The sequence below is a fragment of the Spermophilus citellus genome (genome assembly GCF_964194105.1).
Source record: "Spermophilus citellus genome assembly, chromosome: 15".
NCBI lineage: Eukaryota > Metazoa > Chordata > Mammalia > Rodentia > Sciuridae > Spermophilus > Spermophilus citellus.
In genome coordinates, this window is record NC_138195.1 from 3,904,406 (window position 1) to 3,971,209 (window position 66,804).

The window sequence follows — 66,804 nt, forward strand, 5'->3', positions numbered from 1 at the left end:
TTTTATTTGACATTCATCCATCTCACAGAAATCTATGACTAGAAATATAAAAGTAGGGCAAATGGGTAGCAAAAAAAATATTAACTAGGAACTCTTTGATTTTAAGCAGTCCATGTATGAGTGTGCATGTGCACATGTGTATGTTTAATTAGCACTTTGACAGGCCATGTTGAGGTTGAAGTGTGTTTGCCCCACATTCTCTCCTCATGCCCAGCTGGCTGCTGGGTCAATAACTTCCCTACTCTTTCTTTGAACACAGAAGTGCTCACCAGGTAAACTCATCTGCCTGCCTAGTTACTACCTGTGATTGCCCATAGTGAACAGGCCAGAGAAGGCTTATGGTGGGATAGAAATATCTACTTCACAAATTCAGTCATCCTTGAAGGACTCTGGAATAAGGAACCCATAATAATGAGAAATAGACCTTTTAACTGGCAGAAAAACTTAGGGAGATCTTTTAGGTGAGTGACCTTGTACAAGTTTGTGCATAACTCAGTTTTTGTTTTTTTCACTTTTGGAACTGGGTATTTAACCCAGGGGCACTTATCCAATGAGTTTTATCCCTAGCTGTTTTTCTTGCTTATTTGTTTGATTTTGAGACAGGGTCTTGCTTAATTGTTTAGGGCAGAAGTTGCTGAAGCTAGCCTTGACCTTGAAAACCTCCTATCTCAGCCTTGCAAGTTGCTGGGATGACTAAATCCACCATACCCAGCATAACTTGGTTTCTTAAAATGTGGATAAACAAAGTAGCAATCACATAGTACAAGGAAATTATAATAATTATAATAGCAGAAGCTAACACTAGAATGCTTACTATGGGTCATGAACAATCAGATGAAATAAATCCCAGCAAAATCAAAATATTTTTTTATCTCAGTGGCTTAATATAGAATAGCATTTCAATATAATTTCCTTTCAAACAAAATATCAAAACATAATCCTTATTTTGTAGAATTTGACAAAGATTAAAATAGTTAGAAACAATTTAACATAAATAGTTCTACTGCCATCAACAGTGATGTCCAAAAGATCCCTCTCTAGGCCTAGAATGACTCATAGTCTACCAGCTAGATCTGTTCCATGTATGAGTCCTCAACATACATGAAAAAGAACATAAAGATGTGGAAATGTTATGCTGCCTTTTCTTTTTTTTTCTTTTTAAATAGTGTCTGACATTTATTGAAAGTAAGGAAAAGAAACTTTTGTACAGGTAGTGTAGAAGAGCTGGAAAGACGGGTTACTGTGTTTAACAAAAGGCACACACATCAGAGAGACAGTTGCACATTCAGAAGAAAACTGGATTCTGGGGAAAACTAAGTGGTCCACAGGAGAAAATGAGAGACTCCATTTGGCTGCCAGGAACACAAGAGGTCTCTGGGAGGAGGGAGGGAATGGGATGTGCTGAAGATGAAAGGCTGGCTGGCCCCTTCTGGGGAGGGGGCGGTGGCAGCCAGCTGTGTGAATCAATGTCCACGGGCTGTGGCCAGCTCAGGTACCTCCAAGGAGAGTCCTGATCACTAGGAGCGGCAGTCTGTCGGTGGGTGTGGTGGAAGACGATGGCAGCGCAGCGCAGCACAGGCGTGTGGGCAGAGCGCGATGCGGTCCGGTGGTCTGGCAGGGGTGGTGGGCAGCGGCCGGCTGTGGGTGGTGCGTCCAGTGTGTAACGGGGCCCAGCCTGCGTGCCGCTGGAGCACAGGACAGCATCCGAATGGGCATGGGAGGGGCTGGGCTGGCAGCACAGGGCGGGGGGCCCGCTCCAGAGCGAGGCCCTGTGGCGGCAGCTGCGGGAGCCTGGAGCGCTATTCCTGGAACAAAGGCAAGCACTACGCGGGAGGGGACAGCAGCGCAGGGAGACCGCGGTGACGCGAGCGAGCTAGCTAGCGAGTGGGGAGGGAGGCGCGGCGGGAGGGCGCCTGGCTCAGCTGACCCTCCCCAGAGCACCGGCCATAGGCCCGAGGGTCTGCAGGCCTAGAAGTCCTCGTCCTCCTCCCATCCAAAGACCCGCTTCATCTCGGCCAGGAAGCCCCGGTAATCATTGAGCAGGGGGCTGTCCTTCTTGATGTAGGGGATCACCCACTCCAGGGCCGGGCCGTGAGGCGGGTGATGAGGAACGTCACCTTCAGGGCGTCGCTGGAGAAGGTCTTGTCGTCCACGAACATGTAGGAGCCGGTCTGCACTATGAACTCGGGGAGCCGGTCGGTATCGCCGTCAAACGTCTCGGAAAGGGAATCGGGTTCCTCCACCGACGCGCCGCGGGCCGGATGGACCAGGCCAGTAAGGCCTTCATCAGCTGCACCCGACCGTCCATCGCGCCACTGTCAGTCGGCTGGGCTCCACTGCATCTCCAGGGCTGCGGGGCTGTCAGCGCCCAGGCGTCGCCGGAAGTGTATGTTTCTGCCTTTTCTTTATCTCATACAAAATGTATACACATCTGTGTGGCTTAATCAGCCTTTGTTCATTGCCCTAAATTCATAGACAAGTTCAAATAATTAAGTGACAATCTACATCATTGTTTATCAAGTCTTTATGGTTTATAGCCAAAGAATAAAAACAGTTTTTTTTTTAATAATAGAAATATAAAAGCCTTTTAATTCCTAACTGGAATAAAAACAGTTTTTAACAACAGAATTTAAAAGATAGGGTAAAGTCAACCAGATACACTAAATACCATAAAAGATTTAGGAGGATTGCAAGATTGAGTCCAGCCTGGGCAATTTAGTGAGACCTGGTATGAAAATAAAATTTAAAAAGGACTGAAAATGATGCAAAATTGTGAAAATGCACCATGATCCACCTTTAGTTCAGCTGCTGGTACAGTCCTTTTATACATATTGGATCCTCAGCCCAAGTCAGGGCTGTCTCTCTCTCTCTCTCTCTCTCTCTTACATTTTCCTTGAATGTGTATCTACCTTCTTAAATAAGCCTTGGACAATGTCTGTTTAAAAGGAAAAGAAAAGAACTGGGGGTATAGTCCTGAGTTCAATCCCCACCAACCCACCCCCAAAAGGCAAACCAAGTTCTGAGGTTGTGTGTGTAGAATGAAAGAGAAAAGACTCATAATTGTGTATAAGAATGGCCTCAGAATTTCTTGCAAGATTTAGCCCCTACCAATAATAAGTACCATCTTTAAGTGTCAAGCTGTCCATCACCTTAATACATTGTATTAAAGAAATGTCCAACCCTATTAAAGGATTTTAGTTTCCATTATCAGCTTCATTGTGAAAATCTCCGAGAATAGACACGGCCAAATTCTAATCTATTTTAGCCTTCACACCCCTTTGAATTCACATATCACTCACCATCCCTCACACAGCTGTCCCAAAAGACTCAAACAGCTTGGAAGTCACATCCTCACTGAAGTGTTTCTTGGATTCTCCTAAAAGAGGTACTACATTGCCATCACTTTATTTGGATAGATTTGTTACCTGTTATGGAGTTCTTTTTCTCAAGCCTATAAGCTTCTAAAAGACAGTAACTGTATCCCATTCATCTTTATCATCTCAATAAATAGTTCCTGAAGGAATGATGAGTTTATAGTTTACTACATGGGAAATCCTTTTATAATAACTATTTTGAAACTATTTTAGTAATATAGTATACATTGTTGGCATAATTCCAGATGATGAAAGCAAGTCAATATCTTTTACCTGAGGAATCACAAGGAAATAATGGTCCAGAATTTATTGCCTACAAAATTTCCTTACAATGACTGCTGAATTTCATCAGTAAGAAATATATATTATTTGTTTGCTTGAATACTTTACTTGTTTGCTGCTTCCTGAGAGCATACTTTTTCAAATGCTTTATTGATTACCTAAGAACAATTAATGAAAGGGCTCTGGAAAAAAATTGAGAGCCAACATGTAGAAAGTAAATAGAGCCCATGAAAGAGTATTATTAATTTGTAAGTAAATCAGTATGGTAATCTCTATGTCAATGTGAGAAATTTGGAATATATTTTTCAAATATCTATAGAGTTCTAGCTTGGAGATTTTTAAATTGATGTTTATGAAATATTACTTCTGAAAAATCAAAAATATTTTGCAAATTATTGGACAGAGTTTATGTCAGAGTTATGTTTTATGTACTAATATCAGTAGAAAATTCTCACTTTTTAATATCCTGATTTTTTTTCTGCTTTACAGCACATTGCATGAGAGCCCTTCTTTGCAGTTTTCCTTCCTGAATATTTGTTGTGATCTTTTGACCCTGAACCCTTTGAGCACCTGCTTGAATTTTACTTCATCAGCCCATTAAATTTTGCTGATAACTGATGTTCTTTGCCTCTCAGGATCTTAATCAACTCAACATCATTTATCTTCATCTCCTTTCTCTTTCTCATAACACAGTCTGTTTCTCAAAGCATGGCCCTTGGAACAGTAGCATAACCAACCTGGAATTGTGTTAGAAAGACAAATTCTCAAGGTCTACCCTATTCAGGTTAAATATCAGACCTAACAGAGAGTGAAGCACCAGTCTGCTTAACCAGGCTCTGCAGGTCATTCAGACACACTGAACTTTTAGATCTACCAAGACTAAGTATGGCGACACCATGGATCATGTACATCATCATCAGTTGGAAACGTTATACTCCAAAATATCTCTTCTTCATTTTCTTGCCATCACTTATTTCCAGGCCCTTAAATTTGCTAAACTAATATTTGCCATGATCTAGAGGTTAGATTATCTACTGGCCTTGCCCTTACGCACTCTAGATCGCTTCCATGATGCCTATTAGCTGGCAAATGTCACTTAATTGGTTTTCTCCAACATAGACTTTTGGCAAAAATCTATGAGATTGAGAAATCCAAGCTATATTCTTTCTCTAGGCACTTGTTGCTTGTTTGTACATGAACTTTCTTTTAAAATTCCTAATATTTCTAACATCCACTCCCTTTTTTCAAGATTGACATTTCTATTTAATCTTCCACACTGTGGGCTGATGGACTTGTCTCTGGAAAAAGAACAAATTTACACAAACAAGTTCCCTCAATTTCCAACTGCTGGTCTTCAAACCACCTCTACAGAGATTTTGTCTAACACTAAAGTAAAGGTGAGCCTCATTCTGAAGGTGCTGATACCCTCCTTGTGACTACATTAACCTTCCTCCTCAGGAATAGCAGGGGAATGAAGGGTCTCTAGGAGGAGAAGTCCAAGGCCACATATTGAAAGAGAGAGTAACAAGATGAGTGATGGCAATGTCATAGGTGAGAAATAGATCCATGGTGAGCCTGATGAGAAGCTGTTTTGTGGTGGCTGTTTGTAGATAACTGGATTTGGAAGAGAGGTGAGAAGGGAAAAATAAAAGTAGGGCATTAAGAAAATAGTAATAGGGATGCAAGAGTGTGCCTGCTCCACAATTAAAAGAAATGTTTCTGTGCAGCAGAGGATGAGAGTGGCAGACCACTGGTTCTTCAATGCCACCCTCTGTATATGGCTGATTTTCTCTTCTGTAAAGCCAAGCATAAAATGGATCCACTCCACAAGCTGCTCCTGGCACACATTTTCCAACATTTCCATCAGAACCAAAAGGATTTCTTCCCAGATACAGCTCAATGCCATCAGGATTCTGATTGGTCCTGTTTTGTGTCCAGACCTAAGGCTACAGAAAGAGGGAGAAGACGGTCTTAAGATTGACAGTCCACAGGAAAAACACAGGGTGGTTGGAGAAGCTCTTCTCAACTCTCCCACAAAAGGTATGTACATTGAACTCTCTGGTTAGGAAGAACTCATATATAGGGACACAGAAACAGTATCACCTAAATGTAGTTAGTCTTGGATGGAAACCAAGGCATCTCTCTAACACTGTATATGTGAGTGTTTTATATATTTGTATATACGCTATGTATTCTATATGTATGTGGATGTATACATCTATCAATGCATGATGAGTGTGTATGCACATGTGTGGGTTTATATAGACATACAAGTGTGCTTACCTAGGTATGGATAAATAGTTGTTGAAGTGTGTCATAGACCACATACTCTGGAAACAGAGGCTGAGATTGTCTGTGTACAACATGCTTATTGGTGATCTGCACTCATGAAAGGAAGAGAAAAGATGTTGTGTTTGGCAATAGAAGAAGTGAAATTTCAATGTAGCTTGACAGTGCCTGTATAAGACAGTAGAGAGTTCTGAAACAAGTGTCACTACTAAGTGTTATCTTACTCAGATGGAAATGTCTACACCAAAGTGGCTAGGCCTTGATCTTCCTACTTCACTCACCACTGGATGTGGCCTGCCCAGAAAGGCATGATGCTGGGGGAAAGGCTCTCTGCAACTGAGGTAGAGACTGATGGTAAAGGCTGCCATTTACACTCCTTTGTATTAGGCAGCAAACCTCCTTGAAAGAGAAATCCAGAAGCTGCCTCTGCATGGCTACAATACCTAAGTAGAGGAAGCATTTCTGTCGAATGCCTTCTCAGGCCACACTACCACGTGTCTGTGCCAGTCTGGAAGCAATAAACCTAAGCGGAGGATATCTGGGCTCAGATTAGTCTCAAGTGACTCCAGGAAAAGTAAATTCCTAGTTATAGCATGAGTAGGTATAATAAATTCAAAATGACTACATTTAAAAAAATATATCTATCATCAAGAACTGCAGTATGTATTGCCTTTCCCCGAATGCATTGGCCTTTGAGTGATTTGGTGTCTGGGTTATATCAGAAGTACTGTGCTAACTCTAGGTATGACTTCAAAAGTAATTACTCTCTAGAAGCATTGTGCTACTGACTACTTCCAACTGCACTGATGGAGAGATCACACAGAGGAACTCCAAGAGTATGGGGAGATGGAGAAGGACCCATGTGAGCCCAATGGCCAGCCATCCTCACCAAGCTACCAGGCATGTGAGTGATACCTACACACCAGCTAAGTACCACCAGGTAAACCAGCTGATTCCCGTTAGCCAAACCCTGCTGAACACTGACAAAATGGGGTGACATGATAAAATTCAGTTGTTTAATGTCCCTACATTTTCAGGTCACTACAGATATGCAGGAACAGATGACTATAAATGTGGGCAGAAATAGAGCCAAAAACAGGCATACGAAGTTCTGGATCAGTAAAGATGTAAGGGTCTCAGTGCAAGGACATCCCAGTGAGGGTCAAGATGGGTATAAATTAATAAACAAGAAGTTGGTGGGTAGATTAGAGGACACACACATATGGCACTTACCTGACTTCTGATGAGAAGGACACCACTGGCTTCCAGACTCTTAGAGATGTAATGAATGAGATTAACAGCTGGCATTAGTACTGAGAGAAAATAAAACTGGCTTGGCAATGGAAATTTTTGGGAAAACTAGAGCAATAATCCCAAGACAAGTGAGAAACATGAATAACAGGGTCACCAAAATGAGCCCCTGAAAGTCAGATGGACAGGATTATGATAGTCACATCACCAGCAATTAAAGAGCCTCTGAAATGATTCTGTGACACTGGGCAGCAGATCTGGGATTTACTCAGTTACAGTAGGCACATCAGTCCAAAGAAAATTAACAAGAGATGTGCTACTACAAAAGACAGTGTGTAAAACCCACCAGGGCCCTGGGTGCAGCAAAACTGGTATATGAGAATGTGGAGATCAGGGAGATCTTGGCAAAAGATGAAACCAGCCTCCTACTCATTCATTCCTTCATTCAGCAAATACTTATTGGGCATCTAGTATGTGACAAGAACAATTCAAAGTTACTGAGTTTCTGAGAGTGAACGAGAATGGGAAGAGAAAATCAAATAAACTACGTCCACTTGAGAAAAGTTGGAACCAATGGACAACCAACTATTCATTGTTTGTGGAGAACAGATTTGTTTCCATTTCCATTAAGACTAAAGGGTTTGCCATTTTCTAATTATATAAACATATTGTAAAAGGAGTGCTTGTAAAAACCCTGTCTGGTTCCAAGCTTAGATTGCAATCTAAAATATATCAGAAAAATTTAACATATTTTTGTAAATATTCTGGACTTCATATGGGCCATACAGTATAGGAAATAAGTCCTCTATCTACTACTATAATGTAGGGTAAGTAACATAACCTTTCTGTGCTCCTATATCATTATCTCTGGCAAATAATTATGCTCACCATCCTGTTGTGAGTGCTTTCTGGCTTCATTCATTTGATAAATGCTCATTGAATACTCTAGTGTGTGAAAGATATTGGGCTTAGTCTCACAGAAACAGTGTCATTAAAAGATCTTGCTCACATCTGAGAAAATTTTGGTACATATGAGAGATAGGCATATAATCAGTTAACTATAATACATGTGCCATAATTCTGAATATGTACAGTTTATGGTGTATTTGTGCGCTCGCTCGCTCTCTCTCTCTCTCTCTCTCTCTCTCTCTCTCTCTCTCTCCCTTCATCAGGGTTTCCTCCTCTTCTGCTAAACATACATTAGATAGTAAAAAATATGCAAGTTATAACAAAAATTAAGTACACATTTAACAAAACTGTGTTGTTCTCTAGAAGTATGTAAGAAAGTGGCAAGCATTTTAATCAAATCTCAAACTTTATAACTCACCAGAGGATTCATACTGGAGAAAAACCAAACAAATATAAATATTGTGGCAAAATTTTTGACTCAGACACAATACTTTTCTCAACTCGGAGAATTCAAACTGAAGAGATGTGATACAAATGTAAAGAATGTGGCAAATCTTTTAATCAAATTTTATTGGTAAACATGAGAGAATTCATACTATAGAGAAACCATACAAATGTAAAGAATGTAGCAAATGTTTTAATCAAAGATCACATTTTATTCAACACCAGAGAATTCATACTGGAGAGAATCCTTACAAATATAAAGAATGTGACAAATATTTTAATGTTAGGCACACTTATTGTGCACCAGAGAATTCACACTGGAGAGCAACCATAGAAATGTAAGGAATGTGGCAAATAATTTACTGTTCAGAACAGCTTTGATGTGCGCCAAGGAAATCACACTAGAGAAAACAGATACAAATGTAAACAATGTGGCAAAAGTTTAGTGTTAGGCAAAGCCTATTGTTCACAATAGAATTCATAATAGAGAGACACCATATAAATGTAAAGAATGTGAGAAAGCTTTTAATGAAACATCATACCTTAATAAAATCAGAGAATTCATACTGGAGAAAATGCATAAAAATGTAAAGAATGTGTCAAGGCTTTTATTTGAAGAGTAGGCCTTACTCAACACAGGGGAAATCACACTGGAAAGGTAAAGAATGTGGGGAAAATTCTATGTACAATTCAAGTATTATCAAGCATGAGAGTATTCATACTTGAGCAAATCTTTACAAATCTAAAGAATGTAAAAAATCATTTATTGTGATATCATGACTTATTAATTAGTAGAAAATTCATAATGGGAAAATAATTCAAATTGCCAAAAAATGTGGCAAAGTTTTCATCAAAGCCAAACACTTTTAAAATGTCAAGAATATTACAGCAGTCATTAAGCCCTACAAATGTAAAGAATATGACAAAGTTTTTAATGAAAGATTATACCTTACAAATCTCTATGGATTTAGAATTCAAGAGAAGTTTTGTACTTGCCAAGAATATGTCAGAACTTTCTTCAATTTTTTTTAAATCATAATCTATCCAAACCTGATACTTATACTATCTGTAGTGAGAACACTGTAACATGCATAACTTACATGTTAGCAAAATGTTTAGTACTGAGAAAAATGATCACATATGTGAAATACAGCAACATCATTATAGTCCATATATTTCTCAATATGAGAAATATCAGAGAGAATTTCTGTATTTATAGGGTCTGTGGCCTTCTTTTGAATAGTTGCTTAAAATTTAATAAGGAGTCTTAATTAATGTGACAGAAATTTTTAAAAAAGTACTCAAATATCAGCATAGTGCAGATAGCTCAGCCCTGAGAAGATACTTGTGTGTGACAAATCTCAAGTTAAAGAACAAATTTAAAAAAAAATAGACTCAAGTCTTGAAAATTAGATAAAATATTTTTTTTTCTCTAGGTAATGTTATCAATGTTATAGGAGTCACTAATGAGAATTTTCAATCTCTATTTTTAGATTGACGTGGTGGAGGAGATTGAACCCAGGGATATTCCATGCTAGGCAAATTCTCTGCCACTGTGTCATATCTTCAGCCATTTTTCCTATACTGCATGTGTTTTGATCCTATGCAACAGTGAATATTTCTCAATGTGTTTAACACAACCATGTATTCAATTTGATTTTGCTGAATTTTGTAGGTAATAAATAAAAAAAGGATACTGTTTTGTTAATAGTTGGAGATTGCTCTTAATTCTTTAAGGCAGTATGACTAAACTTCCAATTTCAGTTTAATTATTTATCTTTTTGTATCTACTAGGAAATGAAGACTGGGATAGAGAATATATATATTATGCCCAGATTTCTAAATTTTTAATTACTATTTCAAAATTTTATTCTGTAATTTGTGGCTGTTTTGTTGACACCCCTTCATGTAGGATACATTGCTTTTGTTTAAAATTGATTTGAATATGCACATTTTCCAATCAATGGTCCACTTTAGAACTAAGTATCATTGGAGCTTTAATTATGCATGCATATGTGTGTTTATGTGTGAAAATGGATATGTTTGATTATGCCTCTCTTTAGAAGAAAGGAATTCACATAACTAAAAGAGAATTTTAAGATTTCTTAATGAATTACCATATTCAATTAACATTGAATAGTATTAGCATAATTGCAGCCATCTTTCTTTTACCCATCCCTAATTCATAAATACTGTCTTTATTCCCAAGAAATAGAATGTAGCCTGAGATAAAACCTACCAGCCTGAAAATGTGCTGGTCTCTCCCTGTTCTTTCAGTGAGAGATTAGAGACAACTTGCCAACCCCTGATATGGAGACATACTACTTTCCCTGTTCTCTTCTTGAGAAGATAAAACAGACATACCAGTTTCCCTATTCTTTTTCCATGAAACAGAAAAATTGCCAGCCTTGCTTGTTTCCTAAGAAATAAACTTGCCTTCCATAAGATCAAGAGATGCTAACTATATCAGTAAAGATTAAAACCACCCCTAGTGTGTGGTCATGTTTCTATCCTATAAAAGGTAACATGCAAGGGGGAGTTGGGTCTGATTTTCATCCTTGCTGGTACTGTTCCTCTATTTTTGCAGAGCAGCCTTGTCAGCTCCTGATAATAAACCTGCTTTTTATCCCAAGTGTGTGTGATTATACCTGCACAACTTTTCTTTCCCAAAATGTCCCCTTGAGGTACACTGAAAAATTTCTCTAAAACACATGCTTTCTGATTTAAAATCATGTTATTCTAATTGTTTAGTCTCTACTTTCTTGGTACTCATGGAACATATGAATTCCTCACTCATGGTTTATAACACATTGCTTTAATTAACTGTTCAGGGAATTTAAGAATAATTTTAATGAAAGAAACAGGTATTCAGAAATTAGTTTGATTTCACAGGAAAATAAATTCAATGGATCAACAAACTTATGAAGAAAGGTTCAATATCTTTAGCAATTAGAGTAATGCCAATCAAAACTACCCAAAAATTTTATCCCACTCCATTCAGAATAGCAATCATCAAGAATATAGGCAACAATAAATGTGCCAAGTATGTGGGGGATAGGTACACTCATGCATTGGTGTGGGACTTCAAATTGTTAGAACAACTGTGGATAGCAGTATGCAGCTTCTGCAGAATACATGGAATAAAATCACCTTTAAACCAAGCCATTTATTCCTTGATTTAAAGGAAAGGACTAAAATCAGCATGCTACAGTGATGAAGTTACGTCAATGTTTATAGCAGCTCAATTCCCTGTAGCTAAACTATGGAACCAAACTAGGTGTCCTTCAATAGATGAATGAATAAAGAAAATGTGGAATATATATTCAATGGAGTATTACTAGCTTAAAAAAAGAATGAAGTCATAATATTTGCTGATATATGGGTGGACATGGAGAATATTACCTTCAGTGAAACAAGCTAATCCCATGAAATCAAAAGACAAATGTTTTCTCTAATATATGAATGCTAATTTTCAATAAGGTTGGGAGGCACTACAGAAGAATGTTGTTACTTCAGATGATGTAGAGTAGAGTGGGGTAAGGTGAGAGGATATGGAGTAAGGAAGATTAGTATTATGTACCTGTATTATTATATGTATATAATATATAATACCATATATATGATTATATATATATATATATATATATATATATATATATATATATATATATAATGTCATATATATATGAGATAATACAACATGTATAATAAGAAAAATAAGAAAATATAACCCATGTATGTATGATATTTCAATCTTCATAAAGACATTCCACTGTCATTTAGAGAAAACAGAAAAGGGGGCTTGCTTTGGCATATTCTTGCCAAGCACCAATCCTGTAGGAAACAGAGTTTAAGATTCCTAATTTCTGGGGCAGGGACAGGTCTTCTCCAATGGGTTAAAATATAGCAGTGGGAGGTGGAAGAACCCACTTGGGAACCAGAAAACATGACTTTCAACGTTATCCACTCAATTGAGGGGAAACATTCAGCAAGGTGTTCAGGAATGACTCCAGAAAAGCCAGCTTTTATCTGCTTTGCATATTGGAGTCATGAGACAGATTTCATTTGTAACAAGATTTGATACATTTAAGGTTTAATAATTGCTAAAGTATAATCTAGAACAGATTGTCCCTTGGCTTGAGCCACGCCTGCCTAGTCAAAAACAAGGAGTCCCTCTACAAAACCAGATACTAGCATAACCACTTACTGGGTGGCTGATACATAAGAGAAGGAATATTTATAAAGCCCCAAGGTGCCCACACTTTGTTGGGTATTTTGACAAAAATTAGTTACCTCAGTTTCCAGTGGCTTGTTAGGTGAATGGTGCACTTCCCATTTTGACCAACAAGGAAAATCTCTGAGGGTTAGATAATCAGAGTGTCAAGGACAGCACTCAAAGCAGGGCTATATGCCTCCAGAGTCTCTGCCTTTCTACATGTCACCTCAGAGGAAAACCCAGACAGAGGACAGAGGCAGCAGCCAGCAGCTTCTCTGATCCACCCCACCTTGTCCCCAAAGCCGGGGTCACACAAAGGAGGCCCAGGCCAGGCAGTGCCCACAGCGCACATTCAGACAGCCTGCCTTCCTCCCCTCTTCCTCCTGGGCCTGGTGGGAACATTAGGTTACTCAGCCCCCAATAGGGGACAATGACTACACTGTAGGGAGTCACAAATCCACCACAGCAGAGGGACAGAATAATCCACTAGGGAATCACCTCCACCCACTCTGGAACAGCCCCTTCCTCCCTATGTCGAGCTCACTTTTATGTCCTGCCCACCCCTCCCTGTGACTCAGGGCAAGAAGTCAGCTTCCCAGGGTTAACATGTGTCCCTCATCACCAACACACATAAAGGAGCAGCTCATCACACCTGCAGTTCATCACACCTTCATAGCTACCCTCACTTCCTCCTTCCCCAGGGAGGAGAGCCAAACTCCACCCAGCTAGATTCCCAGCCCTGCAGTCAGGGAGAAAGAGTGGGTGGGCTCTGGAGTTGAAATGAAATCTAGGCTGTTGGGAAGAGGGAGGGAGCTAGCGCTTGGGCTGGGAGAAGCCCCAAAAGAAATGACAAATGAGGACCAAGTCCCTCCACCAACTAGGCAGGGAGCACAGGGTATGGTAGGTAACCTGATCTCTGCCTCAAACCTAGTTTTTCCTCAGTCCCACATCCTGTCATGCTGGGCTGAGCTCTTCTAGTCCCTGCATTCCACCACCTCACATTATATAGCCTGGGTCTGCTTTTTAGGAAGCAGAATACTCCAGCCCCAGGCTGTTTCTCTTCAACAGTGGGATGCTAGGCAGCCCCTCCCTCTCCTCCACTTACACCTTCAGAAAACTGGGATGTGGGGGAAGAGGACGTGAGTCACTGAGAATTTATCGGAACCACTCTCCGGATCACAGAGGGGCTCTTGCTGATACCCCAAATGACAGGGAAGATGTGCCCTGCCAGTACATCCCTTTCCAAACAGGGGTTCATTGAAGTCTACCCAGGTGACTGACACTAGGATTTCTTCCAACTCCCCCACCTACTCCCATTAGTTCAACTTATGCAGCTGTGTAAACACGGGCTGGGGTAACTCCAACCCAGGGTAACTCCAACCCAGGCAGTACGGATAGAGAACAATCACTACTGATCTACCAGTCACTTAGGCAAGAGTGCGCCACTGCCATCCCCCAGCAAGGCAACTGGCACCAGATGGTGGGAGGCAGAGGCCAGAACTTCAGAACAAGGACATGAATTAAGTGACCTGGAACCCCCAGCTCAGAAGACTTTCCCTCCAGGCTCTGGTTGGGCCAGAAGAGCAAGCAGCCCAGGCCAAGCCAGGACACAAGGCCACAAGGGGCAACCAAACCCCACGCAGAGACTGAAGTGGAGCTGGAACGGAGCCTAGAACCTCTGGCGCCTCCCCTGAGACAAGATATGTGGGACACCTAGCTCATTCTCTTGATTTTCCCGAAGATCCAGTGGGCCTCCTACCTGGCTCACTTCCCTTGAAGTTTGGGAAAGACTCACTCTTCAATTGACACCTCTTCCTCAACTTTAAAGCCAGAACTGAGAGAACTCTGTGCCCTGAGCTCCCCAGCCGACACCCCTAAAATAAATCTTTAGCCCTAGCTGGGGAGTGTGGAGGGTGGATTCCTTCACACACTCGCATGAACGAACACACGAACACACACGGGCTGGATCCTTCCCGGTCTCCCCTACCCCATGCCCCAAGCAGTTTCCAAGGACTGTGGAGGGCAGTGTTCAACCTCCACCGAACAGTGGCAGCCCCCAAGGGTCACACCGCGCCCTTATTCCCGCCATTCCACCGTCCGGGCCTGGAAGAACTCCCAGCCCATCCCCAGCACCCCAGGCCAGGTCCGCGCTGGGCCGTCTAGCCTGGGGCTAGCCAGGGCGTCTGGGCTGGGTTCCCTCGCCTAGGAGGCCGCTCCCTTGTTCCCTGGGGGGGGGGGCGGGGGGGGCTAGGGGAAACCGGGAGGGAAGGGAAAGGGCTCGGATCAGGGCCTCAGCAGGAGAGAGACGCTGCCAGGCCGCTCCTGGGGCCCCTGGCTGCAGTCCGGGGAGGAGCCAAGCAGGCCGGACCCCAGCGCAGCCCGGACGCCTCGTCTAAGGGGAGGGAACGGGCCCAAACCCCTCGCCAGACCCGCCTGAGCTCCCAGCGAGTGGAGAGGAGGAAAGTGTTCTCCTGGGAACTGGGACGCCCTTCTCCCCCTGCCTGGACCCCTGTACCTTCCGCTCCGTTGCCTCGAGTTGCGTGGCCATTGCAGTAGGCTGAGACCGACCCTAGGAGCCGGGCCCCGCCCCCGCCCTCCTTCAGTCCTTGGCTCGGCTGGCCTCTGGCCAAGCCCCAGGCGGCCAAGGGTCGCCTCAGCTGCGGCGCGAGGATTGGGGGCGCCTGCCCTGGGCTGGGTGTGAGGCTGGAAGGAGAGTCGCTGCGAGCTGCCAGGACTGCAGAGGAGTGGGCGATGACCAGAGCGGGTGGGACCCCGGAGGACTAGGCCTCTGCCCCGCCTTCCAGCCCCTAGGGGCAGATGGGCCTAGAGAAAGTTGAGAGGCGCTCAGGGTGGCGTCAGGAAGGGCCGCTGCTGCCCTCCCGCGGCCAAACAGCACCCGCTCCTGCCCCACCTGGGCGCTCGCGGGAGGCAGGACTGGGAAACCCGGGTGCCAGCGCGGGCGATGGAGTGGGATGTGGTGTGTGCAGAAGACCACTCTCTGCCACTAGAATCCTTGCGGGCCTTCTGGGACCTGCAGACCCGGAGCACCATTCTGCCTCATATTCCCTTCCTTCCACTTCCTGGAATTTCCGAGTCAAATTCCTACCTACTTCTCCAAGGGTACTCTTGAAAGTGCTTCTGGATCCCCAACCAGGAATATAGTTCCCACTCCTATTGTATTATTGTGCCTTTAGTGACGCTTAGCCCCGTCTGATGTGTTACATACCGTATTTACCTACATGTAGATCTTTCTTGTAAAATGACTGAGGAGGTGGACAAAAAAGGAGGAAATCTATCAACATTTTATTGACTTGTATATTCTAGGAACTACATAACTCAACCTTTTAAATACTTGTCACAATTCTTTCGGGGGAAGTATACCCATCTCCTTTTGCCTGTAAGGAAACTGAGATTTGAAGACGCAGCTTAGCAAATGTTTGAGATTTCTGATAGCAAGAATTCATACAGTCAGTCCTGTGTGACTACAATGCTGGTGCTGTCTTCTGATGACTACCGTGCTCCTCCAGTCTTCCCTCCCCCTCGTCTAGCACAGTGTGTGTCCCATGATTGATTTTTAAGAAATATTTGCCAAATGGATGCATGTTAGAAGTATTACAGACTTTAAAGATCTGAAGTACAGCCAACGCATTTGGTAAATGAGCAAACTGAGTTCAAGAGCAGTTTGGTCCCCAGGCCTCTTAATCCACTCAATAGTTCACTCAGTATGAAGTGAGAGCTATGTGCTGAAGATTGATTTATGCCTTCAAATAATTTATAGTTTAAATGAGGAATACAGACAATCTCAAGATATCTAACGCTTAGGGAACCTGACTCTATATACATTAACTATTTCAGTCCTCACAATAACCTGATGGCCTAGTAGTGTTATCTCCATTTTACTGAGAAAACAAATGGGGGCTCAGAGAGATTACAGAGGTGATGTTGGGTCTGGTCCTAGAATTCAAACCAATGGACTCTAGAGACCTTGCTCTTAATTGCCATTCCCTATGGACAACTCTTGCAGGCGGCCATACAGGAGGCATTTGCTGTTGGGGGGTGGAGAGAATGCATTAGCTGTGGGATGCCCAGCCCTGAAGAACAAATGAACTATTCAAATTAGGTTGATGTCTATATGTTAAATAACAAATTGAAGCTACTGCAGGCCTACAGAAGACAGTGATGGTGATGGAAGAAGAGGCTGGAGAAGGAAACAGAGACAGACCATGAAGGTCCTTATATGCCATGTCCAGGAGTTGACTGTGAATTTTGCTCAGGTACAGCAAGGAGCTGCTAGAGTTAGGAAACTAATATAATGAAAAAATAAGGAGGTGACAGTGGGAGTGAAGATATGTGGGAAAAGGTACACACACGGATGCATAAATGTATATATTCAACAATACAGTCATGCATCATTTAATGATGGGGATATAAGAAATGCATCATTAGGCAATTTTATTGTTGTGTAAACATCATAGAGTGTACTTACACAAACTGAGAAGGCATAGCCTACCACACACCAAGGCTATATGGTGTATACCATCATAAATGCAGCTCATTGTCATCATATAGCACATGATGGTACTTAGTGACGATTAGCATGATGAAGAGGAAATTAAAGGGTTACCAACTCCAAGATTTCTAATTTGAGCAGCCAAGCTGATGCCCTTTGAGAAGACGAAGTAGGAGAAGTGACATGCTGTGGGGAAAATAGTGGATTGAGGTGTGTTGAGGTGAAGTGTCAGTGGGCTTTCACGGAAATGTTTGGAAGATGATTGGTATGTATGAAACTAAAGCTCAGGAAAGATTTGGGAAGAGAGCCCAATTTGGAAGAAACATCAGCAGATGGATGAAGATACAGAAGTGTCTGAGAACACTTAGGGCAAGTGAGTGGATTGAGGAGAGGAGAGGGCAGAAAGAAGAACCTGGAAAAAATTCATTTTGGGGGGGGGGGGCTGTCCTGATGTCCTTTCCATCACAGCACAGAACTTTTCCTTAACTTTTAGTTTCTAATCAAAGCAAATAAAGACACACACCTTTATTCATCGGGTTTATTTGCCAAAAGCGCTAATTCTGGATCTAGTGGATATCCCTTTTTGGGTTAAACTGCCACTAAAGGGAGACAACTGCAGAATTTGGGCTGAGAGAGGGGTAAGCATGGAGAGGCTGGGTGGTGGTGGGAGGGATGGGCTGATCCCCTCAGAAGTAACTGCCCGGCCCTCCTAGGGGGATGACAAAGACCGAGATGTCATCCCCGGAACCCAGCTTGTTGGTAGGGAGATGCTAGCCATGGTCCTGGGGGGTGCCCCGTGCCCCCAGGACCAGAGCATGGGCCAGAGCTGTATACCTGCCAGGAGCACATGTGCAGATTCATGTATAAGGGAAGATAGACACAGAGGCCCACATGGGGTCCCCAAGCATTGCTTCCCTTTGCCCTTTCCTTTGCCAGTGCCATCCCCTTACCATCATGTCATGCAACCCCTACCTGCTGGGGTCATTGGGTTCTTAGGCCGACAGCACCCTGTCCACACTGGCAGCTACCTCACAATCATTGGTGATATCCCATCGGCCATCTGTTCCCAGGACTAGCACATCGTCTGGGAAGTGCTCATACTGTGTCAGGTCATATACTTGAACCTGGTGGGGAAAGAGTATAGGGAGGATTGAGGTGTGGGGTTTGCTGGACAGGAAGCTTGGGGATAAAAGGACCCTGGATGAAAGCCAGCTTGAGACCCACAGAGGAGGGAAGGTATAGTTAAGGAGGCCCCCATACATCTCATCTCAGGTAAGCAGGAGAGGAAAGGCTTGATGGGCAGAGTGGCTCTGCAGATATTAAGGTTGTGGTCTCCCAATCCCTGGGTTACCCCAATAGTGGCCATCACTTGGGCCTGAGGGAAACATGGAGGGGGACAGCTATTTAGTCCTCTGCCAAGCTCTCTGAAACCACACAGCCCTCCCACACCTACCCTCAGGTAGAACCTCCACCTCTCTAGACAAATTGTGGTGGGTCCTCCTGCCCTCTCCCACCTCTACCATGGATTTTACCTTTTTGCCCTCTCTACAGACCAGAGGAAACCTGAAGTCCTCCAACTGGATCTTTCTGTAGGCTCTGGGGAGGGGGGTAGTAGAGGCATCACCTAGGCATCAAAGCCTCCTCTCTTCTAGGAGCTTGACACCCACACACAAACCCCTTAGAAGGGCCCCATCCCCCAACTCCCAGCCTGGCCCAGCCTTCAGCTTCCACCTTGCTACTGGTGAGGGACTGGTTGGGTTGCCATGGGAATGACCCAGCTCTGAGGGAAGTGTTACCAGCCAGTCATGTTCTGGTCCCCGTAGAGCATCCTCTGCCCCAGCTCCTTGGGCTGAGCTCTGCAGGAGAACTCAAGGTGGGTGAATTCACCACCCAGCAGCTCTAGTTTCAGGAAGCCCTGGGGTTGAGAATGGCCAGACAGAGCAAAGGGCCAGGGGGTGTTACACTCACAACATACCCTAGTACAATATATAGATAATGTTAATTTTTTTCTTCTTTTGCAGTAATGGGGATTAAACTGAGGGGTGCTTTACCACTGAGCTACATCCCCAGCCCTTTTTAATTTTTATTCTGAGACAGGGTCTTGCTAATTTTTTGAGGCTGTCATTGAACTTATGCTCTTCCTGCCTCGGGCTCCTGAGTTGCAGGAATCACACGTGTGCCACACTGTATCTGGCTAGATGATATTTATTATAGCAGGCCTTTAAGTAAAGATCCACATGCTACACACTATTCTGATACACACATTAACTCAGTTACTCTTCAAAACAACCCATGGGGCAGGAACTATTACTGCACAGAGAGGTTAAGGAATTGTCAAAGGTCACATAATTAGCAGAGAACAACAAACCAGGATTCAGTATCCAGGCAGTCCAGTTCCAGAGCCCAGGGGCCTTTTCTGTTCCCTCCCCCCACCTCTGATTTTACTTCCTTCCTCAGCTGGGGCCACGGTGGGTGCTGCAAACCATCTCAGGCTCCTTCCTGTAGCATTATCCCCTGGGCTCAGCCCTGCACTCAAGAGCCCACACAGCCGCCTTCCCAAGAAGCTCCCAGTAGGGAGTGTTCTGTGTTTGGTGGTGGTGGTGGTGGTGGTGGTGGTGGTGGTGGTGGTGGTCTGTGTGTGTGAGAGAGAGAGAGAGAGAGACAGAGAGAGATAAAGAGAGAGAGGGTAGGGTTGGGGGGATGTTCTCAGGGACAAGAGTGCAGAGAGGCACAAGAACCAGTAAACGATGTGGGTAGGAAGTTTGGTTCCTACTTACAAGCAGCTGAAGACGCTGGCTCTCAGTCTCCGGAGTAAACTCCCGGGACATTGGAATGATTTCACCATTCCAGACAATGATGGCCCTGCCCAGAGACAGAAAAGGCCTGGCTCTCCTCAGCCCCCTTCATGGATAATTACAGAGGGACCAGGCCTTCTGCTTAGGATTCCTTACCCAGGACTCCATCTTTCCTCTCCTTGTGGATATATCAGGCCTTTCTTTATATCTATGGTCCTCCAAGTTCCTTCAATCTTTAGGGTTTCTTTAAATATTTTATTTTTTTTTACAGTACTGGGAATTTAAGCCAGGGCAGCTTTACCACTGAGCTATATCCCCAGCCGTTTTGATTTTATTTTGAGACCCAATTTATTATAGGGTCTCACTAAAGTTCTGAGGTTGATCTTGAGCTTGTGATCCTCCTGCCTCAGCCTCCTGAGTTTCTGGGATTACAGGCATGTGCCACCATGCCAAGTCCAATATTTGACTTTGAACCCCACCACCTCACTCTTCTATCCCCCCATCCTAGAGAGTATGGCCCCTTGTAGCCACTTTTAAAGCCCTTCTCCTTCATACCTGCTGTCACCTGCATTGGCCACATACACCTTGCCTAGCAGATACACCACAACCAGTGCACAGCAGCCCCCTCTACTTGGTGGCCAAGACACTCCTGTTCCCGAGCCATCTGCTCATCCTGCCAAGTGAGGAAGGGTCAAGAGGGAAGAGAGTAAAAGAAGAGTTTGCAGACACCGAGTCACCCTCCCCACTCCCATCTGCAGAAATCATCTGGCACAGCCAAACCACAACTGGAAAAATAGTGAAACACATGGGGGTAACTATCCCTTCTGCCTCCCCTCAGAACCAAACTCTGCTCTGGCTTTAAATAGTGTTGTGGGTTCTCAGGGTCAGTCCCTGAGGCCACCTGACTCTCACACAGAGTTGGCCAGAGTGTCTGCCTAGCCAGCCATGAGCTGGAAGTCATTCTCAATGGCCCCTACTACCAGGCTTTCATGGGTCACTTCCTTCTGTGAAGACCAGCAGGACTGAGGACCAATCAAGTGAGTAGAATCAGAGGAACCTGGGGTCCATGAGGTGCATGGGAGGCAGAGGGGAGGTGGTGGTGGTCTTGAAGTGTTTCTACTAGGTCCTTTAGTTGCTCCCGGATGTGGCGATGCAGGAGCCGTGAGGCCATTTTGGCAGCACCACCACTGGCATGTCCATCAAACAGGCCCCAATAATAGAAGCAGAGTCCCTGGTGGGGGAATGAAGGCTAATTCCCAATAAGGTTGGGAGGCACTACAGAAGAATGTTGTTACTTCAGATGATGTAGAGGAGAGTGGGGTAAGGTGAGAGGATATGGAGTAAGGAAGATTAGTATTATGTACCTGTATTATTATATGTATATAATATATAATTCCATATATATGATATATATATATATATATATATTTATATATATATATGATGTCATATATATATGAGATAATACAACATGTATAATAAGAAAAATAAGAAAATATAACCCATGTATGTATGATATTTCAACCTGCATAAAGACATTCCACTGTCATTTATTACTAAATAAAACAAATAAGATATTTCTTTAGAAATATAAAAATAGTTTAAAATAGTTTGAAATGAGAATAACATAAATTTTAAAAGTTCACATTCTTATTTTCTTATCTATTGGAAAATCCTGTCATTTCAAATTGTTCCTTCAATTTATTGAGCATCTTATAATTTAGTCAACGTATTGAGCCATCTTGTTTTGGTGAAATATGAATAGGATTCAATAGTCAAGGGTTTTTTTTAGTTTTATGAAATTTAAAAAAAGCACAAAACAATTTAGTGTATGTAATACGTGGTCTTTAACTGAGAAAAAAAATTGTTTTATGCAATAAGCTAATTGCTCCATGTGGGGAAAAAGAACCAGGTTATCCTTTTTAAGTCTCTACTATAAAGTTCTCTATGGAAGGCTCTTATCCCTTAAAGATACAGTCAGAAGGCACCAGTGGTAAAGGCAAAGTGGAAATGAGGGTAAGTATTTACTCCCCCTGAAGAACCTTTTCATTATACAGAAGTAGCCCTCTGGATAGAAGAATTACCATCTTCTGAGAGAACAACTAAGAACCCACAAAGAGTGAAGTGCAGGTTATATTTTATCCTAAACTTATATCCCTTCAACAATGCTTCTTTGTGAAGAAACACTCTATATGAGCATCCATAAGGACTTGCTGATTGTGTGGGTACTATGTACTAGATGTTTTCTCTGAGCCTGTCTCTTCAGATGACTTAGACTGCTGGCTAGTCTGTTTTTCTGATACTTAAAGGACTGATCATAATTAAACCTCATTGTCTTTGTAGTATTAAATAATAGCATGTTTCAAACAAAGGCATTTTACCCATAGCCTTCCCATTTTATTTTTGTAACATCTGCTATATTTAAGAAAAGAAAAACATTCAAACAAAATTTTAATCAAATTAGATAGCTTTAAAAAGGAAACAAAATATCTAGATCCATGTCCTAAAATTAAATTATTTTAAAGAGCTCCATTTCCAACTGGACAAATTTGGAATACTTGTGTGTAAATGAGAAAGAATTACTGCTTTGTTGGTTTTATTATAGACTGTTTGGGCCACGCATGGGCCATGCAACAACAGTAGACCCTATTATCCCACTTACAATATACATTTCTGCCAAATGTGGTAAGTGTTGTGATTCAAACGTCTTTGATGATGTTGGTATGGTGGCATATTAAGTGCTTTTGAATATTCTGAATTTAAAATATACTGCCAGGTTGTATTAATTAGATAATATATACAAGGCAATCATAAAAATAGAAAATTTTTGAGAAATATGTCTGTTTTGATTGCCAGAGCCTCATGCAAATAAAAGTTTAATTTTACATGTTAACTTTTTTTCTGGACAGTTTAGACGTTTTGCTTACAAATAAAACTTAAGAGATTGGTAATCACATTACCCAACACTTAATGTTTGTAAGGCAATGTAGTAGGGCCTTTACTTGAATTCATTCCATGTAGTCTTTAAAACAATGCTATGAGGTAGGTATTCATCACCATCCTGATGTCCGTTTTACAAATGGGGAACTGAAGTTCTAATGCACAGAATAACTTATTCATGATGCCTCAGATAGAAAATGGCACAGTGTCAATCATGAACTCAGGACTTGTCAGTCTTAGGGTTTGAGCTCTCTACTAATTCTGGTATATTCCTTTCTTAATTAATGTTAACAATGAAAACTGAAAGATGGTCTTCTATTGTAAAGTAGATTCAAATTCTCAATAATACTAACTTAGTGATTTGTACAAAAATCAAAACTCCTCCTCCAGGATTCAAATTAGTGGAAATGAATAGTTGGGGCTAAACATATGCAAATACACTTACATAAATATAAACAAATGACCTTAAAAGAAGTTTGGTTCAGCTAAATTTAAGCAACACATTGTATTGTTCCTTTGTGTAGAGATAAATTAATAATAGACCACTCCAAACATGGAATTATAAAAAAAAATACTCATCTGTTAAGTCAAATGATGTTTAAACAGAAATTATATTTAAATGCTAAATTTGAAAGCCTTACATCACATGCATTCAAATGTATTCATTAACAAACTACACCAATTGGTATATACAATTTCAAGTGGCTATCCGTTAATATAGAAACTGCAATACAAATATATTGAAATCACAAAAACTGAGCAAGGAAAGACACTGGGTGTTATAGGACATATTTATATTTCTGCAAAATAAAAATCAAGATCTTGACCAGTGTTACTTATTTAGAAGACATCCACTGTTCTTAGAAACCAAATTATTAATGATTTTATTATGGAAAAACTGAAGGAGCTAAGAATAGGAAAATATTATTTCCCTCTTGAATAAACATTTGCAAATCACAAAGACTAGAGGCATGAGCTATGGGAATTTCCCTTCTGAAGGATGTGTCACTAGTTAATGAGATCAACAGTCATAATCACAGAGTGATGGTTTATAGTATGGTTCCACTATTAACCATTACTTCTCCTTATCTCTTTTCTATAATTGAAATAAAGATGCTCATGGCATTTGTAAATAGCAAAGATCTCAAACTGATGATGTGTGCTTAATATAAAATACCGATGATCCAAAATGGAAAGCTGAAACATAGGTTGGATCCAATAAAATAACATTTTTTAAAAAAGAAAGAAAACTGGTATTTACATTTAAGAAGTCAAGCAAAGTAAATCATGAAGATGTGTCTAAAAAGTAAGCACACTAAAAAAAAAACTCAAAGAGTCAAAGAACAGCTACACATGAGTTCAAGAAGCCAAACACAATTTTATGTTTCTATAAATAAGTACGTATTATCTGAAAAAGCATACACTGAGTCATTTTCTGTGAATACAATACTAAATAGAATACTGAAAGTAATATGTGAAAGATTTTTTTTTTTGTAATCAAATTGGTTGGTACAAACTCCAGGTTAATTTAAGTAGGTTTAATTTTAGCAGGAATACTCAGAGCCTCTATGGTAGCTATTTCTTCTCAAATGTGTTTGACCTTGGAAAACTTATTTTTGCAGAGAACTAATTGAGAATAACATTAAAACCAACATCCTTGGGGAAACACTAAAAGGACAATGAATTTTGTAAATGGGACTCTGTATAAAAACAGAGCATCAGGAAAATGTCCATATAAACCCCAATTTTTCTGCTACCCTAGGAGTCTATAGTGCTTGATTACCTACATCTGATAGATAGTTCTAATTCCCCATGGTACCTTGAGCAGAGTTTCTGCTGAGCAAAATTTTGCTAAAGTACTACCATAGGTGAGTTATTAGATGTCATACACCAAGATGGGTGACCATGTTTTTAACACAGTGATAGGTTGTTGGAGGTTACTGAGCTTTGGAGCCACTCCAGTGCTGATCAGTCACTGGATTCTGTACATACATCAGAAAGATGTATAGTGTTTTTAAAGTCTATTTGTCAAGCATTTTAAGTTTCTAATAATATCACTAATTAAGGAAATTTAAGTTTGTGTTTTCACAAATATTTACTCTTATAGGTGTGAAAATGCATAATATTACTGATATTTCATCATCACTTTAGCTTTCTTCTACTAAAATATAACACTAAAATCTTTAAAATATTTTAGGTGTAGTTGGACACAATATCTTTATTTTTTTTATTTTTATTTTTACGTGTTGCTCAGGATTGAACCCAGCCTCTTGCATGTAGTAGGTGAGTTCTTTACCAATGAGCTGCAACCCCAGCCCCGATATGACCTTTAAATTTTTAAAAATATTTCCTAATGTTATACTTTATGTTTTATTTTTTTATTGGTTGTTCACAACATTACAGAGCTCTTGACATATCATATTTCATACATCAGATTGAAGTGGGTTATGAACCCCCAATTTTACCCCAAATGCAGATTGCAGAATCACGTCGGTTACACATCCACAATTTTACATAATGCCCTATTAGTAATTGTTGTATTCTGCTACCTTTCCTATCCCCTACTATCCCCCCTCCCGTCCCCTCTCATCTTCTCTCTCTACCCCATCTACTGTAATTCATTTCTCTCCTTGTTTATTTTCCCATTCCCCTCACAACCTCTTATATGTAATTTTGTATAGCAATGAAGGTCTCCCTTCATTTCCATGCAATTTCCCTTTTCTCTCCCTTTCCCTCCCATCTCATGTCTCTGTTTAATGTTAATCTTTTCTTCCTACTCTTCCTCCCTGCTCTGTTCATAGTTGCTCTCATTATATCAAAGAAGACATTTGGTATTTGTTTTTTAGGGATTGGCTAGCTTCACTAAGCATAAACTGCTCTAGTGCCATCCATTTCCCTGCAAATTCTATGATTTTGTCATTTTTTATTGCTGCATAGTACTCCACTGTGTATAGATGCCACATTTTTTTTATCAATTCATCTATTGAAGGGCATCTGGGTTGGTTCCACAGTCTAGCTATTGTGAATTGTGCTGCTATGAACATCGATGTGGCAGTATCCCTGTAGAATGCTCTTTTAAGGTCTTCAGGGAATAGTCCGAGAAGGGCAATAGCAGGGTCAAATGGTGGTTCCATTCCCAGCTTTCCCAGGAATCTCCAAACTGCTTTCCAAATTGGCCACACCAATTTGCAGTCCCACCAGCAATGTACAAGTGTACCCTTTTCTCCACATCCTCGCCAGCACTTGTTGTTGTTTGACTTCATAGTGGCTGCCACTCTTACTGGAGTGAGATGGTATCTTAGGGTGGTTTTGATTTGCATTTCTCTGACTGCTAGAGATGGTGAGCATTTTTTCATGTACTTGTTGATTGATTGTATATCCTCCTCTGAGAAGTGTCTGTTCAGATCCTTGGCCCATTTGTTGATTGGGTTATTTGTTATCTTATTGTCTAATTTTTTGAGTTCTTTGTATACTCTGGATATTAGGGCTCTATCTGAAGTATGAGGAGTAAAAATTTGTTCCCAGGATGTAGGATCCCTATTTACCTCTCTTATTGTTTCTCTTGCTGAGAAAAAACTTTTTAGTTTAATTGAGTCCCATTTGTTGATTCTTGTTATTAACTCTTGTGCTATGGGTGTCCTATTAAGGAATTTGGAGCCCGACCCCACAATATGTAGATCGAAGCCAACTTTTTCTTCTATCAGACGCAGAGTCTCTGATTTGATATCAAGCTCCTTGATCCATTTTGAGTTAACTTTTGTGCATGGCGAGAGAAAGGGATTCAGTTTCATTTTGTTGCATATGGATTTCCAGTTTTCCCAACACCATTTGTTGAAGATGCTATCCTTCCTCCATTGCATGCTTTTAGCCCCTTTATCAAATATAAGATAGTTGTAACCTTGTGGATTAGTCTCTGTATCCTCTATTCTATACCATTTGTCCACCCACCTGTTTTGGTACCAGTACCATGCTGTTTATGTCACTATTGCTCTGTAATATAGTTTGAAATCTGGTATCACTATACCGCCTGATTCACACTTCCTGCTTAGAATTGCTTTTGCTATTCTGGGTCTTTTATTTTTCCATATGAATTTCATGATTGCTTTATCTATTTCTACAAGAAATGCTGTTGGGATTTTGATTGGCATTGCATCTTGGTCTTTGCAGCTCCTGACTCATGTAACTTTCCAGCATGCAGATGGATATTGTGGAGTATCCAACTTCTGGTCCTGTAAGACAACCTAAAAAATTCCCTTTGTATAATTATACCTCCTATTGGATCTGATCCTCTAGATAACCCCAACTAATAAAGGCAGGAATGCCACACAAATTCTGTTATATTCTAATATTTATATGTACAAGCAACTGATGTCAGTTTGTCTCATTTTTAGAGATCCTTTTCTTTTGATTGGTTTACAAAGAGTCTGATAAGTTTTTTTTTCAGTCTTAAATTAACTCATAAGTATTTTTTATTTATAAACTAAGAAGAATCTGTAGAGTTCCTTTGAAATTATGTAGACACTCTTTATCTTGTTCAAATTCCACCCCTAGTTGCAGCCCCTATTTTTCTCTTATCTGGGTCCATTACTACTTCGATAGTAGAAGCAAATGTGACTCCATTTTTTTTTGACTTCATCCTGTAAAACAACCATGCCAAGTAGAAGGGTCATGATTGGGGCAAGATGTTCTTTTCCTTTTCCTATAGAAACCTTTAAGAACACAGAACTACCTAATGGGGCATTGTTTCTGTAACTAGGGTAACGGGGCTCTGTTTCTGTAACTGGGGTGATTGGGCTGTGATTGGTTAGGCTTCCTTCCGCTTGACTGCACTCTCCCGCTTCTGTACCCTGGCTTCCTTGAATTGACTAGACCCCGGAACATCCCTTTTGCAGTTTTCAGGCTTATAAGGAGTGCCCTTTCAATTGTTCTGGGATGATCAGGGGAACTGCTTTATGTTCTGGTCAGTCGCTACTAGTGTGCTTCAATAAAGGCTTGATTCGATTATATGTGAGTGGTCTGCAAGTCAGTTTATGAAACTCAGGAAGAAGCTTTAACTATAACAGTACAATGATGGCTTTGAACTAATGTTTTTGTTTTGTTTGTTTGTTTTTTAATGTTGACATTCTCTGTATTTGGCATTTAACCCAAAGGCAAAAGCCAACTTATGTGTTCACAAATTTAAAGTAGTATGGAATCATGGATCCCCATTTCCTTCAGTTGCTTATAAGAGATTACTGTCTTTGTTTCTGAAACTACAGTTTTCCTCACTTGCCAACAAATCCCTTCAAGCTGGCTCCTATAAGCTTTTATCTTCTCTCATTTGTTCTATAAATGTTTTCTCAATCTCAGCACAGTTATATGTGCCTTAAATGGTTACTTCTCCAAAGAACTCTGGCTTCTTTCATTGGAGAATAAAAATTAGAATCTGTAATCTAGGTATAATGTGTGCTCATCCCCTTCCCACGTGCATGTGATCAGGGAGGATTCATGCTAGTCTCCTTCCCCTACCCAGGTCTAGGGACACTAGGTGCTTGTCCCCACAGCCACGTGTATACACTTTCTCTTTCTGCCCATTTACCAATGGTCGTTATTGGATTTGGGATGCTTCCCAAAGCTCAGGTGTAGCAGGCTGGTGCCATGTGCAGCCATAGCTAGAGGTGGGGCTTTAGGAATGGGTGTAAGGTTCTGACCACATCAGTGGCTTAACAGCTTGATGGGGTCATAACTAAAGGAATTGCTAGGTGTTTCAGAAATCTGTAGGAGGTGTGACTAGTTGGAGAAAGTTTGTCCCGGGGTAAGTGCCCTGAGAGAGCATCTTGTCCCTAGCCCCCTTGTCCTTTCTCTCTCTCTCTCTCTCTCTCTCTCTCTCTCTCTCTCTCTCTCTCTTTCTCTCTCTTCTCTCTCTCTCTCTCTCTCTCTCTCTCTCTCTCTCTCTCTCTCTCTCCTTTCCCCTCCTCATGAGGTGGGCATCTCAGGTCTGCCTTGCCCTCCCATCAAGCAGTTTTGCCTCACCACAGGCCCAGAGCAAGAGGTCCAAATAGCTGTGGACTGAATCCGTAAAGACTGAGCCAGTTTAAGTCCTTCTCCGTTGATGTTGTTTTTATCAGGTCGTTTCTTTCAGCAATGGACAACTAATTATCATATCTATATATACTAAATAGATCCCTGTATAGTAAATCTAAATGATATCTTCACTTCTAGCCCAATCCATAGGGTTTATACAGGTTCTGCCTTTGTTTATTTATGTATTTTTTTAAATGGAAGAAAACTAGAGGAAAACCAATTCTAATTTCTGCAATCCTCTTGTAGTCAATCTCCCCACCATGCAGGCCACCTTACTGGAGCATTGAAAACATCACACATTCCATGTACTTGATGGAAGCCATGCATACTTTTCCATTGCCTTGAAACTACTTACATGTGAAATCAGATAGTATGTAACTTTTCACCCACACTTTCTACTGAACATAATGCTGTTGAAATCTTCCATATTATTGGGTAATCTGGTATTTTTCCCTTTATTACTATGTGGTATTCCACTATCAATACTGTATAAATGCTCTGATATGGGCTTTCCAGGGACTCTCTGGTGTATATTATAATTTTTCCCTATGTGGGTGGCTATTTAGAGGGATGCTGTAGTCATCTAGCCTTAGCCCCATTGTGGACATGTAGTTTTCTTCTACTTGAATGTTGAGAACTTCAGTTGCTTTATTTCTGAGGGAATTTGCTGAATATGCATGTAAAATGAAAACTGATCATTCTTGTCAGAAGCTGTTAAAAAACTACTAGTGACAAATAACGTAAAACAAGGTAAAGAAAAATTAAAAAGAAACAGAAATGTGTTATTTAGTAGAACACAACTGACAAAATTAAGTTGAAGTCTATACCCAAGGCAGTTTTCTGCTTGGTATTCAATGAAACTTTAAATAAAGTAGAGAAGTAAAGCTAAACACTATCCCAAAGCCTCTGAAAACTATAGCAGTATATTTAACATTCTTATTATAGTTCAGAGTTCATGGCTACAACAGAGGATGGACCCCAGTATAGACAACTGTATCTCGGTGGAAAGATCTCAGGGACACACAAATGCTTTGAGAGAGGACTGCTTCTCTGGTTGGTGGTCCACCTGTCCAATCAGCTTAGATCCTGCATGCAGTATAATGTTCTGCAAAGGGAAATAAGAGAGTCATGAGTAGGCAAAGAGTCACAGACTAGAATAGTGGTCACACTAGCACCACATAGAACATACACAAATGAAAACTCCATGCTTCGACTGACAGCCACAAATCTGCACTCTTAAAGGTTCTTCACTCTGGGGAGAATTTCAGAGAGTAATGCTTCCATGAAACAGTTGACAGATGCTTTACCTCCCAGATGCATTATCTCTTTGGACTGTACATAAGACAAGTGCATCTGTTGTATGTGATGGATGCTTATGAATCTTATCAGAAAACCATTTGAATTGCAGCTTACTTCGGAGTGATAGTTCTCTTACATCTTAAGGATTAAAGAGCTGTAATATGGGACAAGCCTGGTCCCATGACTGAATCAGACCAGGGCCTCATGTTTTAGTGCTGTAAGATGGAACAAGACTGGTCTCATCACCTAAGCAAACCAGGGCCTTTTTTTGCAGCAGTCCTCTCAGTAGTAATGCCTTGCACACTCCACATCACCCTGTTTGGCCCCAGAGGATGACTGGTTAGTCAATTACAGGTAAGATTCCTCAAGGGAGGAACAACCTAAGACAGGCACAGTTGCAGAGGGGCCATCAGGAGAAAGCTTGGGCACCAACAGTGGTGAGGCAAAGAACATCAACCCTCCCACCTGTGCAAAGGCCTAAATCTTCACCCCTTCTGAGAGAGGTCTCCTGCCCTCATGTCTTCTTTGCTCCCCATGCCTAGCTCAGATTGGGACCCAAATGACAGACAGAGATCTAGTCAAAAGTGGCTGTCCTCTCAGAACAGCAGGAAACAACTGCAGCTACAGGAGAGGGCTATTTCTGGATGTTTTCTCTTTTCTATTTCTTGTTTCTCCCCTCTTTTTCTATGCTTTTTCCTTTTCTTTTCTTCTCTCATCATGGTTTTCCTTTGGCAACAAATTTAATAAAAAGAGAGGAAACATTGGAATAAGTTTCAGTCTCAGCTAGCAGCTACTAGCAGGTCTCCAGCCAGTTCTTTTACCCGGTGTCTGTGTGTTGATTCCACGTCTCTACCCCTGCGACAAGGTAGCCGTGTGACCATGATCAAGAAGGGACTAGGAACACATTCAAGATGGAATAATGTCTGTTCCCATGACAAACAAGAGCAGGTGCATCTGTGCTAACTATTTTAGAGTGGTAAGATGGGACAAGCTTGGTCCCATGATCAAACCAGACCAGGGTCTTCTGTGACACCTGTTTTATACCTTGAAGATGGGACAAGCCTGGTCTCATAACAGAACCAGGTCAGGTCCTCTTGTGCCACCTGTTTTAGATCTATCAGATGGGACAAAATTTGTCCCATGACAAACCCAGTTTAGGACCACCTATGCCATTTGTTTTGGAGCTGTAATATAGGACATGCCTGGTCCCATAACTGAACCATGCCAGTGCCTCCTGTTCCATTTTAGAGCTGTAATATAGAACAAGCCTGATACCATGATAGAACCAGGCCTGGACCTGTTGTGCCATCTGTTTTAGAGCTTCAGAATTGGGAAAACCGGGTGCCATAACCAAACCAGACTAGGGCCTTCTATGCCACCTGATTTAGAGCTATAAGTTGTGACAACCCTGATTCCATGACTGAACAAGGTCAGGGCCTCCGGTGCAACCAGTTTAGAGCTGTAAGATGGAACAAGCCTGGTAAATGCAAAAAAAAAAAAAAAAGAAGAAGTGTAAACTGAGACTTGCCTGTTCCCATGACTGAACAAGACCAGGGCCTCCTGTGCCACCTATTTTAGAGCTATAAGAAGTGACAAGCCTCCTCCCATGACCACAGCAGATGAAGGCTTCCTGTACCACATTTTTTAGAGCTGTAAGATAAAACAAAACTGGTCGCCAGGACCTGTTTACAACCTGTTTTAGAGATGTAGGATGAGACAAGCCTGGTGCCATGACCAAACTAGAACAGGGCCTTCCTGATTTAGCACTGTGATATGCTACAAGCCCTGTAACATGACCAAACCAGACCATTGTCTACTGTACCACCTGTTTTAGAGCTATAAGAGGGGACAAGCCTGGTATCATCACCGAATGAGACCAGGGCCTCCTATATCACCTGTATTAGAGTTGTAAGATGGGACAAACCTAGTCCAAAGACCAAACCAAACCAGGTCCTCCTATACCACCTATATTAAAGCTGTAAGATGGGACAAACCTGGACAAATGATGTTTCCTGAGGATGGCCTCCTATACCACCAGTTATAGAGCTTTAAGATGAGACAAACATGGTCCCATGAGCAAACTAGACCAGGGCCAACTGTGCTACATGTATCAGAGCTATAAGATGGGACAAGCCTGGTCTCATGACTGAACCAGGCCAGAGCCTCCTAGAGCTGTAAAATGAGACAAACCTGGTTCCATGATCGAACAATGTCAGGACATTCTTTGACACCAGTTTTAGAGATGTAAGATGGGACAAACCTGGTCTCATGAACAAACCAGACCAGGGCTTCCTGATCCACCTGTTTTAGAGCTGTAAGAGTGAAGAAGTCTGGTCCCATGACCAAACTAGACCAAGACCTACTGTGCCAACTGTTTTAGAGCTATAAGATGGGACAGGCCTGGACCCATAACCGAAATAGACTAGAATCTTGTGTACCACCTGTATTAGAGCTGCAAGTTTTAGACACCTGGTCCCATAAATGAATCAGGCCAGGGCCTTCTGTGCCACCTGTTTTAGAGCTCTACCTTAACACAAATCTACGCACATAACCCATCTTGGCCAGGGCATCCTGTGCCAACTGTTTCAGAGCTGTAAGATGGGACAAACTTGGTCCCATGAACAAAAAAGGCCAAGGTCTCTTGTGCCACCTGCTTGAGAGCAGTAAGATGGGACAAGCCTGTTCCCATTACCAAAATAAACCAGAGCCTATTGTACCAGCTGTAGTAGTGCTCTAAAATGGGAGGCATATGGTCCCATGACAACCAGGCCAGGGCCTCCTTCCACCTGTTTTAGAACTGTAAGTTGGGACAAAACTAGTCCCATGACCAAACTAGGCCTGGACTTCCTCTGCCAACTGTTGTAGAGGTGTAAGTTGGAAGAGCCTGGTCCCATGACTGAAATGGGCTAGCGTGAATTGTGCCACATGATTTACAGCTGCAAGACGGGACAAGCCTGGTTTCATGACTGAATTAAGCTAGAGCCTCCTGAGTCACCTATTTTAGTGCTGCAAGATATGTCAATATCTAATCCCATGAATAAAGCAGACCAGGTCCTTCTGTGCTACCTGATTTATAGCTGTAACATGGGACAAGTCTGGTCCTATGTCCAAACCAGGCCATGGCTTCCTGTGCTACCTTTTTAGAGCTGTAATATGGGAAAAACCTGGTCCCATGACTGAACAAAACCAGGGCCTCTGGTGCCACCTGTTTTAGAGCTGCTAGATGAGACAATATTGCTCCCATGACATAACCACACCATGCATTCTGTACCAGCTGTTTAAGAGCTGTCAGATGTGACAAGACCAGTCTCATGACCAAACCATGCCATGGCCTTTTGTGCCACCTGTTTTAGAGCTGTAAAATTGGAAAAAAAAACTCGTCCTATGACTGAACCAGGACAGGGCTCATAATTTGATGGAATTATTAGAAGGTCATAGAATCTATAGAATGTGGGTTCTAATTAGAGATATGTCTTGGAATGCTATATCTGGTCCATGGCCCCTTTCCTTTCTCTCTCTCTTCTCTCTACCACCCCTCCCCCCTCTCTCCTGGATGTTCATCTACCTCTTTCCTGGATGTCAGGTTGAGCAGCTTTTCTTTGCCATACCATTCCAGCCTGATGTTCTGTTTACCATGGGCCCAAAGCAATGGAGGGAGCTGACAATGAATTGAAACCTCTGAAACTGTGAGCCGAAAGAAACTATTCTTCTTTTAACTTTTACAGGTCAGGTATTTTGTTCACAGTGGGAAAAAAACTGAGTAACACAATTAGCTTATTGAATATTTATGTTAACACTACACATTTGGTATTAAAGATGGGGAATTGAGTTCCTACTACTAAAGGACATTTTCCGAGTCCTACAATGACAGAGTTTTGTATAGAGAGATCTTAAGTGGACTCCCCTGCCAATTAGGAGTTTATGATCATTGTGTACAAATAAGTCAAATTCACTTAATATTCTTGTTAATCACATTCAAATAATAATCCTTATTCATGTGTTCAATTATTCCACAATGAAACCCACTATTCTCTATAATTAAATTTTACAAATAAATATTTTAAAAAGAGTAAATAATAAGTTTGGGTTTAAAATAAAACAAACTAAATTCACATTATTGCATTCTGAAAGAAAAGCTGCCACACAAGAAGAAAATTGCCTACTTTGCAAAATTACTCAGAGTAGGAGGCTAAAAAAGTAGTCCTAGAAAACATAATATTTACTCAAAATATATTAAGCTAAGTCCTAGACTTTTAAGAATAAATGTAAGCAAACAATCAAACACATAGTTCTACCAGCCCAGAAATGGTCACCAGAACACATACATTTTTATTTCTAAGTATTGTGCACTTTGGGTATAGTCAGATTTATGAACTGATCAAATTGTATACTGTAGTATAAAGTCCAAAACAGGTGTGCTATTTTGGAATGTTAAGACTAGAAATATTTTATGACTAGATATTGAAGTGTTGATCCTAAATTTCAACCTTCCTTGATTCTATGGCTTTAGGCCAGGAGCTGAGCTTCTTGCATTTTACTTTTACTATTCCTTAAATTGGTACAACATAACCCAATGTGACTCGGCCTCATTCTGCTGATATGCCTATATAATACCTAATTCCTAGGATTCCATTGTTCTTCTTGGCTTTTCAAAGTCATCATCTGAGGCAAGATATTTCTACTCCCCCCTTTGTAAAGTTAACTTTTAATGTATATTCAGTTTATGCCTTAATTTTGAGAGTGTTTACATATCATTCTACTTATTAATTCAATAAAAAATAAATAACACAGTATATTATGTATGCTAATTCCAGCTCTCTTTAGGGCTATCCTACATGTCAATCTGAATGTGGAGATACGTTTATGATAAAGAGGAAGAGGCCTTCTAATTAGATGTGTACATTGGCAAATTGTAAGCCAATTTCCTTGTGAGCCAAGTTGAAATAAATCCCATATTCAACCTGGAAGTAATTACCTTGCACAATTGAACTGAGACAGATTAATTTTTGCCTTCTTTTTTCCTGAACAGTCAATCATTAGTTGATGAAATAAATATTAATATGGAGTATAATACTCCAAAAAGTTTATTAAAAATAATTTTGAATTCCACAGTGGTTTTGTTATCCTGTGTCATGCCATTTGCAGAAGTGTGATGAGTGCTTCTGTGGTTTTCTTAGATTTTGTTTTTGAGTTGTTTATGGCTCTGATAATATTTTATACAAGGATTCATTAACAATTGAAAATTTTCTGATATGATAAAGCACTCTTGACAATTTTGGCTTCTAGACACATGAAATGCATCACTAAAAAGAGGGGATGTGACTGATGGAATTCATATTCATTGGAAGCTGCTTTTTTGGGGCCACTAGTTCTCTGAGAGGTACTGCTGGAGAGGGCAGAAATGCTTGCTGGTATGTGATGTCATTCTGATTACTTTGTTTGAGCCCCAATTTACAAGATTCACTCTCTGATAACTGATGTCTTGAAAAGTATTTCCATCTCTTTATTGTTGTACAATTCAGAAAAGGTATAAGGTCATAATTTAGAGAATGGTTTGAATATATAAAAGAGGGTAATTCTCACACAATAGGTGCATCATCTAAATGAGCTTATACCTCAGACAAAAAATATTTCTCTAATGGCAACACCTTGGGTATGTTAATGATTCTGTCGAGATCTGTTCAACAAAGATTAGGGTACTGGTTGGGATAGACAATGGAAAACAGGCAAACAACTCCCCCCAATCCTTTCAAAAACCTTTGCTCTTTACTCAACTAAAGAAAATGAAGCAACTTTCAGAACTACTTATTAAGTACTGAGCTTTCTGCTGCTATGCAGTGATTTGGAAGGACTGAGACTGAAATTAGGTCTATTTCAGTATTGATTAGGGCTTGAAGTAAATATTTACATCCTTGAAATAACTTCTTGGTGATTGTTTATTCATTAATGTCTTTAAATATTAAGTGGGAAGTCCATTGGTCTCCTACAAGTTTTGGTGGGCTAATTAGTCATTTTGTAAATCAATATACTACAGTATTTTATTTAAATAAATTAATTTATAATATTTCATTGACATGGAATTAAAATGTTGGTACAACTAGTTTTTAGTCCCTAATTAATCAGTAATCAATGTTACTATATACATGAATTGAATAAAAAATTTCATTATCAATTTTCTTGGGCAAAAGATAGTGTGTAATAACTTTCTCTGATTGTCAGACCTGCAGAACAATACCCTGACTTCAGCTTTCTAAGCAAAATTGTCTACACACCATTTTTAAGGATACAGAGATGAAGATGCTACTAGTTGTTTGGATGATTTTTTTCTGGTCCTTGATGTTGACCTTAAACTTGAAATTGCTTACCTCACAAATATGAAATTCAGTTGTTTTACTGCAGTTTTAGGCAATATTCCCTTATTTTGTTTTTCCTAACTAAATACAATGAACAATGCATATCAATTTGTCTGCTAATGCTACTTAAAAGCAAATTTCAACATTGACATTTATCCATTCAATTATTTATTCTGTCATACAACAAATAGTTATGTATGGATGCACTCTGTAAATATTGGGCTAAACAGAGCTTAAGGTGTTATTTGAGGGAACAACAAAACAAAGACAATATGAAATTAGTCCAATTAAAAAAATTAAAGGTCATATCAGGGCTGGGGTTGCGGCTCATTGGTAAAGAACTCACCTAATACATGCAAGAGGCTGGGTTCAATCCTGAGCAACACGTAAAAATAAAAATAAAAAATAAAGATATTGTGTCCAACTACACCTAAAATATTTTAAAGATTTTAGTGTTATATTTTAGTAGAAGAAAGCTAAAGTGATGATGAAATATCAGTAATATTATGCATTTTCACAACTATAAGAGTAAATATTTGTGAAAACACAAACTTAAATTTCCTTAATTAGTGATATTATTAGAAACTTAAAATGCTTGACAAATAGACTTTAAAAACACTATACATCTTTCTGATGTATGTACAGAATCCAGTGACTGATCAGCACTGGAGTGGCTCCAAAGCTCAGTAACCTCCAACAACCTATCACTGTGTTAAAAACATGGTCACCCATCTTGGTGTATGACATCTAATAACTCACCTATGGTAGTACTTTAGCAAAATTTTGCTCAGCAGAAACTCTGCTCAAGGTACCATGGGGAATTAGAACTATCTATCAGATGTAGGTAATCAAGCACTATAGACTCCTAGGGTAGCAGAAAAATTGGGGTTTATATGGACATTTTCCTGATGCTCTGTTTTTATACAGAGTCCCATTTACAAAATTCATTGTCCTTTTAGTGTTTCCCCAAGGATGTTGGTTTTAATGTTATTCTCAATTAGTTCTCTGCAAAAATAAGTTTTCCAAGGTCAAACACATTTGAGAAGAAATAGCTACCATAGAGGCTCTGAGTATTCCTGCTAAAATTAAACCTACTTAAATTAACCTGGAGTTTGTACCAACCAATTTGATTACAAAAAAAAATCTTTCACATATTACTTTCAGTATTCTATTTAGTATTGTATTCACAGAAAATGACTCAGTGTATGCTTTTTCAGATAATACGTACTTATTTATAGAAACATAAAATTGTGTTTGGCTTCTTGAACTCATGTGTAGCTGTTCTTTGACTCTTTGAGTTTTTTTTTAGTGTGCTTACTTTTTAGACACATCTTCATGATTTACTTTGCTTGACTTCTTAAATGTAAATACCAGTTTTCTTTCTTTTTTAAAAAATGTTATTTTATTGGATCCAACCTATGTTTCAGCTTTCCATTTTGGATCATCGGTATTTTATATTAAGCACACATCATCAGTTTGAGATCTTTGCTATTTACAAATGCCATGAGCATCTTTATTTCAATTATAGAAAAGAGATAAGGAGAAGTAATGGTTAATAGTGGAACCATACTATAAACCATCACTCTGTGATTATGACTGTTGATCTCATTAACTAGTGACACATCCTTCAGAAGGGAAATTCCCATAGCTCATGCCTCTAGTCTTTGTGATTTGCAAATGTTTATTCAAGAGGGAAATAATATTTTCCTATTCTTAGCTCCTTCAGTTTTTCCATAATAAAATCATTAATAATTTGGTTTCTAAGAACAGTGGATGTCTTCTAAATAAGTAACACTGGTCAAGATCTTGATTTTTATTTTGCAGAAATATAAATATGTCCTATAACACCCAGTGTCTTTCCTTGCTCAGTTTTTGTGATTTCAATATATTTGTATTGCAGTTTCTATATTAACGGATAGCCACTTGAAATTGTATATACCAATTGGTGTAGTTTGTTAATGAATACATTTGAATGCATGTGATGTAAGGCTTTCAAATTTAGCATTTAAATATAATTTCTGTTTAAACATCATTTGACTTAACAGATGAGTATTTTTTTTTATAATTCCATGTTTGGAGTGGTCTATTATTAATTTATCTCTACACAAAGGAACAATACAATGTGTTGCTTAAATTTAGCTGAACCAAACTTCTTTTAAGGTCATTTGTTTATATTTATGTAAGTGTATTTGCATATGTTTAGCCCCAACTATTCATTTCCACTAATTTGAATCCTGGAGGAGGAGTTTTGATTTTTGTACAAATCACTAAGTTAGTATTATTGAGAATTTGAATCTACTTTACAATAGAAGACCATCTTTCAGTTTTCATTGTTAACATTAATTAAGAAAGGAATATACCAGAATTAGTAGAGAGCTCAAACCCTAAGACTGACAAGTCCTGAGTTCATGATTGACACTGTGCCATTTTCTATCTGAGGCATCATGAATAAGTTATTCTGTGCATTAGAACTTCAGTTCCCCATTTGTAAAACGGACATCAGGATGGTGATGAATACCTACCTCATAGCATTGTTTTAAAGACTACATGGAATGAATTCAAGTAAAGGCCCTACTACATTGCCTTACAAACATTAAGTGTTGGGTAATGTGATTACCAATCTCTTAAGTTTTATTTGTAAGCAAAACGTCTAAACTGTCCAGAAAAAAAGTTAACATGTAAAATTAAACTTTTATTTGCATGAGGCTCTGGCAATCAAAACAGACATATTTCTCAAAAATTTTCTATTTTTATGATTGCCTTGTATATATTATCTAATTAATACAACCTGGCAGTATATTTTAAATTCAGAATATTCAAAAGCACTTAATATGCCACCATACCAACATCATCAAAGACGTTTGAATCACAACACTTACCACATTTGGCAGAAATGTATATTGTAAGTGGGATAATAGGGTCTACTGTTGTTGCATGGCCCATGCGTGGCCCAAACAGTCTATAATAAAACCAACAAAGCAGTAATTCTTTCTCATTTACACACAAGTATTCCAAATTTGTCCAGTTGGAAATGGAGCTCTTTAAAATAATTTAATTTTAGGACATGGATCTAGATATTTTGTTTCCTTTTTAAAGCTATCTAATTTGATTAAAATTTTGTTTGAATGTTTTTCTTTTCTTAAATATAGCAGATGTTACAAAAATAAAATGGGAAGGCTATGGGTAAAATGCCTTTGTTTGAAACATGCTATTATTTAATACTACAAAGACAATGAGGTTTAATTATGATCAGTCCTTTAAGTATCAGAAAAACAGACTAGCCAGCAGTCTAAGTCATCTGAAGAGACAGGCTCAGAGAAAACATCTAGTACATAGTACCCACACAATCAGCAAGTCCTTATGGATGCTCATATAGAGTGTTTCTTCACAAAGAAGCATTGTTGAAGGGATATAAGTTTAGGATAAAATATAACCTGCACTTCACTCTTTGTGGGTTCTTAGTTGTTCTCTCAGAAGATGGTAATTCTTCTATCCAGAGGGCTACTTCTGTATAATGAAAAGGTTCTTCAGGGGGAGTAAATACTTACCCTCATTTCCACTTTGCCTTTACCACTGGTGCCTTCTGACTGTATCTTTAAGGGATAAGAGCCTTCCATAGAGAACTTTATAGTAGAGACTTAAAAAGGATAACCTGGTTCTTTTTCCCCACATGGAGCAATTAGCTTATTGCATAAAACAATTTTTTTTCTCAGTTAAAGACCACGTATTACATACACTAAATTGTTTTGTGCTTTTTTTAAATTTCATAAAACTAAAAAAAACCCTTGACTATTGAATCCTATTCATATTTCACCAAAACAAGATGGCTCAATACGTTGACTAAATTATAAGATGCTCAATAAATTGAAGGAACAATTTGAAATGACAGGATTTTCCAATAGATAAGAAAATAAGAATGTGAACTTTTAAAATTTATGTTATTCTCATTTCAAACTATTTTAAACTATTTTTATATTTCTAAAGAAATATCTTATTTGTTTTATTTAGTAATAAATGACAGTGGAATGTCTTTATGCAGGTTGAAATATCATACATACATGGGTTATATTTTCTTATTTTTCTTATTATACATGTTGTATTATCTCATATATATATGACATCATATATATATATAATATATATATATATATATATATAATCATATATATGGAATTATATATTATATACATATAATAATACAGGTACATAATACTAATCTTCCTTACTCCATATCCTCTCACCTTACCCCACTCTCCTCTACATCATCTGAAGTAACAACATTCTTCTGTAGTGCCTCCCAACCTTATTGGGAATTAGCCTTCATTCCCCCACCAGGGACTCTGCTTCTATTATTGGGGCCTGTTTGATGGACATGCCAGTGGTGGTGCTGCCAAAATGGCCTCACGGCTCCTGCATCGCCACATCCGGGAGCAACTAAAGGACCTAGTAGAAACACTTCAAGACCACCACCACCTCCCCTCTGCCTCCCATGCACCTCATGGACCCCAGGTTCCTCTGATTCTACTCACTTGATTGGTCCTCAGTCCTGCTGGTCTTCACAGAAGGAAGTGACCCATGAAAGCCTGGTAGTAGGGGCCATTGAGAATGACTTCCAGCTCATGGCTGGCTAGGCAGACACTCTGGCCAACTCTGTGTGAGAGTCAGGTGGCCTCAGGGACTGACCCTGAGAACCCACAACACTATTTAAAGCCAGAGCAGAGTTTGGTTCTGAGGGGAGGCAGAAGGGATAGTTACCCCCATGTGTTTCACTATTTTTCCAGTTGTGGTTTGGCTGTGCCAGATGATTTCTGCAGATGGGAGTGGGGAGGGTGACTCGGTGTCTGCAAACTCTTCTTTTACTCTCTTCCCTCTTGACCCTTCCTCACTTGGCAGGATGAGCAGATGGCTCGGGAACAGGAGTGTCTTGGCCACCAAGTAGAGGGGGCTGCTGTGCACTGGTTGTGGTGTATCTGCTAGGCAAGGTGTATGTGGCCAATGCAGGTGACAGCAGGTATGAAGGAGAAGGGCTTTAAAAGTGGCTACAAGGGGCCATACTCTCTAGGATGGGGGGATAGAAGAGTGAGGTGGTGGGGTTCAAAGTCAAATATTGGACTTGGCATGGTGGCACATGCCTGTAATCCCAGAAACTCAGGAGGCTGAGGCAGGAGGATCACAAGCTCAAGATCAACCTCAGAACTTTAGTGAGACCCTATAATAAATTGGGTCTCAAAATAAAATCAAAACGGCTGGGGATATAGCTCAGTGGTAAAGCTGCCCTGGCTTAAATTCCCAGTACTGTAAAAAAAAATAAAATATTTAAAGAAACCCTAAAGATTGAAGGAACTTGGAGGACCATAGATATAAAGAAAGGCCTGATATATCCACAAGGAGAGGAAAGATGGAGTCCTGGGTAAGGAATCCTAAGCAGAAGGCCTGGTCCCTCTGTAATTATCCATGAAGGGGGCTGAGGAGAGCCAGGCCTTTTCTGTCTCTGGGCAGGGCCATCATTGTCTGGAATGGTGAAATCATTCCAATGTCCCGGGAGTTTACTCCGGAGACTGAGAGCCAGCGTCTTCAGCTGCTTGTAAGTAGGAACCAAACTTCCTACCCACATCGTTTACTGGTTCTTGTGCCTCTCTGCACTCTTGTCCCTGAGAACATCCCCCCAACCCTACCCTCTCTCTCTTTATCTCTCTCTGTCTCTCTCTCTCTCTCTCTCTCACACACACAGACCACCACCACCACCACCACCACCACCACCACCACCACCACCAAACACAGAACACTCCCTACTGGGAGCTTCTTGGGAAGGCGGCTGTGTGGGCTCTTGAGTGCAGGGCTGAGCCCAGGGGATAATGCTACAGGAAGGAGCCTGAGATGGTTTGCAGCACCCACCGTGGCCCCAGCTGAGGAAGGAAGTAAAATCAGAGGTGGGGGGAGGGAACAGAAAAGGCCCCTGGGCTCTGGAACTGGACTGCCTGGATACTGAATCCTGGTTTGTTGTTCTCTGCTAATTATGTGACCTTTGACAATTCCTTAACCTCTCTGTGCAGTAATAGTTCCTGCCCCATGGGTTGTTTTGAAGAGTAACTGAGTTAATGTGTGTATCAGAATAGTGTGTAGCATGTGGATCTTTACTTAAAGGCCTGCTATAATAAATATCATCTAGCCAGATACAGTGTGGCACACGTGTGATTCCTGCAACTCAGGAGCCCGAGGCAGGAAGAGCATAAGTTCAATGACAGCCTCAAAAAATTAGCAAGACCCTGTCTCAGAATAAAAATTAAAAAGGGCTGGGGATGTAGCTCAGTGGTAAAGCACCCCTCAGTTTAATCCCCATTACTGCAAAAGAAGAAAAAAATTAACATTATCTATATATTGTACTAGGGTATGTTGTGAGTGTAACACCCCCTGGCCCTTTGCTCTGTCTGGCCATTCTCAACCCCAGGGCTTCCTGAAACTAGAGCTGCTGGGTGGTGAATTCACCCACCTTGAGTTCTCCTGCAGAGCTCAGCCCAAGGAGCTGGGGCAGAGGATGCTCTACGGGGACCAGAACATGACTGGCTGGTAACACTTCCCTCAGAGCTGGGTCATTCCCATGGCAACCCAACCAGTCCCTCACCAGTAGCAAGGTGGAAGCTGAAGGCTGGGCCAGGCTGGGAGTTGGGGGATGGGGCCCTTCTAAGGGGTTTGTGTGTGGGTGTCAAGCTCCTAGAAGAGAGGAGGCTTTGATGCCTAGGTGATGCCTCTACTACCCCCCTCCCCAGAGCCTACAGAAAGATCCAGTTGGAGGACTTCAGGTTTCCTCTGGTCTGTAGAGAGGGCAAAAAGGTAAAATCCATGGTAGAGGTGGGAGAGGGCAGGAGGACCCACCACAATTTGTCTAGAGAGGTGGAGGTTCTACCTGAGGGTAGGTGTGGGAGGGCTGTGTGGTTTCAGAGAGCTTGGCAGAGGACTAAATAGCTGTCCCCCTCCATGTTTCCCTCAGGCCCAAGTGATGGCCACTATTGGGGTAACCCAGGGATTGGGAGACCACAACCTTAATATCTGCAGAGCCACTCTGCCCATCAAGCCTTTCCTCTCCTGCTTACCTGAGATGAGATGTATGGGGGCCTCCTTAACTATACCTTCCCTCCTCTGTGGGTCTCAAGCTGGCTTTCATCCAGGGTCCTTTTATCCCCAAGCTTCCTGTCCAGCAAACCCCACACCTCAATCCTCCCTATACTCTTTCCCCACCAGGTTCAAGTATATGACCTGACACAGTATGAGCACTTCCCAGACGATGTGCTAGTCCTGGGAACAGATGGCCGATGGGATATCACCAATGATTGTGAGGTAGCTGCCAGTGTGGACAGGGTGCTGTCGGCCTAAGAACCCAATGACCCCAGCAGGTAGGGGTTGCATGACATGATGGTAAGGGGATGGCACTGGCAAAGGAAAGGGCAAAGGGAAGCAATGCTTGGGGACCCCATGTGGGCCTCTGTGTCTATCTTCCCTTATACATGAATCTGCACATGTGCTCCTGGCAGGTATACAGCTCTGGCCCATGCTCTGGTCCTGGGGGCACGGGGCACCCCCCAGGACCATGGCTAGCATCTCCCTACCAACAAGCTGGGTTCCGGGGATGACATCTCGGTCTTTGTCATCCCCCTAGGAGGGCCGGGCAGTTACTTCTGAGGGGATCAGCCCATCCCTCCCACCACCACCCAGCCTCTCCATGCTTACCCCTCTCTCAGCCCAAATTCTGCAGTTGTCTCCCTTTAGTGGCAGTTTAACCCAAAAAGGGATATCCACTAGATCCAGAATTAGCGCTTTTGGCAAATAAACCCGATGAATAAAGGTGTGTGTCTTTATTTGCTTTGATTAGAAACTAAAAGTTAAGGAAAAGTTCTGTGCTGTGATGGAAAGGACATCAGGACAGCCCCCCCCCCCCAAAATGAATTTTTTCCAGGTTCTTCTTTCTGCCCTCTCCTCTCCTCAATCCACTCACTTGCCCTAAGTGTTCTCAGACACTTCTGTATCTTCATCCATCTGCTGATGTTTCTTCCAAATTGGGCTCTCTTCCCAAATCTTTCCTGAGCTTTAGTTTCATACATACCAATCATCTTCCAAACATTTCCGTGAAAGCCCACTGACACTTCACCTCAACACACCTCAATCCACTATTTTCCCCACAGCATGTCACTTCTCCTACTTCGTCTTCTCAAAGGGCATCAGCTTGGCTGCTCAAATTAGAAATCTTGGAGTTGGTAACCCTTTAATTTCCTCTTCATCATGCTAATCGTCACTAAGTACCATCATGTGCTATATGATGACAATGAGCTGCATTTATGATGGTATACACCATATAGCCTTGGTGTGTGGTAGGCTATGCCTTCTCAGTTTGTGTAAGTACACTCTATGATGTTTACACAACAATAAAATTGCCTAATGATGCATTTCTTATATCCCCATCATTAAATGATGCATGACTGTATTGTTGAATATATACATTTATGCATCCGTGTGTGTACCTTTTCCCACATATCTTCACTCCCACTGTCACCTCCTTATTTTTTCATTATATTAGTTTCCTAACTCTAGCAGCTCCTTGCTGTACCTGAGCAAAATTCACAGTCAACTCCTGGACATGGCATATAAGGACCTTCATGGTCTGTCTCTGTTTCCTTCTCCAGCCTCTTCTTCCATCACCATCACTGTCTTCTGTAGGCCTGCAGTAGCTTCAATTTGTTATTTAACATATAGACATCAACCTAATTTGAATAGTTCATTTGTTCTTCAGGGCTGGGCATCCCACAGCTAATGCATTCTCTCCACCCCCCAACAGCAAATGCCTCCTGTATGGCCGCCTGCAAGAGTTGTCCATAGGGAATGGCAATTAAGAGCAAGGTCTCTAGAGTCCATTGGTTTGAATTCTAGGACCAGACCCAACATCACCTCTGTAATCTCTCTGAGCCCCCATTTGTTTTCTCAGTAAAATGGAGATAACACTACTAGGCCATCAGGTTATTGTGAGGACTGAAATAGTTAATGTATATAGAGTCAGGTTCCCTAAGCGTTAGATATCTTGAGATTGTCTGTATTCCTCATTTAAACTATAAATTATTTGAAGGCATAAATCAATCTTCAGCACATAGCTCTCACTTCATACTGAGTGAACTATTGAGTGGATTAAGAGGCCTGGGGACCAAACTGCTCTTGAACTCAGTTTGCTCATTTACCAAATGCGTTGGCTGTACTTCAGATCTTTAAAGTCTGTAATACTTCTAACATGCATCCATTTGGCAAATATTTCTTAAAAATCAATCATGGGACACACACTGTGCTAGACGAGGGGGAGGGAAGACTGGAGGAGCACGGTAGTCATCAGAAGACAGCACCAGCATTGTAGTCACACAGGACTGACTGTATGAATTCTTGCTATCAGAAATCTCAAACATTTGCTAAGCTGCGTCTTCAAATCTCAGTTTCCTTACAGGCAAAAGGAGATGGGTATACTTCCCCCGAAAGAATTGTGACAAGTATTTAAAAGGTTGAGTTATGTAGTTCCTAGAATATACAAGTCAATAAAATGTTGATAGATTTCCTCCTTTTTTGTCCACCTCCTCAGTCATTTTACAAGAAAGATCTACATGTAGGTAAATACGGTATGTAACACATCAGACGGGGCTAAGCGTCACTAAAGGCACAATAATACAATAGGAGTGGGAACTATATTCCTGGTTGGGGATCCAGAAGCACTTTCAAGAGTACCCTTGGAGAAGTAGGTAGGAATTTGACTCGGAAATTCCAGGAAGTGGAAGGAAGGGAATATGAGGCAGAATGGTGCTCCGGGTCTGCAGGTCCCAGAAGGCCCGCAAGGATTCTAGTGGCAGAGAGTGGTCTTCTGCACACACCACATCCCACTCCATCGCCCGCGCTGGCACCCGGGTTTCCCAGTCCTGCCTCCCGCGAGCGCCCAGGTGGGGCAGGAGCGGGTGCTGTTTGGCCGCGGGAGGGCAGCAGCGGCCCTTCCTGACGCCACCCTGAGCGCCTCTCAACTTTCTCTAGGCCCATCTGCCCCTAGGGGCTGGAAGGCGGGGCAGAGGCCTAGTCCTCCGGGGTCCCACCCGCTCTGGTCATCGCCCACTCCTCTGCAGTCCTGGCAGCTCGCAGCGACTCTCCTTCCAGCCTCACACCCAGCCCAGGGCAGGCGCCCCCAATCCTCGCGCCGCAGCTGAGGCGACCCTTGGCCGCCTGGGGCTTGGCCAGAGGCCAGCCGAGCCAAGGACTGAAGGAGGGCGGGGGCGGGGCCCGGCTCCTAGGGTCGGTCTCAGCCTACTGCAATGGCCACGCAACTCGAGGCAACGGAGCGGAAGGTACAGGGGTCCAGGCAGGGGGAGAAGGGCGTCCCAGTTCCCAGGAGAACACTTTCCTCCTCTCCACTCGCTGGGAGCTCAGGCGGGTCTGGCGAGGGGTTTGGGCCCGTTCCCTCCCCTTAGACGAGGCGTCCGGGCTGCGCTGGGGTCCGGCCTGCTTGGCTCCTCCCCGGACTGCAGCCAGGGGCCCCAGGAGCGGCCTGGCAGCGTCTCTCTCCTGCTGAGGCCCTGATCCGAGCCCTTTCCCTTCCCTCCCGGTTTCCCCTAGCCCCCCCCGCCCCCCCCCCCAGGGAACAAGGGAGCGGCCTCCTAGGCGAGGGAACCCAGCCCAGACGCCCTGGCTAGCCCCAGGCTAGACGGCCCAGCGCGGACCTGGCCTGGGGTGCTGGGGATGGGCTGGGAGTTCTTCCAGGCCCGGACGGTGGAATGGCGGGAATAAGGGCGCGGTGTGACCCTTGGGGGCTGCCACTGTTCGGTGGAGGTTGAACACTGCCCTCCACAGTCCTTGGAAACTGCTTGGGGCATGGGGTAGGGGAGACCGGGAAGGATCCAGCCCGTGTGTGTTCGTGTGTTCGTTCATGCGAGTGTGTGAAGGAATCCACCCTCCACACTCCCCAGCTAGGGCTAAAGATTTATTTTAGGGGTGTCGGCTGGGGAGCTCAGGGCACAGAGTTCTCTCAGTTCTGGCTTTAAAGTTGAGGAAGAGGTGTCAATTGAAGAGTGAGTCTTTCCCAAACTTCAAGGGAAGTGAGCCAGGTAGGAGGCCCACTGGATCTTCGGGAAAATCAAGAGAATGAGCTAGGTGTCCCACATATCTTGTCTCAGGGGAGGCGCCAGAGGTTCTAGGCTCCGTTCCAGCTCCACTTCAGTCTCTGCGTGGGGTTTGGTTGCCCCTTGTGGCCTTGTGTCCTGGCTTGGCCTGGGCTGCTTGCTCTTCTGGCCCAACCAGAGCCTGGAGGGAAAGTCTTCTGAGCTGGGGGTTCCAGGTCACTTAATTCATGTCCTTGTTCTGAAGTTCTGGCCTCTGCCTCCCACCATCTGGTGCCAGTTGCCTTGCTGGGGGATGGCAGTGGCGCACTCTTGCCTAAGTGACTGGTAGATCAGTAGTGATTGTTCTCTATCCGTACTGCCTGGGTTGGAGTTACCCTGGGTTGGAGTTACCCCAGCCCGTGTTTACACAGCTGCATAAGTTGAACTAATGGGAGTAGGTGGGGGAGTTGGAAGAAATCCTAGTGTCAGTCACCTGGGTAGACTTCAATGAACCCCTGTTTGGAAAGGGATGTACTGGCAGGGCACATCTTCCCTGTCATTTGGGGTATCAGCAAGAGCCCCTCTGTGATCCGGAGAGTGGTTCCGATAAATTCTCAGTGACTCACGTCCTCTTCCCCCACATCCCAGTTTTCTGAAGGTGTAAGTGGAGGAGAGGGAGGGGCTGCCTAGCATCCCACTGTTGAAGAGAAACAGCCTGGGGCTGGAGTATTCTGCTTCCTAAAAAGCAGACCCAGGCTATATAATGTGAGGTGGTGGAATGCAGGGACTAGAAGAGCTCAGCCCAGCATGACAGGATGTGGGACTGAGGAAAAACTAGGTTTGAGGCAGAGATCAGGTTACCTACCATACCCTGTGCTCCCTGCCTAGTTGGTGGAGGGACTTGGTCCTCATTTGTCATTTCTTTTGGGGCTTCTCCCAGCCCAAGCGCTAGCTCCCTCCCTCTTCCCAACAGCCTAGATTTCATTTCAACTCCAGAGCCCACCCACTCTTTCTCCCTGACTGCAGGGCTGGGAATCTAGCTGGGTGGAGTTTGGCTCTCCTCCCTGGGGAAGGAGGAAGTGAGGGTAGCTATGAAGGTGTGATGAACTGCAGGTGTGATGAGCTGCTCCTTTATGTGTGTTGGTGATGAGGGACACATGTTAACCCTGGGAAGCTGACTTCTTGCCCTGAGTCACAGGGAGGGGTGGGCAGGACATAAAAGTGAGCTCGACATAGGGAGGAAGGGGCTGTTCCAGAGTGGGTGGAGGTGATTCCCTAGTGGATTATTCTGTCCCTCTGCTGTGGTGGATTTGTGACTCCCTACAGTGTAGTCATTGTCCCCTATTGGGGGCTGAGTAACCTAATGTTCCCACCAGGCCCAGGAGGAAGAGGGGAGGAAGGCAGGCTGTCTGAATGTGCGCTGTGGGCACTGCCTGGCCTGGGCCTCCTTTGTGTGACCCCGGCTTTGGGGACAAGGTGGGGTGGATCAGAGAAGCTGCTGGCTGCTGCCTCTGTCCTCTGTCTGGGTTTTCCTCTGAGGTGACATGTAGAAAGGCAGAGACTCTGGAGGCATATAGCCCTGCTTTGAGTGCTGTCCTTGACACTCTGATTATCTAACCCTCAGAGATTTTCCTTGTTGGTCAAAATGGGAAGTGCACCATTCACCTAACAAGCCACTGGAAACTGAGGTAACTAATTTTTGTCAAAATACCCAACAAAGTGTGGGCACCTTGGGGCTTTATAAATATTCCTTCTCTTATGTATCAGCCACCCAGTAAGTGGTTATGCTAGTATCTGGTTTTGTAGAGGGACTCCTTGTTTTTGACTAGGCAGGCGTGGCTCAAGCCAAGGGACAATCTGTTCTAGATTATACTTTAGCAATTATTAAACCTTAAATGTATCAAATCTTGTTACAAATGAAATCTGTCTCATGACTCCAATATGCAAAGCAGATAAAAGCTGGCTTTTCTGGAGTCATTCCTGAACACCTTGCTGAATGTTTCCCCTCAATTGAGTGGATAACGTTGAAAGTCATGTTTTCTGGTTCCCAAGTGGGTTCTTCCACCTCCCACTGCTATATTTTAACCCATTGGAGAAGACCTGTCCCTGCCCCAGAAATTAGGAATCTTAAACTCTGTTTCCTACAGGATTGGTGCTTGGCAAGAATGTGCCGAAGCAAGCCCCCTTTTCTGTTTTCTCTTCCAGGTTTGTGGAGAGGTTTTGGAGGCCACAGAGCAGTTTTTGGACTACTAGTTTTTTCCCCCAAACCCCTACTGCCTCTTGTTTGCCAGCCCCGGCCATGGCTGCAATCAGAAAGAAGCTGGTGATTGTGGGGGATGGTGCCTGTGGAAAGTCCTGCCTCCTCACTGTCTTCAGCAAGGATCAGTTTCCAGAGGTCTACTTCCCTACTGTCTTTGAGAACTATATTACAGGCATTGAGGTGGACAGCAAGCAGGTAAGGCCAAGAGCCCTTTCCTATCCTGCCTTGGAACCCTGTTCTTGGTCACGTAGTATGTCCTTCCTTACCACTCACTCACATTTTTGTTTTATTTTCCTGTGGGAACAAGTAAAATTTGAGAAATGAAACTGCACTTTTAGAAAACCTGGATATAGTCACATATGGTGGTACATGCCCATCATGCCAGCTACTCAGGAGGCTGAAGCAGGAAGATTTATCACAAGTTTGAGGTCAGTGTGGGCAACTTATCCAGACCCTATCTAAATTAATAAGGGCTGGAGTGTGGCTTATTGGTAGAGTACTTTCCCAGCATGTGTGAGGTTCTGAGTTAATCCCCAGTATCCCAAAGAAAACCTGGATATATCCTCTGGTTCTACCACATACTCGCTGTGTAATCAGGGCCAAGTCCCTTTGCTTCTGGGTTTAAACTCCCCACCACCACAAAATGGTGATGATGGCATGACTTACCCCAAAGGAATGTGAGAATTAAAGTGGCATTCATGATGGCAATTCATTTGAGATCACAAAAATCAAACACATTTTAGTGATTTTTGTGGGAGAGGGGTTACTAGGGGTTGAACCCAGCAGCACTTTGCCACTGAACTACATCCCCAGCCCTTTTTACTTTTTTAAACAAATTGAGACAGCATCTCGTTAAGTTCCCCAGGATGGCCTTGAACTTGGCGATTCTTCTGCCTCAGCTTCCCATATTGCTGGTTTATAGGTATGCAGCAGTACACCCAGTTTACAACTTAGAACTTTAAAGAAAAACTCAATTGGGTTTGTTATAACTGTGATTATTATGGTGCCTTGCACACAGTAGGACTAGTGGTTTGAGAGGATCTCTGGGTAGTAGGTTGGGGCCCTTGGGGTCAGCTATGTATTGCCCATTTGTCAGGTGGAGCTGGCTTTGTGGGACACAGCAGGGCAAGAAGACTATAAATGTCTTCGGCCTCTCTCCTATCTGGACACAGATGTCATCCTCATGTGCTTCTCCATTGACAGCCCCTACAGCCTGGGTGAGGACTTTGGAGAGAGAGGGTGGAGATGCTTTGGAGTCAGCCATCTTCAGAGGCTGTGGGGATGGAGTCACAAGGGCCACACAGGCTCTCCTGGCTCCTTTGTTGTGGCATCTCCGGTGTTTGGAAGGGCTTGGGGGAGGATATGCTACAAGGGACGGGCTTTTGAGGTATGAAGGAGACCATCAGCCTTAGACTGCTATGGGAAGTAAGACCAGTGCTCACATGCTTAAACTGAGGTACCTATTGGGACATGTCTGTGCAGAAAACATTCCTGAGAAGTGGACCCTGGAGGTGTAGCACTTCTGCCCCAATGCGCTCATCATCCTAGTGGGGAATAAGAAGGACTTGAGGTAAGATGAGCATACCAGGAGAGAGCTTTCCAAGATGAAGCAGGTGGGTGGGGCTGCCTGATGGGGAACCCTGGGGAGGAAGGTGCCCTCTGAGGGGTTGCAGTCTGGGGCAGAAAGGAGCTCTCTCTTCAGGCAACTGTCCTGTGTTAAGCAGTCATAGTGATATCTACCTCCTCCTCTCCCATGTGTGTGCCCTGCTAAGAACCAGAAGGAACCTCAGTATCAAATCAGATGATCATAGAATGAAGTGGGTGACTTGTCCAAGGTCACTTGGCATTTTAATTTATTCCAGTTTATTATTCTGTCTTTGGAATTGGGGCTACTAAAATGAATAAGGAAGTCCTTGTCCACGGGGAGACAGCTTATGTTTCACTTAGGGTATGCAGACTGTGCCATCAGTGTACCTGGGAAGGAAGGGCATCATCAATGGCTGAAGAAAGGCTTAGGGGTTGAGGGAGCTGACTTATTCAGGGTCTCACTAAGCGGCCCACTGACCAGAGGAAGAGTTTATTATAGGAAGCTGCCAGGGTATGGAATAGAGACTATCTTGAGAGGATAATTATATAAGGCAAGGTTTTAAACTGGGGACAGCAGGCAGAGGATGGGTTGGGGGGATGATGGAGAAAGTAGTCATTTAGGAGGTAGCCAACACACATTCAGGCAAAACATATGTGGACCATGGGGTCTGCGACTAGGTGGGAGAGGAGGGGCTAGTCTGGGGACAACTTTGAATGTAAACATGAGGTTTAGATCCCTGCCTGGGGCAGCTGGGGCCTGGATGCTTTGTGGGCTCAAGGCTGGAGGAGGTATTTGTTATAGTTACTATACTTATGGGTGATTTGGTAAGAGGTGCACCTAACCAACAGCTTCCTCTGCCTTATCTTCTGTCTTCTCAGGAACCTGTCCGATCTGAAGAAGGCCGGGATATGGCAAATCATATCAGTGCCTTGAGTGCTCTGCCAAAACCTATGAGGGATTGTGGGAGGTTTTTGAGATGGCCACTCAAGCTGGCCTCCAGGTCCACAAGAATAAGCGCCAGAGGGGCTGTCCCATTCTCTGAGATCCCCATGGCTCCTGATGCCCTTTTCCTTCACAGGGGTTTAGGGATCACCCACCTGCCCTTGAGCTCCACCCTTAGGACTCCATGCTGAAGGCTCCTTTTTCCAGTTCCCTCATGCCCAGGATTGCATCGTTTCCCTAGCCCCCAGAGTGGTGGCAGGCCTGCCCTCCCTCCCTGTCCTCTGGGAGCTGGGCCTGTGGCCTGCCCTTCTTGAGCATTCCCTCTCCCTGCTGCCTTGGTCCAGGGGTAGGGCTCTTTCTCCTTTTGGCCCTCCCCAGAGGATGGTCACAGACTAGCACTTTATATACTTCTGGCTCAGAGGAGCATTTCTACGGTAGGTAGATTGGGGGTTTTACTTTGGGCAGGGGCCTTGTCTCTGACTGCAATTGGTGGGGGGCATGAATAAAGGCCACAGGTTCCAACACGTGTGTGGCAGCTTTCTATTTCCTTTGTCTGATTCCTATCTTGGCTACAAGCCCAGAGTCCCATTTCTCTCTTCATTTCCAAGTTGCTTGCCAGACTGGCCCCCTGTTGGCAAAGGCAGGACTAGGGTGGAAAGGTGGAGTCTTAGAGCAGAGATGAGGTCATGCCTGGCTTAGCCTGGGAGGCGGGTGAGGGGCATGGTCTCTAGCCTGGACTAAACTTAGAAACCAGTGGGTGGCTTCCCACTGAGTTTCCTCCCCTGGACATGGAGGCTGTGAGGAGATGTGGCCCTGGACAGGGTGTGACAGTCTCACCCTCTTGCAGGTCAGCTTGGGGACACAGGAAGCTGGGGCCAAGATAAGGAGACATGATCAAGAGGCTTTTGCATAGAACAAGATTTTTTGTTTTCAGAGTTTTTCTTCCTTCCCCTTCCCCCATAATAATGCTAACAAGCAGCTTGATGTGTCATTCTCCCCAGCAGTGGAAGGGGTGGAAAGGCTTGGTTGTAAACACCATCCTCCAGCCTTCCTGTCCCTTAGAGGGGCAGCTCAGCTGGGTTCTGGTTCAGGGTTGGGTGCAGTGGGCTAAGGCTTGGCTTGGTGTGAGAAGGCAGGCAGCTGTGTCTTCAGAGCTCATTCCTCCACTCGGGCTCCACTTGCAGGGACAGGCCCCCTTTACTCTCCCACTCCTGGGAGAGGTAGTCATGACCATGGGGCCCTAGAAAGAAAGGAGGTATGCTTTGTCTTCTTTACCTTCTCTTCCACCACTGTCCCCTGCCTGGCCCACCCTGGCCCAGCCATACCTAAGGTAGAGGGGCTGAGCTTGTTCAGATCTTGAAGTAAGTTCTGTCCGTTCTGTAGGTCCAGTTTGGCAGGAAAGGGACACCCTGTATACCATCTGTTTTCTTTACAGAACTCCAGGAATCTGTGGGGTACAGAGGTGTTGGCACACAGAGTAGTGCAGGCCTGGATGAGGAGTACCAGTGCAGGCTGGAGGCCAGGCCTGGGTCCTACCACATCTGAGCCTTGGTTGCTCAAGCTCTAAATGTCAGCTCACTTACAAATAAGATGGAGGTTTTATGAAGACTAACTGATCCTGAGGATTGAGCCATAAGCAGGTACTAATGAAGATACAGCTGCCTAAGCTGGGGCTTGTGGCCACCATGAGGGATTACAGGGCAGGAATGCTCACGCTTTCCAGTCGGGGTCATGGCCCAAGAGAATGGGGTTGCCCACTATGATGAGCAAAACTTTGGCCCAGGTCACAGCCACGTTGAACCTCTGGAAGGAAGAAGTGGTGGGGTCATGGGAAAGAAGGGCCAGAGGAAGGAAGAATTCCTGCCACACCCACTAGCCCTCCAACCTTGGGGTTCTTAAGGAAACCCAGGTTAAAGTGCAGATCCAGCTGCACAAAGCTCTGTCTGCTTGGCACAGTAGAGATGAAGACCACGCTGCATTCTTTGCCTTGGAATTCTTCCACAGAGTCCACCTAGAAAAGATAGAGGCAGGGCGTGAGAATAGGTGGGTTCAAGGTGAACTTAAGAGACGTCTGCCCCATGGCTCTTGAGCTGCAAAGAGGGTACACTGGGCAATTGTCAATCAGTGGGTGAGTGCTGCCACAGGGGACAGGAGGCATGCTCTGGAAGCACAAGCCTCAAGAATGAAGCTAGCTCTGGAATTTGGGCCTGTAAAGCCATCAGAACAAAGCAAACAGTGTTTCAAAGAACACAGTAAATACAAACAGTGTTACTGAAACTTTCCTGAAGATAATCAGCAAGTACTTGTTAAGACTATAGAACCTTGGGCCCTAACCCAGACCTCCTGATCAGAATTTTCCAAGGCAGATGTCTCCAAATCTCAAAAGAGTAGGTTTCAGGCTTGTAACTGAGGAGCTGTAAAAAATACTAGTGCCCTGGCTCTGCCCCCAGATATCAGTGTTAATTGGCTGGGAGGGGCCCTGGTAGTATTAAAAGCCCTCCAGGTGATTTTTCTCTGTACTAAGAGCTTCGAATCACCATCTCAGAGCAAGTGTGAAGCTACTGAGGGTGGAGATGAGGTGACAATATCACATGACAGATAGGGGTAGGCTGTGGCATTTGAACTTCATTCTTAGGGCAAAGACCTCAAACCTGCCCAATTACAGTGACGTGGGAGATTGTTAAACATGCAGGGTTCCTGATCCCATGCCAGAACTATAAGCTGGAGCTTTGAGGAGCAAGAGGATGGGGGAAAACCCAGTTCTTTCCAAGGCAGTGGAGGTGGGACAGGGACATGGGCCAGACTGAAGCAGTGGCACAGGAGCTAAGGTCTCTGATTTGGGAAAAAGAAGGGTACAAAAAAGGTAGTGTGTCACCTTCAAGTCCTTCCAGTCTCCGAAGCTCCCTGTCAAGTTTGGTGATGCAATAACGGATTTTTTCCACCTGGAGTGAAGGGAAAGGCATCTTTCTCTTATGCAGTCACCTCAATTCAAGAGTAACCAGGCAGGAAGGAGGCCAGAGAGCTGGGGAGCAAAGAGGGAGGAGGCAGCTGACCTCTGCACTCTTCTGAGATATAGAGCCAGCAGAGGCCAGGGCTGTTTGAGAGGTATCAACTGGGGGAGGACCCATCCTTGCTGGGAACTGAGGGCCTGACCTGCTTCTGGTATGGCGAGATGACTCCAATGCTTCGTGGGCTCAGGCGGGCTTTCCCCTTCTTAGAGGAAGGGGCCAGGAGCAGCTTCAGGTAGGAGGTCACCGTGGCAGCCTCTTCAGGGTTGAAGAAGGATGGGCTATTGCACTCACGCTCATCTTTGCCCATCACACCATGAAAGATGATGGGAAATCCCTGGTCACAGGGTTAGAAGAAACCCTCAGCTGGTCTTCCCTGCTTCCCTTCCCTCCCACTCCAAAACCCTTGCAGGCAATATGGAAGCTTAGGCCAAGGTGACAACTGGAGGGACCCCTGGTGTTCAGTCGAGCCTTTTCCTCCCTTCAGTAAACAATCAAGATATGGGGGTGGGGATCTGAGTCCTGCTCTGTCCAGCCTCACCTGTTGAGGCAGACCATCTCAGTGGCAGAAGCACTCTTGATCCACCACATCTGCACAGGCCTGCAGCTCTCCATCGTAGTAGAGTTGGTTGGGAATGTCCAGTATGGTGGGATGGGACCTAGAGGCAGGAGGGAGGGAGAGCTAGACCAAGACCTGGATTACTTTTGTCCTGCCCTGGGGGGACAGGCTTTAGGCCCACACATGAGCATCTTGCTTCTTGCTTCCTGCATAGCAGGACACATTTACCTGCAAGCTCTCCTGCCAGGCATTGCACACCACATAAAGAAGAACTTGTGGGGGCTGGGGATGTGGCTCAAGCGGTAGCGTGCTCGCCTGGCATGCGTGCGGCCCGGGTTCGATCCTCAGCACCACATACAAAAAAAAACAAAGATGTTGTGTCCGCCGAGAACTAAAAAATAAATATTAAAAATTCTCTCTCTCTCTCTCTCTCTCTCTCTCTCTCTCTCTCTCTCTCTCTCTCCTCTCTCACTCTCTCTTTAAAAAAAAAAAAAAAGAAGAACTTGTGGGTCCATAGGGATCCAGTGACCAGTGAAATTATTATTATTTTTTTCAAATTACTTTTAAAAACTAAGATTTGCCAGGCATGGTGGTGCATGCCTGTAATCACAGTGGATTTGGAGGCAGAGGCAGGAGGATGACCAGTTCAAAGCCAGCCTCAGCAAAAAGCAAGGCACTTAAGCAACTCAGTAAGACCCTATCTCTAAAAAATACAAAATAGGCCTGGAGATGTTGCTCAGTGGTCATGTGCCCAGTTCAATCCCTGGCACACTCCATCCCTAAAAAAAAAAAAAAAAACCTAAGAAATTAGGGACTCAGCTTTCAATTTTGCCAAGGAAGGGCAGTACAAAAACAATGTATTACTTCCCATTACCCTTATTTGAGATAATATGTTAAATCCAAAAATAAAAGTAGTAATGACACAATAACATTTCCTTTCTGCAACTGTCCTATATGGTACTCATCCAAGCATTTTTAATGTCTAAACTTATTCAGTAAAAGAAGTATATAAATAGGGTGTTGTTCTTTGTGCTTGTAGGTCCAGCTAGCTATTTAGGAGGCTAAGGCAGGAGGACTGCCTGAGGCCAGCCTGGGGAACAAAGAGACTCTTAAAAAAACAAAACAAAACAGAGCTGGCTAGGTAACTCAGTGGTAGAATTTTTGCCTAGCATGTGTGAGAGCCTGGGTTCAATCCCCACCACTGCAAAACAAACAACCCTACCTAGCCCTCTAATTTGATAATATGTTTATGAAAAACTATTCATTTTCTCATTTCTCCTTGGATTGCCTGGAAATGCCATCTGAGACAGACATCAGACACATCCTGGTGTCTGACCATCCCCATATCTAGATAATCTCACTAGTCCAGAATGAAACCACTAGCTAAAGGAGGCCTCCGACCTTCCAGTCTATAGTCCTTTCTGCATCACAGAGGCACAGAGCACCAGGAATGCAGACCAGAGCCTCCTGCTGGGGCGCAGTGGGTGCGAAGGCATGGGCTAGCAGTGGAGGGAGATGAGGGTGTAGGCATATCTGTAGTTTCATAGCAGCTTGGTTATGAACTGAGGTGATGAGCTTGGTCATAGCCATCAGCGCCCTTCTTGTACAGGGCATTGTAGGTGAGCAGTCATTCCAGCAGTGAGTACCCCAGCCCATACTTCTGTGTCAGTGGGGACTGCAGCACAGGTCCCAGCTGTCGAGGGTCTCCAGCCAGCACCAGTTGCCCTCCTGGATTGCCTGTTTCCTTAACTTCCATCAGTCCTAGAAGGCAAAGGTGGTATGAGGAGAAAGTTAAGTGATGGGATCTCCCCTTGCAGGGTGGCACACCTGCAGCCCACCCTGAGCTGCTCACCTGCTATGGCCACCAGACTCTCAGGTTCCATGCAGTGGCCAGCATCATTGATGAAGATGTGTGTGAAGTGATCAATGGGAAACTGGGCTTATACCAACCTGGGAGGTGTCAGGCCAGGCAGGGTCATCCCCAGGCACCCAACGACCAAACCTGAATGCTCACCCAATCTGAACCCTCACTCACCCACTGAGAACCCTTCCCCATCTTCCCAGCCCACTACCCTTTTATTTACAAACACACTCCCCACCTGATGGCCATGATGAGAATGGCAATTAAGACGAGGTATTCCTGCAGTTCCTTCTTGGCAGGAAACACATACTCCCCCTTTTTCGCATCCCTGTTACAGTAGGGCTGTGGATTGTGAAGCAACATGAGGCATCAGCTTGGCTCTACCCATGCCCACCCTCACTTTGGCAATGGGCCACTTTATAGACAAGGAAACTGAGGCCCAGGGAGGGTTCTCACCCACCAAGGGTGAGGATCCAACTCTCCCTACTTTTCTGGTTTACCCTTAGAGTCTCCCAGACATCTGCCATCCCTTGACCCTCTGCACTTCCCTTACCTTAATGTCCTCAGGTACCATGTGGATGTCCCTGCTGGGGGCCAGGAGGCAGTAGATGGAGCTGGGCAGGTGGACCCAGAGCCACTGACAGAGAAGGTCAGCACCCGAGTTGGACGGAGTGCAGGCTAGGATGTGAGCTTCGGGCAAGTGCTTCACCACCTTAGATGCGGACAGGTAGAGTGTGGGAAGCAGTTTCCCAAACTCTGGTGACTCACACTGGGGCAGTGCAGCATCTGCCTCCCACAGCCAAGGGAGGCAGTGATATAAAAGACAAGTTCTATCCTGGAGCCCTGCTAGTCCAATTAGCACTTTGATGTGGGACAACAACTGCAAATAAAACACACAAGTCTATGAATAGCGAAATGCAAAAAGTCACTCCAAGAGCCACACAGTGCCCAACCTACCCAACAGTGCTCAACAGCCACACTGACTCTAGCTCCCCACTTTTTTTTAAAAAAAAAAATTGTAGTTGTAGATGGACAGAATGCCTTTATTTTATCTGTTTATTTTTATGTGATGCTAAGGATTGAACCCAGTGCCTCACCCATGCTAGGCAAGTGCTCTGCCACTGAGCTACAGCCCCAGCCCTCCCCACCTCCTTTTGATGACTGCTGAGAAACAAGAACTTTCAGGGAGATGAAGGAAATCAGAATTTGGGGAAAACCGCTCCATCTGGGGGAGTCAAGGATATAGGTCCCAGGTTTATCCTCAAGACTCACCTGCTTAATGGCCTCCACTAATGTGACAGTCTTGCCAGTGCCCGGAGACGCAAAGATGATGTAGGGGGCTGGATGTGTGGTGTCCATAACAATGTGCTTTATGGCCTGCAGCTGCTCTGGGTTTGACTCCAGACTCCGGTCATACAGCCTGGCAGGGAGGCCGGGAATCTGAACTTCAACTTATCCAGCATCCCAGAGGCCTCTAGGACTCCATCCCCAAGCCCCACACTCCAACCAGCCCTGGAGTCCCCTGCCCTCAGTCTCACTTGAGCTTCACATCTGAGGGCAGCAGCGGGACCCCACAGCAGGCCACAGGAAAAAGCATGGACCACAGAAGCCAGCGCCCTGTCAGTTCCAGGGCCCAATGCTGGACCCGCAAGGGCTGGCAGTTGAAGGTGAAGTTCACCTTGAAGGTCAGCCCATCCACAAATCGGCTCAGGAGGGTTTGGATAGCGAGAAAGGTAGAGGAGCTCCAGTTAGGTGGGCCAGACAGTAAAAAGCCAGGACCTCCTTCCACCTCCCTCTGCTCCACTCCCTCTTTCCAAGACTTCCATAAAAGCTCCCTAGGGGAGGCAGCTGCTGAGGTAGCTCAGAGTTCCCTGGAAGAAAAGTCCCTTCCCTGTGCTTGGGATCCACTCATCTTAGGAGAAAGCCTCTCGTCTCCCCTGGCCTGAGGGAGAAGACTGAAGAAAGGTTCCCAAACACCCACCTCATGGAAAAGCTCAGTTTGACACGGTCCAGTTCCACCTTGTGCATGAAGCCCTTGTAGGTGATGGGGTCCTCTTGGTGTGTCTCAGAGGACAGAAGGGAAAACAGGTGGTCCCCCTGCAGCACTCAGGGGTGGCTCTCGGTCACACCAGGAACCTACAGGGTGTGAACGTAAGCAAGCTTCTGTCCCAAGCATGGTCACGGAAGGACCCAACCCCTAGGCTCTCTAGACCTCTGAGGGACGAAAACTGAGGCTCTGGCCTTCTAACCCAAGACTCAGAGAGCTGTGTTTTCCCTGTTCCCTTCCTCTCCCACCAGACAACCGTCCCAAGCTGCTCACAGGTGCAGAACTCCAGGGTGCTAGTTTAAAGCCTGGCAGCCACTTCCCACTCTACTCAGCTGCCCTCTCACCAGCTCAGTTCTACTCTGCCTTTAAAATATTGTTAAAATTCATCTCCTGTAGTTATCTTGCCCTGATCATCCTTGTTCTCTCTTACCACCTGCATTTGTGTGGAGAAATTCATTCTCGTGGGTAATTCTGGTCTAAGGTACACACATTCAAAATCTGTGTGCTAGAAAGGGGCGTAAGAATTATCCAGTCCAGCTCTATGCTTTTTAGATAAGGAACCTATGGCTCAAAAAAAAAAAAAAAAACAAGGATCTTGCCCAAGATCACATAGCCAGTAGTAGCAAAGTCTAGATTAAAACCCCAATGTCCTGCTCTGACACCATTTTGGGCAAAGGATGCCCACCCTAACCCTTGCTGACCCCTCTGGGACAGGAACCATTTCATTCTTCTTCTAGGTTTGCCCTGTAATTAGGAATGGCCTATAGAGGTTGGCTGACTTGAGCCTGTCCTCCCTGCTTTGGTTTTACTTTAGCATTACTTGAGTTCTTCAAAGCACTCACCAGAATATGGAATGTACAAGATAAAATAAAGAAATGATCAGTGCTCACTGTTCCCCACCAGATTGGGCAAGACCCATTTGGAACAGCACCTGGCAAGTGGGCTTGCTCAGCAAGGGTGAACAAATAGAGCCTGGGAGGCTGGGAAGACATCCAAAGCAACAGGCAGAGGCCAGCAGGGAGAGAGAAGACGGGAGTGGGGTACCCAGGGGAGGCACTTACTTGATCTCAGCAATCTCCTTTGAGGCAGTGAAGATACTTGTTCCCTGAAGAAGGATGGGGAGCAGCTGCTTGAGGCGTGGGGGTGGGTAGTAGGTCCCCAGTTCCATACTTAGCTTCAAGTCATAGCCTTTAGCACTGCAGAAGTGGGGGGAAAAGCTTTCATAAACATTGAACTTGTCACCTTCAAAACTCTGGGAATGCCCCTCCGTGGAGGATGCACAAGGATCCCTGTGATGCCATTGCCAAAGGGTGTTCGGCAGCCTCTGCCCAAGGACATGGAGCTCACTAGCTCATGGGGCTGCTCGGTCCATGGCTGGACCAATTTTGGAAAGCCCAATACTTGGAATATTTAAAAAATATTATTTATAATACATTTTCATTATTAAAAAAGAATCTGGCAAAAAAGTATAATAACATTTTTACCATCCTGAGACAGCCAATGTTAATTTTTGGGGGTATGCAGGCTTCCAGATTAATTTATATTATATGTATATAATATATACATATATATTATATGTTTCCTCTGTTCCAGAGCCTCAGGGTCAGCACCTCCTTGTGGTTGAAATCCAGGCAGATAAGGAGCTGCTTATCTCGTGCTTCATGGGGCCCCTGGACTTCCACATCCACCCCATGCTTCCCGTGAAGATACTCAGCTCTGGGGAGAGTGGGAGTCAAGGGTGGGGGCCAGGGCAGGAGGGGCCTGGACTGGGGGATGCCCTGGGGAGAGTGCCAGCCGTGCTCCCACCCGCAGCCAAGCCCCCCACTTGCTTCCCCCATTCCTTAAGGAAGAGGCCTCCCCACAACCTGAGCAAACTACTCTTTTCTTGGTTAGACAGCCCCTTCCCCCATTCCCTGAGCACCCCTCACAAGCAAGTGTGTGTGCACCAACAAACACACACACACACACACACACACACACACACACGGACACACACCTGTCATAAAAGTTCTTGGCTATCAGTGACTTGTGGTGCTTGCTGGTATCTGAGCTCAGCTTCATTCTCCTCTTTTCTGGGAGCCGTGAGTCAGTCCAGCGGTCCAGTTTGAAGAACCTGACCCGAGTCTTGGTGACGTAGGCCAGATTTGCCTTGAGAAGCACTCAGACTGAACCCAGAGATTCCAGTGTGTGACCGCAGTGCAGCCTCTGAGGCTCCCAGGGCAGCCTAGGGGAGGGGACAGGTCTCCCAAAGATGAATGGGCACTACCCAGGCAAAAGAGGGAGGGCACAGTGAGTCAAGGTGAGGGGTGTGACCTCGCTACCTGGGCCGTTACTGTACCTCTTGGAGCCTTGCTTCCCTCCGTTATGAAATGGGAATGGCAAGGCTTGCCTCTTTTAAAGGTTGCTGTGATCCTCACCCAAGATAGTAGCATTGCAGCAAGCCACTTAGCCCAGCACCTGGCACATAGAAGACCTCAGTAATAGTGAGTGATGATTAGTATCACATACAGTTTGGTTGCACTAAAGTGAGAAGTGCGAGGGGAGTGGCAGGAGGCAGCAGAGGTAGGCAGGGACCACGATTCAGGCAAGGGGTGCGTAGGCCCTTATCTGATCTTGAAGTCGGGGTAATAAATGGTTCGCAGCTGCTTGCGATCTGTCTCCATGTCCAGTCCTTGAACAACTAGGAAGCACTGGCCCGTCTCCCGGAGCTGCCAGCAGCTGAACATATTGGGCATCGCAGTGGCGGCTGCTGCCCAGGGCAGGAGGGTCTGTGGAAATGAAACTGAAAGGTATTGTGTCCAACTAAAACTGGGTGTCACCAGATTAAAGGTCTTTTTCAATTTGGGAGCATGCACAGAGCACTGAGGGCACTATCTGTTGGAGGATCCCAGGTTCATTGTAATATCATTTACATTGCATAAGCCAATGATAGAGAAACCTCAGTAACTGCCACAAATACATAATACTGAGGTGGGAGGTTTTCAGATCAATATAAAAACCCACCACATGGAAAAACCCAGACTGCTTCTTTCATTAAGTTTTCACCTTTCATATCCAGCTTCTGCAGAGCCTTCCTTAAATCTATTTGCACTTCAAAGTAGTTAAATTTTATTTTAGTGAGTCCAAACAGCACTGAAGGCAGTTTGAAAGTTAACATTGGCGAACATTACTAATGGAGTAAATCTCCCAATAACACTACTTTGCAGGTAGAAGCTTTGTTTTTTCATTACTTGAACTGTTAGTTGGGTTGTATAATTCAGAATTTGAATGTTCTCCAATCTTGTTCAAACTATACTCCCTAAGACAACTAGAAATAGCTGTTAAACCTTAAATACTGAAATTGGTCAGTCTACCACAGACCAAAGGAGAAGCTACAACATTTGAGCCTCATTGTTCCAGGATCCTGTATTTACAAGTTCATGTATTTAGTAAAATTTATGTGGAACCCAGCCTGGCTCACATCATCTTGCAATGAACAGGTAGAGCAGTGTAAAGTTGGCAAGTTCCCAGTACACACGTTCCCAAATGAGGCACAGCACTCTGATGTTTTGCCTAGTTTTAGCTCTCATATTATAAAAAGTGTCCTTTTCTGCCTTGTTTTAGCCCTCATATTTTTAAAAAATTGTACTTTTCATGGACCATTTGGTGCTCTTTTGCCACTTTGTGATTTTTGCTGCTTAAAATGGCCCCAAAGGATAGTGCTGGGTGCTGTTTAGTGTTCCTAAGCACAGGAAAGCTTTCCAGTGAAAATTCCTTAGATTAGCTTTATTCAGGCACAAGTCATAGTATTCACCCATTCCATGTCCACAGACATTATAAAATATAACTACTCTGAATAATGAGAATCACCTGTATATCCATATACATAACAGAATACTTTTATCTTTGGTCCTGTGGATTGAACCCAAGGGAGTTTTACTAGTGAGCTACATATGCAGTTCTTTTTTTTTTTTTTTTGACAGGTTCTTACTAAATTGCTGAGATTACAAGCATGCACCACTGCGTCCAGCAACAGAATGCTTTTTTAAAAATTTTTTTTAGTTGTAGGTGTACATGATATCTTTATTTTTATGTGGTGCTGAGGATCGAACTCAGAGTCTCACATGTGCTAGGTGAGCGCTCTACTGCTAAGCCACAAACCCAGCCCCCCAAACTTTCTTTGACTTTCCTCAGGGTAGGTTGCCGAACAACTTGAAGGCGGTTATGAGTGTCTGATTCACTTGGTAGTTCTTTTTTTATTTTTTTGGTCCCAGGGATTAAACTCAGGGCCACTCTACCACTGAGCCACATTCCCAGCCCTATTTTGTATTTTGTTTAGAGACAGGGTCTCACTCAGTTGCCTAGAGCCTCACTTTTGCTGAGGCTGGCTTTGAACTCTCGATCCTCCTGAGCTGCTAGGATTACAGGTATGCACCACCATGCCTGGCTTCAACTTAGTAGTTCTATATAGAACTTTAAATTAATAAAATGGCATTCAGATGTATAAATTGGTCTTTTCTGAATTTAGAATGTGTCAAGGTTTGCCAAGTTATCTCATGAACTTAGATGAGTCTAGCATCTAGAGCTTTGGTTGATTATAAAACAGAACTGGAACTAGAACTAGGCAAACAATAGAGACAAACACGAAGGCTCAGATGAAACAAATAGCCTTCAGCAGTGTCATTTCAAACCCAGATATAGAGTTGAGGCCTCATAGGAAACTCCTTTATGGGAAGCCTTTGGCCCTGGATACCATATGGTGATTTCATCAATGTGTGCTAAAACAGGCACAATTTAAGCAATTATTCTGCTGAAGAAGGTTAAGAAAGTCAGGGGGTCTCTGCAGGAGATGGCAAGGGGGATTTATTTCCTAGCATTTACACAAGCAACCAAGGCTCTTCCTGCAAGCAGCCTGAAGTGATCTATAAGAATGATTCCTTACTCAGCTGACCTAGAAAACACTACAAAATCATCCAAGAGATTGAAATCTGCATATTCACTTTAAGAATACCATTAAACTGCTCAAACCATCAAGGATATGACTATCCAAAAAGCCATCAAGTATCTGAAAGTTGACACTTTAAAGATATTCTGGTATTACAGTGGAGTTGGTAGGTGTGCTCAGGCCAAACAATGGGGCTGGACACAGGGTTGGTGGCCTAAACAGAATGAACTTTTGTTGATATGCTCAGAGATGCAGAAAGTAGCTGGGTCCAGTGGTGCACACCCGTAATCCCAGCAGCTTGTGAGGCTGAGTCAGGAGGATTGCTGAGTTCAAAGCCAGCCTCAACAATTTAATGAAGCCCTAAGCAACTCAGTGAGGCCCTGTCTCTAAATAAAATAAAAATATGGCTGGGGATGTGGCTCAGTGGTTGAGTGCTCCTGAGTTCAATCCCTGGAACCCCCCCCCCAATGTCCCCAAAATGCAGAAAGTAATGCTGAACTTTAGGTGAAGATTCTCTGATCACTGAACAGATCCAGATGAACAAAGCACCCAACATGTACACCAGAGTTCATGGTCAGATTAACCTAATCATAAACTTCACTACAGAGATGAAAAGGAACAAATTATTCATAAATCAAAAGAGGAAGTTGGACAGAAGAAAAACATATCCCAGAAGAAACTAATAGAAAGTTAAAACAAGATCAAATACATTGAATTTCTTACCTTGAGAAGAAAGGTTGAAGAGATGCATCAAAAAGGAGAGAGGCTCAGATACTTTTAGAACAAAATGGGTATATTTCTATTGAAATACCTGATACAGAAGATAGTGTTGTATGGATGGATAGTATGAATGACAAATAATACAAATATATTATATTTGAAATAAACAAAAATGCTTACACAGCATTCACTTGGAAACAAACTCTTGCTTGACTGTATTACTGAGCAAAGAAAAAGCGGAAGCACAAACACCCTTCTTATTTGACATGTATTTGGAGACAGGTAGGAAGATACTACTTGGTTTTAAAAAACTGACCTTCCCTTAAGGCCTGGTCATAGAATTGTAAACAATGTAAATGAATCTACCATTACCAGTTGTCCTATCATATCTATGTCACCTGTGTATTCTGAGATCACATACATACCTGACAATATATCTGGGAAGGGTTGCTATATCACAGTTACACTTTGTTTCTTGGCAGGCAGGACTGAGGAAGAGTAATTTGGAACACGTTTTACATCCTACTTAGAAAACACTAGTATTCCCTTAAATAACAGGTTACAGTAGAAAGATACTGCCTGTAAGTTACGTTTTCACTTTGGTTCATCTTAAGTTTTTGTGATTTACAGAGTTGATTCATTTGCTTATAGTATAAACCTGCCACAAAGTGTTAAAGCACAAGATATGGATTATTCCTTCAGCATCTTCATTTTCAAGTTTTATACTCTACTACATCCACAGTATGTCCGTAGTTCTTGTATACTTAAAAAAATAATACATGAATAAAACTATTCTAAAAATGCAGATGTCTATACCTACAATGGTACTAAGTGGGAAGAAGACAATGAGGAAACGAAGAAAGCAAACATATTCCATGTGCAGGGAATGTGGTTCAAGTTTTTGGATTTAAAAATGAGTGCCCCCCAGAGAAGCTGGCTGTCATGGAATTTCCAGAAAACTTCTTTGCCCCCCAAAATGGACCTGAAAAGCCTCAATCCAAACTTTTGAAAACTATAGTTATGAGATGCTATAAATGATGATCAAAGCAGTCAGAGGGAGAA

The 66,804-nt window shown here is 43.3% G+C and overlaps 1 protein-coding gene and 3 pseudogenes across 5 annotated transcripts; 2 read left to right on the top strand and 2 right to left on the bottom strand.

Moving 5' to 3' along the window:
• Positions 1–17,961: 17,961 nt before the first annotated feature.
• Positions 17,962–32,712, bottom strand: LOC308634069 (protein phosphatase 1J-like; annotated as a pseudogene). The gene is made up of 9 exons: positions 32,563–32,712; positions 21,015–21,301; positions 20,626–20,743; positions 20,053–20,137; positions 19,072–19,190; positions 18,808–18,871; positions 18,536–18,650; positions 18,248–18,392; positions 17,962–18,109 (listed from the first exon to the last, which is right to left on the bottom strand). The product of its transcript is annotated as a protein phosphatase 1J-like (transcript).
• A 6,906-nt stretch (positions 32,713–39,618) lies between these two features.
• Positions 39,619–44,402, top strand: LOC308634070 (protein phosphatase 1J-like; annotated as a pseudogene). The gene is made up of 9 exons: positions 39,619–39,627; positions 41,061–41,347; positions 41,619–41,736; positions 42,225–42,309; positions 43,174–43,292; positions 43,493–43,556; positions 43,714–43,828; positions 43,972–44,116; positions 44,255–44,402. The product of its transcript is annotated as a protein phosphatase 1J-like (transcript).
• A 5,654-nt stretch (positions 44,403–50,056) lies between these two features.
• Positions 50,057–53,073, top strand: LOC308634636 (rho-related GTP-binding protein RhoC-like; annotated as a pseudogene). Its single transcript has 4 exons — positions 50,057–50,288; positions 51,190–51,310; positions 51,576–51,706; positions 52,560–53,073. The product of its transcript is annotated as a rho-related GTP-binding protein RhoC-like (transcript).
• LOC308634637 (helicase MOV-10-like) lies at positions 52,509–57,953 on the bottom strand. 2 transcript variants are annotated; one of them, XM_081268634.1, is made up of 9 exons: positions 57,849–57,953; positions 56,173–56,290; positions 55,777–55,968; positions 55,499–55,565; positions 54,509–54,634; positions 54,338–54,426; positions 53,949–54,070; positions 53,461–53,863; positions 52,509–52,629 (listed from the first exon to the last, which is right to left on the bottom strand). In XM_081268634.1, exons 3-5 carry the CDS (start codon positions 55,939–55,941, stop codon positions 54,534–54,536), a joined length of 333 nt encoding a protein of 110 aa, XP_081124760.1. In that variant the 5' UTR covers positions 55,942–55,968; positions 56,173–56,290; positions 57,849–57,953; the 3' UTR covers positions 52,509–52,629; positions 53,461–53,863; positions 53,949–54,070; positions 54,338–54,426; positions 54,509–54,533. The 2 variants fall into 2 exon arrangements, 1 of the variants encoding a protein (XP_081124760.1); XR_014019054.1 differs by lacking the exons at positions 52,509–52,629; positions 56,173–56,290; positions 57,849–57,953 and having other exon boundaries at positions 53,513–53,863; positions 55,499–55,645; positions 55,777–55,964.
• Positions 57,954–66,804: the final 8,851 nt, after the last annotated feature.

What these genes read in the sequence shown, in the direction of transcription:
- LOC308634637 (XM_081268634.1), bottom strand. Translation starts at nt 55,941, where the DNA reads ATGGGCAAAGATGAGCGTGAGTGCAATAGCCCATCCTTCTTCAACCCT. An exon ending in TCTCGCCATACCAGAAGCAG is followed by an intron (nt 55,566 to 55,776) that starts GTCAGGCCCTCA and finishes CCTTCACTCCAG; the next exon opens with GTGGAAAAAATCCGTTATTG. An exon ending in GAGACTGGAAGGACTTGAAG is followed by an intron (nt 54,635 to 55,498) that starts GTGACACACTAC and finishes TATCTTTTCTAG; the next exon opens with GTGGACTCTGTGGAAGAATT.